Genomic DNA, 72,089 nt, shown 5'->3' with positions numbered 1-72,089 from the left:
AATGTCATTATTAGTGACGTCCATGGTTGATTTCTAAAATGTCAATTTTTAAGCACTCTCTCACACACAAATTCATACACAGTTCCTGATTTTGGCTTCCTTTTCTGCAACTCATCAGCTGGGGCAGTGGTGGGTTTCAAAAATTTTTTAGAACCTCTTCTGTAGGTCTGGCCTGATTTGTGAGAGCGGCTTGCCAGCCATGTGACTGGGTGGGAGTGGCTTGCCGGCCATGTGACTGGGTGGGTGTGACCAACTTGTAAATTGTGGTGAAACTCACTTAACAACGCTCTTGCTTAGCAATCAAAATGTTGGCTCAGAAACTCTGGCATTTGAAGCACGCAAGTCTTAAAGCTGTCAAGTTACAAGACCCTTGAACCCCTTACCCTTTAGAAAAAAAACCCAGGGGTGTTCAAACTTGACAGCTTTAAGACTTGTGGACTTCAACTCCCAGAATTCCTCCTCTCGCTCATCATCTTGATGATGTGCGGACGGGCGGGAGGAAGGAGCTGGAACCGGTTCTAAATGGCACTGTAGATTTGTGGAACCTCTTCTATAGAAGAGGCCAGAACTGGTAGAAACCCACCCCTGAGCTGGGGAAGCTATAAGGAAAAAATGAGAAAGAAAAACCAGCGATTAGGAACCATGTTTACCTTCCAGCAAATCTCCACATTGGCATCACCATTCAGCTGGACTATTGTAGCATGCTCTGCATGGGGTTGCTTTTGGAAGTGGCCCAGAAGCTGCAGCTACTGTAAAATAAGGCAACTGATGGAGCAGCCCCATCCAATGTAGACTAATAATACCAATGTTCAAAATTGCTCATTACCACTAGGCTTCCTGGCTCAATTCAAAGTGATGGTCATTACCTTTAAAACTCAGCAATGGGATGCATCAAGCGACCTCTTCCCAGAATAGAGTCTACTAACCAGTGGTGGGTTTCAAAAATTGTTTGAGGGACTTGGCATTCATCTTCTTGCTGGGTATCAAGAGTCCAACAAAAGCAAATGAGATAAATTTCCTATCCTTCTTATAACCTCTAGAACATGCTGGACTTTAGGTTTAGGTTTATTAGATTTATATGCCGCCCTTCTCCCAAGGACTCAGGGCGGCATACAACATCAAAAGAAACACATAATACAAAAGTTTTTTAAAAAATTAAATAGAATATCCCAAACAAACCCAATTAGAATTGACAATGACATTTTTTTAAAAAAAATTCGAATTAAAATTAACAATGATCAATAACTTATTTTGTTTTGTTCAGGCCAGGCTGGCTTGCTGGAAAAGCCGACTTTTTAGGGCGCGCCGGAAGGACCGTAGGTCGGGGATTATACGAAGCTCCGGGGGCAGCTCATTCCAGAGAAGGCCACAGAGAAGGCTCTCCCCCTGGGGGTCGCTAGCTGACACTGCCTGGCTGACGGTACCCTGAGGAGGCCAACTCTGTGGGATCGCACTGGACGATGGGAGGCTACAGGTGGCAGTAGGTGGTCCTTGGGAGAAGGGCGGCATATAAATCCAATAAACCTAAAGTCCAGCATGTTCTAGAGGTTATAAGAAGGATAGGAAATTTATCTCATTTGCTTTTGCTGGATTCTTGATACCCAACAAGAAGATGAATGCCAAGTCCCTCTCAATATTATTAGAGGATTCTACCTCTACAAGTTGGAATTATATATACATACTTATGGTCATTAGTTAAAGGATAAAATAGCTTCCACATTGCTAGTGATATAAAAACTAAGTGTCAGGCTCCAAAGAATGCATGCATCACAAACTGAACTCCAACACATTGCTCTTGGGGATGCTAGGATGCCCAAGTATACAGACAATCCCACATCCCAATAAAATTCAGACTTGGCCCCAAGCCCCCACAATTACCAAAGACTCCTGCAAAACCTTAAAAAGAAGCAAATGTATTATGGTGTCAATTTTAGTGGATTAGTCATCAGTGCAGCTGATGTAATGGCTACAGTCCACCAAAAATATGCATAGTCAATACATTGGCCTTTAAAATGTCATAATTCTCACTAATGCTTTGGCTGTAGTGGACTATCCTTCTATCTGTCTGAAGACTCTAAGACGAGCTGAAATTGTATTTCAAAGCAAAGGAGGGTTTCTGGGAAAGGTAATTTTATAGAGATATATCCAGATTCTATCCTATCATCATAATGCTACACTGGTGCAGTTGTGGGATTCAAATAATTTACCAACCAGTTCTCTGCCCTAATGACCAGCTGGGTGGGCAGGGCTCGGTGGTCATGTGATCATGTGGGTGTGGCCAAGTCAATGTCACTCAGGTCGATGGGCGCTTCGCCTTAGTTGTTACAATGGTAATAAGGGTTAACTGGAGAGGCAGTTTCTGTGAGCAGGGCAATAAAGATTAGGCTAGAAACAACACCAGAATGTTTACTTCCTGCCTTCCTTACAGGGTTAGCCCTGGAAAGTGGACGGAAACAAAAGATTTCTTCCAACAACTGGTTCTCCGAACTGCTTAGAAAGTTACCAACCGGTTCTCCCGAATAGGTGTGAACTGGCTGAATCCCACCACTGCACTGGTGGAATAGAGGAACTGCCATGGGTTGTTTATGATTATTCTACCTTGGTACATATAAGATTAAATTCCCTAAGCATACATTCGTTCATCCTTGGTAGATATGTAAGAAAGCTAGAAAATATTGGGATCAAATTTGTATCTTGATTCAGAAGATTTTAAAGGTAAAAATACAATTGAAACCAGAGGTTTTTCTTATGGGGTTAGTGGATAACCAAACAGAAAGATCCAGTGTTCTTTATTGTTCCTTACCTGTAGACAGAAATCTTGCTAAACTAAAGCTAACTACTTGCATCATTAAGCACATACCAGTGGTGGGTTTCAAATTTTTTTAGAACCTCTTCTCTAGGTGTGGCCTGCTTTGTGGGAGTGGCTTGCCGGCCATGTGACCGGGTAGGAGTGGCTTGCCGGCCATGTGACTGGGTAGGCGTGGCCAACTTGTAAAATGTGGTGAAACTCACTTAACAACGCTCTTGCTTAGCAATCAAAATGTTGGCTCAGGAACTCTGGCATTGAAGTGTGCAAGTCTTAAAGCTGTCAAGTTACAAGATCCTTGCACCCCTCACCCTTTAGAAAAAAACCCCAGGGGTGTTCAAACTTGACAGCTTTAAGACTTGTGGACTTCAACTCCCAGAATTCCTCCTCTCGCTCTTCATCTTGATGATGTGCGGACGGGCGTTTGGAGGGAGCTGAACCGGTTCTAAATGGCACTGTTGATTTGTGGAACCTCTTCTATAGAAGAGGTTAGAACTGGCAGGAACCCAGCACATACTCTAAGAACTCCTGGTGGGGTGAGGGGAGAGAGCTGTCTTTTACACTTTTTAATCTCACGAAAGTGTCTAAACTTCACTGTCATTTGCACCTCTGGAAAGCCCTCCCCCCCTCTTGTGAATCTAGACTACATTTCACAGCCAAACCTCACCCACAAAACTATGACTTATGTCTATATGATTTTGTTTATTTAGTCCATTGAGAATAAGCAAATCAGAAAACAGAATAATAGAGTTGGAAGGGACCTTGGAGGCCTTCTAGTCCAACCCCCTGCTTAGACAGGAAACCCTACACCACTTCAGACAAATGGTTATCCAATTATCTTCTTTAAAACTTCCAGTGTTGGAGCATTTACAACTTCTGGAGGCAAGTTGTTCCACTGATTAATTGTTCTAACTGTCAGGAAATATCTCCTTATTTCTAAGTTGCTTCTCTCCTTGATTAATATCATATCTTCATAATTATATCTTGCCCTGATGCAAAGTACTAAGGCTTGAGATAATTTTGTTGCATAACCTAGGAACCAAGATGCTTTCCTGCGATGGGGCAGTGAGTCCTCCAAGAAACTTGCCCTCCCTACATATTACATCATAGGAAACCTGGAATTTGAGCCCAGGGTGTGGTGATAACACTGATAGTCAAAGCTGGAAAGACAGATTGTGTGATGCCAGCCTGTGCCAATTTCACTTCTCTTTTGCTTCTAGACACTGCATTTAAAACTCTGGTTCTATACTGTTTAAGACATGTTGGAATACACTTCATCCAGTAGTGGGTTTCAAAAAATTTTGGAACCTACTCTGTGGGTGTGGCCTCCGTTGTGGGAGTGGCTTACCGGCCATGTATTTTCTTTCTTTCTTTCTTTCTTTCTTTCTTTCTTTCTTTCTTTCTTTCTTTCTTTCTTCCTTCCTTCCTTCCTTCTTTCTCTCTCTCTCTCTCTCTCTCTCTCTCTCCTTCCTTTTGTCTCTCTGTCCCTTTTTTCTTTTTTTCTTTCATCTCTCTCTCACTCTTTTCTTTCTTTTTTCTTTTTTCTTTATTTATTTCTTCCTTTCTTTTTCTTTCTCTCTCTCTCTCTCACTCTCTCTGTCTGTCTCTCTCTCTCTCTCTCTGTGTGTGTGTGTGTGTGTGTGTGTGTGTGTGTGGTAGTGGTGGGTTTCAAAAATTTTTGGATTTCTTCTGTAGGTGTGGCCTGCTTTCCGGGTCCACTGGTGGAACCTCTTCTAACCGGTTCGGTAGATTTGATGAACCGGTTCTACCGAATAGGTGCGAACTGGTAGGAACCCACCGCTGACTTCATCCTAAGAACTTGGTTTTTGTCAATGAAGGGCTTCAGACAGATTGGCAGGAATTTGATACTATTTGATGGGAACAAATAAAGCTTTTTTAATTATGGTGATTGTAATGATAGAATGACCTCTTCAGGACACTTGATTTGGTTTTCGCTTTGCTTTCTCTCCAACAGGCCTTTCAAATAGTTCTTTCAGTGGGCATCTTGGAAAGCTACTGAGGATCTCTTGTTTTATAGATTCCGCTGCTCTTTTACTTTTTTATTTCCTCTTTCATGGTGGTTACTGAATGCTTTTCTACAAATTATGACTCCTGTTGCACTTCTGGGAGAGTTTTCAACATCCCAGGATTCTCAAGAGTTTGGGGTCCCATTATATCTTGCCCTTTTGTGTCTCTTACAAACAGACTAGCAATATCAATAGCAATAGCAGTTAGACTTATATACCGCTTCATAGGGCTTTTAGCCCTCTCTAAGCGGTTTACAGAGTCAGCATATCGTCCCCACAGTCTGGATCCTCATTTCACCCACCTCGGAAGGATGGAAGGCTGAGTCAACCTTGAGCCAGTGAGATTTGAACCTCTGAACTGCAGATAGCAGTCAGCTGGAGTGGCCTGCAATACTGCACTCTAACCACTGCGCCACCTCGGCTCTAGACTTCCTCCTCCCCCCCACCTTGCCAATCAGGGGTTGGTCTGTGATAATTGTGATACTATAATGAATTCCTATTGGTCTTTTGTCAGATATTAAACAGATTTGCTTCATGGCAAGTTAATCTGAGCCTCAGTGGCGCAGTGGTTAGAGTGCAGTACTTCAGGCTACTTCTGCTGCCTGCCAGCTGCCTGCAATTTGGCAGTTTGAATCTCACTAGCCTCAAGGTTGACTCAACCTTGAGGTGGGTAAAATGAGGACCCAGATTGTTGGGGGCAATATTCTGACTCTGTGAACTGCTTAGAGAGGGCTGGAAAGTGGTATATAAGTCTAAGTGCTATTGCTATGGCTACTGATCTGAAAACTCAAGAATCTCAGGGCTAGAAGGCATCCAGATGGGTCAGCAAGAACTTCTGTAAACTGCAGTCAGCATGACTAATTGTCAAGGATTCAGGGAGTAACACAGTAATTGAAAAGAACTTCTGGGAAACACCCAACCCCCTCAAATCATATCACCTTTAAACTTTTTTTTTAAAGGGTAGTTTTGATGATGGGCTTGTAAATTGCACTAGAATTTACTTACGACAGCGTTTCCTAAACTGAGCACCTTCAAGAGGCGTGAACTTTATTTCTAGAAATCCCCAGCCAGCAGTGCAGCCCTTGTTAGGAATTCTAGGAATCAAAGTCTGCAGATCTCAAAGTTGCCCAGGTGGAGAAACACTGAATTAGGACTTTCCTCCCGTTCAAGGATCCTCAGATTGTATTAAGGTGACCAGACGTCCCGCTTTTGGCGGGACAGTCACGATTTTTCAAAATTTGTCAGGTGTCCCACGGTGTGTTCAAAAAGTCCCGATTTTTCAAAAGAAAGAAAAGACGCCGAGTCATCAATTTTAAAAAGGATGCCATTAAAAAAAAGTTTTTATTTCTCTGAAGTGTCATTCCTGATGTAGCCTTTAGTGGGCAGTGGTTTCCCTCCTTCACAATGCCCGATGAGGGGCGAGGTTCCCTTCCCTCCCTCCCCTTCCCATCGACGCGCGATGTTTTTGCGACAGCAGTCCGGCGGCCTCAGGCGGGGAGGGGGCTTTCCGGCGGTGGCAGAGTGGTGAGGAGGAGGCTCGGTCCCGGGCCAAGTGGCTCAGCTGTTGGAAGCTCCTCAAAAGCACAGTGGCGGCGGCGGCAGCGGCAGGGGTAACGCTTCATGGTTTTACAGCCCTCTTTTTTTTTTTTACAGCTCAGGTGCTTCAAACCCCCCCTCCCCCCGGTCAATGGTGTCCCGCTTTACCCATCTTAATATCTGGTCACGTTATCCTAAATAGCATCATGAAACATTTATGCGGGCTGGATACTCTAGGACAGTGTTTTTCAACCACTGTGCCGCGGCACACTAGTGTGCCGTGACATAGTGTAAGGTGTGCCATGGGGAAAACACCTTATATATAGTCAATATAGGCACAGAGTTAATTTTTTTTAACATTTTCTAATGGTGGTGTGCCTCGTGATTTTTTTCATGAAAAAAGTGTGCCTTTGCACAAAAAAGGTTGAAAAACACTGCTCTAGGAATTGCAAACCCAGCCCCAACCAACTCAAGTTAGGGACAGTTGATTTACACTGTTCTGGAGAGCAGTTAATTCAATTAATTAATTCTTCAGAACAATGAACCATTTGAGTTGTATACATCCCTACCAAACAGATGTCACATCTCCAGTGCAGTTCAACTATTGCAGTTCAACTATTGCTTGCAACTATTTTTTTTTTATTTTGCTGCTGTTCCATTAGTGCAACCCGTAGTCCTGTGGCTATTTTAATCCACATCATATTCTGCTGGGTCACTGTTGCTGTCAGCTCCTAAAGTTAAAAACTTTGGGCTGGCAGCAAATCACATTTGGAGTCTTTGCAGTTCTTGAAGTGTACTTGTTTTGGATATCAGCCAGTGTCATAGTTTGGCACACTGTAGAGTGCAGAGTTTGCTACTCATACTGGGTTTTGATTCCTTTTTTTTTCTTTTTAAGTAGCAGTTGCCTCATTCTGGCAGCAGCGCATTAATTACAAAACCACTTTCTCTCTTCCCCTACATTGAAAACAAAATTTAAAGCTTTGCACTTATGAAAGATATTCTGATGCTTTAACGTGTATCGACTGCAATGTGCTCTACATGGGGCAGCCTTTGAAGAGTATTCGGAGACTACAACTCGTCCAGAATGCAGCCGCGCGAGCGATTGTGGGTGCACCTCGGTACACCCACGTTACACCTATTCTCCGTGAGCTGCACTGGCTACCGATCGGTCTCCGGATACGCTTCAAGGTGCTAGTCGTCACTTATAAAGCCCTTCATGGTATTGGACCTGGCTACTTGAGAGACCGCCTGCTGCCAATTACCTCCCATAGACCCGTTAGATCGCACAGGGTCGGCCTCCTCCGGGTTCTGTCTACCAGCCAATGCCATCTGGCTACCACCCGGGGGAGGGCCTTCTCTGTAGCAGCTCCGGCCCTTTGGAATGAATTCCCCGCGGAGATTCGGACCCTCACCCCTCTCCAGGCCTTCCGGAAAGCCGTCAAAACCTGGCTGTGCCGGCAGGCCTGGGGTTGATGAGTTCCCCTCCCCTCTCGACTTGTATGGCTGTATGACTCTTGTGTATTTTAATTACGTGTATTGTGTTTGTATCCCCTTTTCCCCTTTCGAGTTGTTCGCCGCCCTGAGTCCCTCCCGGAGAAAGGCGGCATACAAATAAACTAAATCTTAAATCTTAATCTATCTCCCTTCGTGGTGTATCTATCATCACAGGAGGGTACATAAACAATCATCATGGCAAATTATGACTAGGCGACTCTTGATGAAATCGAAAGAGCATAATCACTCGCCATACTCCTAGCCCACATGCTAAATCAGGTGATCATAATTCGAAAGTTCTCACCCAGGGTAGGGTTTTATCCAAAACTGTTCATCCTCCAGCCAGGTAGGACTCCTGAGGTCATTTTGTGCTCTGGTAGAGAAAACAACCTGAACCATATCTGAGAAGTCTCCAAGAACAAAATTTAACAACAGAGGAATCTGTATGCCCAACTATTTTATTCAAATGTAAATATTTTTTCCATGTTTCACATTAGCAGTTAGATAGCAATAGCAGTTAGACTTATATACCACTTCATAGGGCTTTCAGCCCTCTCTAAGCGGTTTACAGAGTCAGCATATCGCCCCCCACAGTCTGGGTCCTCATTTCACCCACCTCAGAAGGATGGAAGGCTGAGTCAACCTTGAGCCGGTGAGATTTGAACCGCCAAACTGCAGATAGCAGTCAGCTGAAGTGGCCTGCAGTACTGCACCCTAACCACTGTGCCAACTCAGCTCCTGATTGGATAGTTAATGTACATTATTTGATATGTGGAACAGTATCTAATATCTAAATGGAAAGTGCTATTATTATGAGAAGCAAAAGCTCCACAAAACAAGTTGTGTCCATGGCTTAGTCTTATTTTGGCCAAGATAAAGGTGGATACTTTAGCAGCTGGAGCCCCAGGTAACCATCAGCCTAAACCTAATGTCTATTCCCTATGGGATGGCATCAGTGGTGGGATTCAGCCAGTTCGCACCTATTCGGGAGAACCGGTTGGTAACTTTCTAAGAAGTTTGGAGAACCATTGTTGGAAGAAATCTTATTTTGTTTTCCCCCACTTTACAGAGCTAATCCTGTAAGGAAGGCAGGAAGGAAACATTCTGGTGTTGTTTCTAGCCTAATCTTTATTGCTTACAGAAACTGCCTCTCCAGTTGACCCTTATTACCATTGTAACAACTAAGGCGAAGTGCCCATCGACCTGAGTGACATTGACTTGGCCATGCCCACATGATCATATGACCACCGAGCCCCGCCTACCCAGCTGGTCATCAGGGCAGAGAACTGGTTGGTAAATTATTTGAATCCCACCACTGGATGGCATCTAAAGGTCCCCCCCCATACATCACGGCCAAAAAACATGAACCTCCCCAGGCTTAGTCCTGTTCTCCAGCCACTGTGTCACACCTTAGACATTATGGTCTCAAAAAAAACATAGATGGAAATCTTTAATCTTGTTTTTGTTTCTTTGAAAATGTTTTGCATCTTACCCAGGCAGCTTCTTCAGGCATCGAAGAAGCTTCATGGATGAGAAGTGAAATATTTTCAAAGACAAGAAACCAACATCTGCCCTGTTGGAAAAGCATCTTTGGGACAACCATGACTGGATGATTGAGAATCTCTATAGACAAAACATGAGGTCCAACTCTTGATCGGAAAGACATCCAATACTGCTATAGGAATAAATTTAACTTGGTGGTAAGAAATTAACGATTCCAAGTTAAACCAAGTTTGCCAGAGATCATAGATTCATTGACCACTGGCAGAAAAATGCTTTTCTTTTCCTAACTGTTTCCTGTAATATTCTGTAGACCAAAGGAACCAATTTCAAAAAGAGCTGGGCTAGTATCTCTGCTGCTGTTTTGCATTTTTATTGAAATAGCAATGTTGTTTTTTCTTCCTAGAAAAATGACGGTAGAGATTTCTGGCTTTAGGAAACAGTCTGTGGCTTTTTCCTGATTTGTTTCCCATAAACCAGGTAGGAAAGCTAGGAAGTTTTGCTTTTGCTTTGAAATATTAAGAGATCCTGTCGCTTCCGTGCTCTCTTTCTATCTCTCATTTTGGTAGCAATTCTATCTTTCCCTCCCTTTTCATGTGTGCAGAAAGCGAACAATGAATAAACTCACTGTATTGAGTGACAATGTACTGGCTTGGTTTTGGCTTAGCAAAGAATTACCCAAGAATTGTGGTTTGTAAGCCATGATCAGAGGTGGTATTCAGCAAGTCCTGACCAGTTCTGGAGAACTGGTAGCTGAAATTTTGAGTAGTTCGGAGAACCGGCAAATACCACCTCTGGCTGGCCCCGCCCCTCTCTATTCTCTGCCTCCGAGTCCCAACTGATCAGGAGGGAATGGAGATTTTACAGTATCCTTCCCCTGCCACGCCCTCCAAGCCACGCCCACCAAGCCATGGCCACAGAACCAAAAAATTGGATCCCACCATTGGGCATGATGTATGGCTACGGTCAGGTTTATGGCATGGCATGGGAGCCAAATTCCCAACCTGGAACATCCAGAAGCAAATCAAATTTCAGGTCATTTTTTTTTTGCAAGATATAAATTTGAAATGCGTGATGTGTTCTTTTTTAACCTGCTTTTCTCTCTATTTTTTAATTTTTTTTTATTCTTTAGAAATGTATTCTGTAAGCCGCCCGGAGTCCTTCGGGATTGGGCAGCACATAAATTCATTAAATTTGAATTTGAATTTGAAATGGGAACCTTTTACAGGGTACCTACATTGCTTAACAATGACCTTTCAACACCCCTTCCAACCAACAAGGAGCAGAAAGGTTTGATTACAGCTTCTCATCGGTGTTAAGAAGTCACCAAGGCAGAGGTGGGTTCCTACCAGTTCGCACCAGTTCGGTAGAACCGGTTCGTCAAATCTACCGAACCGGTTAGAAGAGGTTCTACCAGAAAGCAGGCCACACCTACAGAAGAGGTTCCAAAATTTTTTGAAACCCACCACTGACACAGACACAAACACAGAGAGACTCACACAGAGAGAGAAAGAGAAAGAGAAAGAAAGGGAGAAAGAAAGAAATAAAAAAAGAAAAAAGAAAAAGTGAGAGAGGGATGAAAGAAAAAAAGGAAAAAGGGACAGAGAGACAAAAGGAAGGAAAGAGAGAGAGAGAGAGAGAGAGAGAGAGAGAGAGAGAGAGAGAGAACACATGGCCGGCAAGCCACTCCCACCAGGTCACATGCCCGGCAAGCCACTCCCACAAAGGAGGCCACACCCACAGAGTAGGTTCGAAATTTTTTTGAAACCCACCACTGCACCAAGGATATTGCTAATCCAAGGTAACAATATCAATAGTACTTAAGACTTATATACCACTTCACGGTGCTTTACAGCCCTTTCTAAGCAGTTGACAGAATTAGCATGTTGCCCCCCAACAATCTGGGCCCTCATTTTACCCACCTCGAAAGGATGGAAGGCTGAGTCAATCTTGCGCCTGGTGAGATTCGATCTGCCAAACTGCCGGCAGCCGGTCATCAGCAGAAGCAGCCTGCAGTACTGCACTCTAGCCACTGCGCCACCCACAGCAGGTAGCAAAGTCAAAGTCAATAATTCTTGATTCAAACTCTGGATGAAAAAAAAAAGGCGACTTACTTCTGGTTTAGCACCTCACATTAACCGAGCTGATAAAAAAATATATCCCTGAAGGTACAGATGGGTATTCTCTGAATGCTTTCAGGCACTTGGAATGCGTTACAGAGTTCTTTTTATTCTGCCTGCCCTATCTTGTTCGAATTGTGATTAGCGCAAGATTTATATCTTATTTTGTTTTTTAAGGAAACCAGTCTTCCTGCGCATTTCTTCTCTTGTCACTTTTCCAGGTGTGGGAAGCGCATCAGAAATGGAAACAAAGGAGGAAAGGATCAGCCTTTCACCCTTTGTAAAGCAACCAACCATTGCCTGCCAGCTGGGTGGTATTCCTTTCCCCCAAGCCTTGTCCCTAAATCACAGACGGATGACTACCTAAAACCGCTACGGCATGGCAACCTTAGTTCTCTGGCAGATGGCCAGGAGACTGACACATGTAAAAAAGGGGGTGAGGCTTTGGCCAGGAGGGTGCAGCTCCCCCCCTTTTTTAGGGTTCCCTGTTCCATTCTCTTTTTCTGCTCTCCCACCCTCCATCCTCAGAGCAAGTTACCTAGCTCAGTGAGGCTCTAACTTTGCAGGGTTCCACCACGAAACCGCGTTCGACTAAAGCGTGCTCGACGAAACCGCGTAGCTGACGTCATCACAGCGTGACAACAGCGCAGAGAAAAAAGCACGCTGTAAACGCTAAATCTAAAATTAACCCCTAAACCTAAACCTAACCCCCCTAAACCTAATCCTAAACCTAACTCTAAACCTAACCCTTAACCTAACCCTAAACCTAACCCTTAACCTAACGCTAAACCTAATCCTAACCCTTAACCTAACCCTAAACCTAACCCTTAACCTAACGCTAAACCTAATCCTAACCCTTAACCTAACCCTAAACCTAACCCTTAACCTAACCCTAAACCTAACGCTAAACCTAATCCTAACCCTTAACCTAACCCCCCCTAAACCTAATCCTAAACCTAACCCTTAGCTAACCCTAAACCTAACCCTAAACCTAACCCTTAACCTAACGCTAAACCTAATCCTAACCCTTAACCTAACCCTAAACCTAACCCTAACCCTTAACCTAACCCTTAACCTAACCCTAAACCTAATCCTAACCCTTAACCTAACCCTAAACCTAACCCTAACCCTTAACCTAACCCTTAACCTAACCCTAAAGCTAACCCTTACCTTAACTTGAATCGACTTGCTTTCAAAGCGCTATTTAAAGCGCCCTTCTTTCTCCGAGCTCGCTGTTGTCGCCCTGCTGATGACGTCAGCGACGCAGTTTAATCGGGCGCGCTTTAGTCGAGCGCGGTTTTGTCGTGCCACGACTTTGCAGTAGTTGGGCATTTCAGATGATTGGATCCGCCTCTCCGCTCCTCTTTCACAATATTTTAGGCTAGTGCTGATGTCTTTCGCTGTGTCTTCAGGCAGGCTCTTGCCTGCCGATGAATTTTAAAAAGGCACAAAGTAAAAAAATTTTCCATGAACATCTGTTTTCCAAGAACCTTGACAAGGATTGCTGAAGTTACACACATTTCCGCATTTTGTTAAAAGCTCTTTGAACCTTGTCACCATGAAACCATCTCAATCCACTGTGTAGCTTTCCCAAGTTTTCAAAGGGATTCAGGGCTGCGCTTTCTACTTGAAGAAAATTGCTTTCACACTTTGCTAAAGCTAATCAAAAATTCATTTTTGCCACCCATCTAGTTTTGATTTATATTGGCATCCTGGGTACGTTTTCTCATCAGGAGATAATAGTAGTCTTTTTTCTTTCTTTCTTCAAATGATACATTCTTTTATGAAGTTTTTTTCCCCCACCCCTCCTTCGATAGTCATTGTTTTCCCTTTAGAATATTTTTGGGCTCAGCACTGTTTATTTGACTTGGCTGGCCTGATACAAAAGGGGAAAAAAAAAAAGAATAAATATATATATATATATATTTTTAAAAAAAGGAAAAAAAATAGCAATCTAAAAAGGGCAGGAAAATAATGATTACCACATTCATTTCCATCAGTAACGTTATTAAAATGAAGTGCTATTAAAACTATAGCAATAGCAATAGCAATAGCAGTAGACTTATATACCGCTTCATAGGCCTTTCAGGCCTCTCTAAGCGGTTTACAGAGAGTCAGCATATTGCCCCCAACAATATGGGTCCTCATTTTACCCACCTCGGAAGGATGGAAGGCTGAGTCAACCCTGAGCCGGTGAGATTTGAACCGCTGACCTGCTGATCTAGCAGTAGCCTGCAGTGCTGCATTTAACCACTGCGCCACCTTGGCTCTATGGGGCTTCTGTGACCCCATGGGGCTTCTGTGACCCCATTACAATGTGTCAGATAAAAATGCTTTTTCTTCTGCAGTATTTCTCTGTGTCAAATTCTTTAATTTATCATCCCAGAAAACAACCATGATACAAGTCAAGAATCCTCTAAGTTGAGTTTCCCCCCCATAGCCGCAGTAGGCTATTTCTATTGTCTTCTTCCAGAATATTTTTTTTCCCTCCAATTTCTCAGTCTAATCAATAACCCGGGATTTTCTAAAGATCTCCCACCCAAGTACTAAAACAGGGGTGTCAAACCCGTGTCGTCATGGCATCACGTGACGCATTGGGACTTTTCCCCCCTTCGCTAAACCTGGCGTGGGCATGGCCAGCACATGACGCATCTGGCCCATGGGCCGGGAGTTTGACAAACCCGTACTAAAAGTTCTAGTCCTTGTTTTGTTGCCTTTTGGCAACAAAATTGCATTTATGCATTATTGATTCAAAAACACTTTGGCGGCCAGTTTTTCAACTGCATTATAACTTTGTTTTCAACTTTGTTCAGGTTCCAGGGCCACATTTGATTTTAGAGAGTTGTGTCCTCTGATACAGTAATTAAGCACTGTAGGTAATAGATGAGGTCAGGAGAGACTCCAATTACATTTCCTTTTGTTGTTAGTTGCGAAGTTGTGTCTGGCCCATCGCGACCTCATGGATAACGTTCCCCCAGGCCTTCCTGTCCTCTAGCATCCTCAAGAGTCCATTTAAGCTCACGCCTACTGCTTCAGTGACTCCATCCAGCCATCTCATTCTCTGTCGTTCCCTTCTTCTTTTGCCCTCCATCTTTCCCAGCATGAGGCTCTTCTCCAGTGAGTCCTTCCTTCTTATTAGGTGGCCAAAGTATTTGAGTTTCATCTTCAGGATCTGGTCTTCTAAAGATCAGTCAAGGTTGATATCCTCTAGGACTGATCGGTTTGATCTCCTTGCAGTCCAAGGGACTCGCAGGAATCTTCTCCAGCACCATAGTTCAAAGGCCTCAATTCTTTGGCGCTCAGCCTTTCTTATGGTCCAATCTTCACAGCCACGCATTGCAACTGGAAAAAATATGTTATCTGATTAAAAATTAAATATAATGAATGTATTTACTCTACCAAAAATATTAAATATTTCCCATCTTCTGAGATGAAGCCCCTAGCCTCTATATTCTGCGAAGAGTAACATTGGCAGGATTCTCATGAGTTAACCATAGTTTGCTGATTAAGCCATATATGTTATTTGCATTTGCATGTCAAATTCAAACAACATCTATCACAGTGCAGTGTGGGAATTTAGCCATTTGGATTGCTCCAGAATAATGTGGTGATGTAGTATTTCTTACCATTACCGTAAGGAGCCGAGGTGGTGCAGTGGGTAGAGTGCAGTACTGCAGGCCACTTCAGCTGACCGTTATCTGCAGTTCAGCGGTTCTAATCTCACCGGCTCAAAGGTTGACTCAGCCTTCCATCCTTCCGAGGTGGGTAAAATGAGGACCCGGATTGTTGGGGGCGATATGCTGACTCTGTAAACCGCTTAGAGAGGGCTGAAAGCCCTATGAAGCGGTATATAAGTCTAACTGCTATTGCTATTGCTAAATGAGGACCCAGACTGCGGGGGCGATATGCTGACTCTGTAAACCGCTTAGAGGGCTGAAAGCCCTATGAAGCGCTATATAAGTCTAACTGCTATTGCTATTGCTACCTTGATATGTTACACCTCATATATTTCAGCAGCAAAAATATTAGGCCCTGGACTATCAAATGCAAATTAGCCAAAAGAGCAAACGAAGCCACATGCAGGTGGACGGCTGTTGACAGAGGCTGGGATCAGCCAGATTAAAGGAAGATTGGATAAATGGGTTGCATCTCATTTGAGCAAACAGAAATGGGGGTTGCTCCATTAGATATCATCAGCTATCCCAGACTAAGCCAAAAGTTGAATTTACACTTTTACAACCATTAATGTTAAGTTTCATTGGGGTTGATAAACAATAGCTGATAGACGTAGTGCGGTATGTTCTTCAATCACATGTGATTTAATCAAAGTTTAAAGTTTAATAACATTTATATGCCGCCCTATCCCGTAGGACTCCGGGCGGCTTACAATACAGAAATAAAATAAAATAAAATACAGGGAAAAAGAAAATATAGATTTAAAAACAACACTGTCAGCACCTCTCCATTAGATAATTAGGAAAGAAAGACCACAAGTCTCCATGTGTGGAAATCAAGTGTACTTTTACTAATTATAAATGATTAAAGGCATAGCGAAGCAAAATCTGAATATTTAGGCGTGAAAGCGATTGATATATAGAATAGCCCATTCTCCTCCCCTTGGCATCACAGTTACAGTCCAATCATAATTCTCTCAAGTGTCAGGTGCGAGATAACTTGAAAAAGCATCACAAAGATGGAATGTCGGTGCCGTTGGTCCTGGCGGGAATCTCCCACGCATGCGTAGTCCATCCAGCAGCTGAACTCCAGAACCTTCCTCCAGCACAATGAGTAACCCCTCCCAAATACCATGCCCTCCGTCCCCGTTTCATGGCAGCCGAAGCAACAGCAAAGCAGAGGCTGACACAACACACCATACACTCCGTTCTAAATGGGGCTGGACCGTATTTTAGGGTCAACAGCCCCAGGCCTGCCGGAACAGCCAGGTTTTAGTGGCTTTCCGGAAGGCCGAGAGAGTGGGAAGGGTCCGGATCTCTGCGGGTAGATTGTTCCACAGGGTCGGAGCAGCTACAGAGAAAGACCTCCCCCGAGTAGTCGCCAACCGGCATTGCCCAGTTGACGGTACCCGAAGGAGTACTGTGAGATCTTATGGGTCGTTGGGAAGTATGTGGCAGGAGGCGGTCCCGCAGATATCCAGGTCCCAAGCCATGTAGGGCTTTAAATCAAGCAATGCTTAATCAAATTTTGATCATTAACAGAATGTTTGAGTTTATTTATATGCCGCCCTTTTCCCTGGGGGGACTCAGGGCGGCTTACAACTCGAAAAGGGAGGGGGGGAAACAAACATTTAACACATAGGACAATACGTCATTAAAAAACACAACATTCATACCATTCGGGTGGGTTACAGTCTTTAGCCCCAGGCCTGACGGGATAGCCAGTTTTTGAGGGCTGTGCGGAAGGTCTGGAGGGTGGCGAGGGTACGAATCTCCATGGGGAGATCGTTCCATAGGGTCGGAGCTGCCACCGAGAAGGCTCTCCTCCGCGTGGAGGAGTATCATCCAAATGTATCATCCAAATTTAAGTTGCTTGAGCAACTGCAGCTTCCACGGTACTATTTTAAGATATTAGCCATCTGGGTGGGAGACCTGGGCTTCCCAGAGAGTTAAAACATGACCTAACTGCATTTTCTCCTATCAGCCTACCATAAACGTAGGAAATCTTTTTTTTAAAAAAAGCTTTATTTTAGCATTATGCAATCTATCTACTGTGCCTCCTCGGTGTGGCTTTCCCCCCTTCTTCTTAGGATGATCTTTTTTATATTCCAGATGAGCAAGAGGTCCATTTTGTTTTTAAACACAAGGTAAAAATGTGGTTTTCGGTGCAAACCCGCTGTGTTTACACCACCCGTTAAAGCGAGTCACTTAATTCATAAAAAAAAGGCCCAAATGCACTTGGATCATAAATGGACAGAAAACTCCTCCCATCTCTCCGGGGAAAGCGCACACACAACCACACACACACAAATAACACAGAGAGACAGAAGAAAGAACTCGGCCCAAACGGAAACGCGCAGAGGTCAATGAAACGCCGTAGTAGCAGCAGTAGTAGCAACAGTAGCCGCTAGAAACTGCTCACAAAGCTCGTATTTCACAGCCTGCTCAGCGGAAGGATATTTCACCTTGTTTACCCTGAAACCGGCTCATTGAATGAGTGGAAAGGAGGAGGAGGGAGAAGGGAGGAGGAGGAGCCTTCGAGCGGGTTGGCAGGCTGCTCTCCTGATTGACGCTTCCTTGGCTCAATGGGAAAAGCCGCTCGGCTCGGGGCGGGCGGGCGTATTCTGCTGGCAGCCAGAGCGCTTCGCCGCGGTGAGGAGCGGGCAGTCAGCCTGTGCGCGGTGTCCGTGTAAAGCCTCGGAACCGCCGCCGCCGCCGCCGCTGCTGCTTCTGACCCCTGGAGTCGGGAGGCACGGCGAGCCGAAGAAAGACCCTTTAGCCACGTAAGTAGCTTGTTCATACGTGGTGAAGGGAGACAATGCCTTGCTGAAAGGGATCGGCTCGGCCATCCCTTTCCTCTCCACTCTTACCTCTAGGAATAAAGAGCGGCGCCTGCAAGATTGCATTGAAGTGGCTGCATCGCCTCCCTCCTTTTCTCTGCATCTCAGGACTCTGGGGAGGGGGCTAAGAAGATCGCAGAGAGGGTGATTTTTTCTTCTTTCCCTGCAGCGCTTTCTTTCTCTCTCTCCTTTTTTTTTGGAGGGGGGGTCCTTTGTGGTCTTTCCACCCCCCCTTTTTTTTTTGCTTGCATGTGCAGCAACTGCACTCGAACCCTCCGGGGGAGCAACGGAGAAAGACCGGACGTCTCCAGGCCGAGGATGGAAAGCTAAAGAGCCATCGATTTCTCCTTGTCCTCGGTTGTCCCGGTTCTCCTTGTCCTGATCAACGCGACCCCATTCGAGCAGCTGCAGCTCGCTCTCTCTCTCTCCCGGAGCTTTGCGCACTTCGGGATCCTGGTTGAAAAGGATTTAGTTTGGGAAACGGTTTTTTTTTTCCTCCCCCTTCTTTTTCTTCCGCCGAAAATCAGGAGGCTCGGTTCGAAGAAATCCGGATCGGATCAAAGTAGCAGCGGGCTTCCCCCTCCCCCCCTCCTGCACCGTTAAAAAAGGGGAGCTTCTCGGCCATCCGCGGAAGTTAAAATACTCCGCTGCTATTTTTTTGTTTTTTGTTTAATTTATTGATTTGTCTTTGGTGGCTTCTCTGAATAAGAGTCCTTTTCCACGAGGGGGTAAGAAGAAAAAAAAGAGAGGACCAGACGCGCCCTCTACAGTTTCAAGCAGGTTATTAAAAGAAAACCTATTGAAAAAGCCAGGAAAGAAGAAAGAAAGAAAGAAAAAAACCCCTCGTTCAAATAATAAACCCGTGGGAAGTTTTCCACGCGAGCGACTGGGAATCGGAGACTGATATAAAACGAACCCCCCCACCGGTCCTTCGAAACGCCTTTCCCAGATGTTTGGATTTTAAACCCCGCGGCGTTTCCTTGCGGGGTGGGGGGTGGGTGGGGAGAGGGGCCTCCGCTTTTGCTCATTTCGCTACTTTGCGGGACTTGGCCGCTGTTTTGAGCTACGAAGATCGGCAACGTTCGAATCGAACGCGGTGGAGACGAACGTTCGGTTAACAAAGATCGGCAACGTTCGAATCGAACGCGGCGGAGACGAACGTTCGAATCGAACGTTCGATTGACCCCATTCATATTCTTGTGCTGTTTTGCGCTGGAAAAACCGGGACTGTTAGATCCTACAGAAACCTGCCGCCGGAGCCCTCTTTCTTCTTCTTTCCAACACAGCAGCAAAAAGGGCATTTTTTTTTTGCTGATAAAACCCCAAAGAATTGTGAGTGAGTGAGTGAGTGAGAAAGGCAAAGAAAGGAAAGAAATTGGGGAAGGGGATTTCCCGGGAGGGTTTCTTCTCCATCCCCATGAACATACAAAGGTCAACCCCAATCACGATAGCGCGGTATGGAAGACCTCGGAACAAAACTCAAGATTTCGACGAGCTCTCGACTATAAGACAGACTGAAGCCAGCAGCCAGAGTTTCAGCCCCAACCTTGGCTCGCCGAGCCCGCCGGAGACGCCGAACTTGTCGCATTGCGTTTCTTGCATCGGGAAATACTTATTGCTGGAGCCTCTGGAAGGAGACCACATTTTCCGGGCCCTGCATCTGCACAGCGAGGAGGAACTGCTTTGCAAGGTAAACTTTTCCTCCCCTTCCCTTCTCTTCCCTTCTCTTCCCTTCCCCTCTTCTTGCCTTTCTGCACCGAAAGCTCGCAGGCGCAGCGTGGCCTTTTCCCTGCGTCTAGCAAGTTTATTTTTAGAAGGGTACTCGAAGGAGTGTGTGTGTGTGTCTGCGTGCGTGCGTGTGCTTTGCCGGGGAAGGGAGCCTCCGGTTGAGGCGCTGGGTGCAATTTAATTAAACAAACAAAGCCTTGCATAATTAAAACGGCTCTCGGCAACTTTGCAGACAATGGGCCACGTTTATAACGGTGGCCTAGAGCCAAAGCCGCGGGGGAGAGGAAAGACCGGGGAGGGGAGGGGGGATGTTGGGTTTAAAAGCGGGATCCCTGGATACAGCGCTTTCCTATTTCCTTCCGACTTTTTGTTCTTAAACTTTGCACGATGCCCATTCTTCCTAGTCAAAGGATACTTCTCGGGGGGGGGGGGGAGGAATAAACCATATATATATTTAGCTGATGAGAGCTAAATAGCTTGAAATAGATCTATACTAGTCTCCCTTTATTTATTTATCAGCACAATTAAAAAAAAACATACATACATACATACATACATACATACATACATACATACATTAGCCAAGTTAATAATTGCAGGCCACTGGCACCTTCGTCTGCCTAAGGCTGCAAGCCTCCGTCTACTGTATGTGGGTATTTATTTGGGAACAAGCAGCGGATTCTCTTCCTAAACAAACAAACAAACAAAAAATCATCCGAAGGTTTGAGGCTGCATAGCTGATTTTTTTTTTTAAATCCGTTAACCCGGCCTTTATTTATTTATTTATTTATTTTTACCCAGATGAGTTGTTTGCAAACACCATCCCCCCTCCACCTTGGAGCAACCATTCAAAAAAGCCTTGCAGAATTGCATTTTTAAGGCAAATAATGCTGCTTATCCTTGCTGCTGTGGCTGGCTCCCCATCCCAGCCTCTTTAGTTTCATTGTGAACTGGGGGAGGGGGAGAGAGGAAACCCCCCCCTGTCTGTAGGGAAACTAGCACCCATTCACCACCGAGGCCATTCCGATTCCTTTGTTCCTGAAGTGCTGCGTACAGTATACACTATGCTCTTCCTGGCTGCTTTAATGCACAGCTTAATGCAATGTTTTTCTATGCCATTCGTCAGGTTTTATTTTAAACAGATGGCAAGTAAGAGAAAATGGTCATTTTGTGTCTTTTCAATTTTAGCCCCCCACCTCCCCTCGCCCCCCCCCCAATGCACAGTGAAGGTCTTTTGAAAGGATAAGTAAAGAGGTCTTGTAATCCTGATGGTTTCATTGATGGCTGGAAGCAAACAGGAGGCCCATTAACCTCCTAAAATAATTAAAAGTAGCTTTGTACAGTCCCGCTGACTGGTGGATGATTTCTATTTAGGGTTGTTAGGTGGTGGGAAAATTAAATTGCATTCTCTGGTTGCTTGTAAAGACTTGCTTTGCAGGGCAGTCTAAATGCATTGGTCACTTGTGAATCACGGCCATTGGATGTTAATGAAAATTTAGTTTTTGGTATTTTATAGGGTTGCTTATGTTACACTGTTAACACTGAGGATTTGACCTTGCCTGTTGTCTATTGCTGGAAAAGGGGCCATTTGTCTCTTATTATTTAAAATGTGTTCATTGGCTTATTGAGAAAGAGGGAGATTAAAATATTCTTTGCATCCTGCAGAAAGAGCAGCTGATATCTCCAAGTGAGATGTTTACACGTGAACATACAAAAAGAGCTTGTATATTTCCACTGGAAATATTTAAGAAGTGATTTTTTTTGGGGGGGGGAGTCTTCCTCTAATGCCTCTTGCAACCAGGAAGAAATCTCTCTTGTAACAAACATGTAGATTCCCCCCCCCTAAGAACTACTACTTTCAATCAATGATAAATACCTTAAGTTGGTTTGTCGTACTAACGTAACCTTGGAGGATCCATTAAACATGCTTCATAATTAAAAGTTCAATGCCAGTGAAAAGATAGTTGAATTGCAGTACTTTTGTAAATGTCTAATAATAACTGCATTCACATAGTTGCCCGTCCTTGTTTCTTCTAAATATGATTCCTGTGGCATATGTGGCTCCTCAGATAGCAATCTTAATTAATTTCATCGGGCACTGTTACACTCTTGTATGAATGCTGCTTTCCTCCTCAGAACTCAAAAGTAGTTAAGAATCAGGCATTCTGATCTGAATAATACAATTCAACTAGGAAAAAAAAAAGCCTTTGAAAAGTCAGCCTGAAAGAGACAGTTTTGCCTGAAAGAGACAGTTTTGCATGGCGGAGGAAAGTGCTATTTAAAGAGCCTGCACCTTTCCCCTGTGCTTGAAAATTGATCAGATTTTTCATGAAGATAACAGTTGGGAGAATAGTCCTTCAGGGTTGAAGTCTACTGCACCACCACCCCCCTCCACATTAAATAGTTGATATTTCATTCTGAGTAGACTTCATACAGGGTTATCAAAATCTACTTGCACTTCCTCAGGTAGAGCAACAGGGCAGTGATTAATCTGTCCAACTTTCTCATTTTGTCATAAAGCCCTACATGGCATCGGACCTGGATACCTGAGAGACCGCCTCCTGCCGATGACCTCTCTCAGACCAATTAGATCGCACAGGTTAGGTCTCCTCCGGATTCCATATGCCGGTCAATGTCGGCTGCTGACTCCCCGGGGGAGAGCCTTCTCTGTTGCAGCTCCAGCCCTCTGGAATGATCTCCCCATGGAGATCCGGACCCTTATTACCCTCCCGGCCTTCCGCAAAGCCACCAAGTCCTGGCTGTTCCAGCAGGCTGGGGGGGAGCTGAGAAGCATCTACCTCCACGGAAATTGTGAATGTTGGTTTTGTTTTTAATATGTTGTCTTTGTCTCGTTTCCCCCTTTCCCTTGTCTTTTGTGAGCCGCCCGGAGTCCTCCGGGAGTGGGCGGCATACAAGACAAATAAATAATAATAAATAATAATAATCCACATTTCAAAAGATCTAGAGACGGCAACACACATGGGGTGAAACACTTCATCGAATGCCAATGTTTTGCATTCAGTTCTCAGGAAACCTTTTGCTAGAGTGTGATCAGACTGGTAAGTCTTTAATCGTGTCCTTGCTAACCTCGGAGCATGACCCACTAAATTAGGCAGTCTTATTTCTACATGCATAGAAATGCAGCAGGTGTGGTCCCATCGAGAGAGATGACAAAAATAGATTTTGACATATGATAAGAACAAACTCACCTCCTTAGTCCTTCACTTAAAACAAAACAACTTTTTTTTTACTGTAACTTTTGCAGTAACAAAGTAAATTCCATTTAAGCTTCAATTGGACAACCTGGTGTCTGGAGGGGCATTTTTAGTAATAATATTAACCTGTCTTTGTAACTTTTCTGACCTTCATTCCTAAGGGAAACAAGTGCGGGGAATTTTTCCCATAATGTTGGTGTTGACTTACTTGCAGGATTTCCATTATTTTCAATGAAGCTCTTTATGAATGTCTCAAGCATTCATTCATTCATTCATGATTGGTGAATTTATGTAACCTTTTAGTGCTGGTAGCACTTTCATTCATAAGTCATAAGGGATACACTTGCTCTTAAAGAGATACTTGCCTAGAAGTGTCAGAAGTCTGAATTCTTGATTAAAACCCAATGTAGTCCAACCTAAAGGTAATCTATGCGTCCCTATCATTTGCTCAAGAAGAATTTATAGGTGCTTCTGTTCGTTTCCTTTTAATTGAAGGTGGCCTGAATGCTGAATAAATGCATGCATCTCCTATTTGTAGTATACAAGCTCTCACAAGGAAAGAGATTTTGAAACTTTTCTTATTCTCCTGTGTCTTTCAAATACATACCCCGAGACCTGAGCAACTCCATATCTCTCCCCATCTTTTAAAAGCAAAGGAAATACGGTTAGGAAGTTCCTGTCCCTCCTAGTTATATAGATCAGTGTTTCTCAACCTTGGCCACTTGAAGATGTCCGGACTTCAACTCCCAGAATTCCCCAGCCAGCATTCGCTGGCTGGGGAATTCTGGGAGTTGAAATCCAGACATCTTCAAGTAGCCAAGGTTGAGAAACACTGGTATAGATCCTTTTGAGATTGCTCGTGTAAAACCTTTGCCCATAATTAATGCAACCTCATCAACCCAATCGTTAAAAGTTTGCACAAAATAGTGAACCAGAAACTGGTCCCTTACATCTTGGGTTTACATAAGGAGCTAGATTAAAATGTGGTAGTCATGAGTTTCTCACATGATTTCAGCCAAGGCTTGACTGCCAAAGTATTTACAGAGATTATAATCTTGATAAAATTGTAGTTATAAATCAGTTTGAGTTCACAAACATGCATTCGCTGGCTGGGGAATTCTGGGAGTTGAAGTCCAGACATCTTCAAGTAGCCAAGGTTGAGAAACACTGGTATAGATCCTTTTGAGATTGCTCGTATAAAACCTTTGCCCATCATTAATGCAACCGCATCAACCCAATCGTTAAAAAGTTTGCACAAAATAGTGAACCAGAAACTGGTCCCTTACATCTTGGGTTTACATAAGGAGCTAGATTAAAATGTGGTAGTCATGAGTTTCTCACATGATTTCAGCCAAGGATTGACTGCCAAAGTATTTACAGCGATTATAATCTTGATAAAATTGTAGTTATAAATCAGTTTTGAGTTCACAAACACGCTAACACCAAGCCATACAAATTGCAGCTTGCTTGGCATTTGTCTAGAACACCATAAAACGGAGTTATGGATCAGCCTTGATGTCATTATGACTGAAGACCATCTGCTGGGAGAGTGATGGGCTTCCTTGTACAGTGGTTTTGGTCACTATGAGCACAGACTGCTGGATGAGATGGGCCAGGAGGTCAAATTGGGAGAGCATTGCTTACATCCTTGTCCCAAAAGTGCTTCTTCAAGGGGCAATTGGAAGAGATGTTTCACTTCTCATCCTAGAAGCTTCTTCAGCTCTGGCTGGATGGTGGGGAATGGAAGGATTGATACTCCTTGCAGACAGCTGGTCATTTGCATCCTTTTAGCGTGACCCGACAAATGCGCGAACGTCAAAAGCGCGCCGACAAAACCGTGGCGCTAAAACCGCGATGTCAAAAGCGCGCCGACAGAAGCGCGGCCACAGAAGCGTGATTTAAGTTAAGGTAAGGGTTAGGGTTTGGTTTAGGGTTAGAGTTACAGCGCGCTTCTGTCGGCGCGCTGTTGTTGACGCGCTTCAGTGCTCATTCATCGGCGCGGTTTTGTCACCACGGTTTAGTCAGGTGTGCTTTTGTCGTTCGCGCATTTGTGGTGGAACCCCTTTTAGAGGGTCCTTGAAGCACTTGGAGGTTTATCTATGTCATCAGGTTCATCCGAGTGGTGCAAAATGGGTGTGGAGCCTTTTTGGAACTGCTGAAGGCTCCACGCCCATTTGCACTACTTGGGTGACCCTGAGGACACAGATAAACACTCCAAGTGGCCACAGTGACTCTCTAAAAAGATGCAAATGACCAGCTGTCTGCAAGGAGTATACATGGAAATCCTTCCATTCCCCACCATCCAGCCAGAGCTGAAGAAGCTTCTGGGAAGAGAAGGCCTGTGTCATCCCAGCTACTACACTGGGGCTGCCAGCACAGCTCTGCCAATAACACAGTGGGCTCTCCTGCATGAAACGGACCACTTTTCCTCCCTGATGGTTGGTGGAAAGAAACCGGGAGGTTATTATTATTATTTTCCCTTTCAGACTGTGGGTAAAACCATTTAGAGCTGCAGATCAGTAATTGGTATATTGGCTCCACTTTCCGACAAGAGACAGACAAGGCTAAAGGATGTCTGCATCCATATTGTCCCAATGGGTTTTTTTTTTATTACCAAGCTGAAGGGTTCCTGCCATGGCTTCTTAGTGATCCAGCTGTGCTATCCAAGATAAAGAGGGGAAAGATACTTCTCCCCTTTCCCAATGTGGTAATAAGGACATAAAAACACATCTATGGAGATTCTTCTTAGAGCCGAGGTGGCGCAGTGGTGAAATGCAGCACTGCAGGCTACTTCAGCTGACTGCAGTTCTGCAGTTCGGCTGTTCAAATCTCACCGGCTCAGGGTTGACTCAGCCTTCCATCCTTCCGAGGTGGGTAAAATGAGGACCCGGATTGTTGTTGGGGGCGATATGCTGACTCTGTAAACCGCTTAGAGAGGGCTGAAAGCCCTATGAAGTGGTATATAAGTCTAACTGCTATTGCTATTCTCAGTCATCCAGGTCATGGTTGTCCCATAGGTGCTTTATCAAGAGGCAACTGGGCTTCCTGGTTTTTCTTTGAAGAAGTTTTACTTCCCAGTAAAAATAGAAGAGCCCTGTTTATTTTGCAAATGCTGTTCTAGAATTCCATTCAAAGGCACAGGACTTACAGGCTGGTAAACTTCCTTTTAATGTAGGGCATCCGCCATTGTATCCCAGATAGAAAATTAAATCAGATGCTGGGCCATCGGGGATTTTTAATTCTCTCTCTCCATCTAGAGAGCTTTTTTTTTTTTAAGTAATCTGCCCCCTTTTTTGTTTTCATTGGGGGAAAACACATCCTTTCCCTCCCCCAGCTAAAACGGTTTACATTTTAACCACCAAGCTTTGGGAGCTGGAGGGGGGCGGTGAGAAGACAGAGTTTCATTATGGGAAATGCCGGCCCAGGGCATTAAGGGTTCAAGTAAGAATGTCTCTTACAGTTAACTCCTCCTTTGTCAGGCGTATCACCCCGCAGATGTATTGGGATTGCCACTTCCAGAATTCCCCCGAATCTCTGCTGTCTGGGGAAATTTGGGGGTTTATTAACTCAACCCACTGGGCAATGGCTGATTGACTAAAGCTAATTTTGTAGTCTTAGGTTGACTAGTTCTAACTCAGTATGTCTACAACATATTTTGGATTTTTAAAATATTATATATATTTTATATATATACTTAAAGTCACAACCCCTGGTATGCCCAAGTATGGGAGGAAGGTCACACTTCCACTCTCTGTCATTAGGCTCGTCACAAGAGACCATCCAGACAGAAACCCAATATTTTTTACTGTTGTCTTTTTTGTTACATTTGTTATATTTATGCTGATAAATAAATAAAGGGAGACTAGTATAGATCTATTTCAAGCTATTTAGCTCTCATCAGCTAGCCATACCCAAGTTTTTGGGAATCGAACCTGTGCTCCATTGCCTCCCAGGCAGGGAGTTAACCATTTGAGCTACAGAGAACGACTCCTTTATCAGCCAGCCAGGGTGGGAGGTATATACTTAAAGTCACAACCCCTGGTATGCCCAAGTATATATATATATAATATTTTGTGTGTGTGTGTGTGTATGTATGTATGTATATATCACAACTCCTGGTACACCCAAATATGGGAGGGAGCATACTGCTTCCCTTTTCTCTCTTTCGGCTCACCCTAGGAGCCATCCAGGCAGAAAGGCACAAAGGCAACACACACACACACACACACCGTATTTTTCAGAATGTAAGATACACCTTTTTCCTTCCCTTTTGTCTTCAGCGTCTTATACACTGAATACAGAATTTTTGGCCTCCCGAAACCCCGCCCCCCTTTGCAAAAATGGCCATGCATAGCCTTTAGGAGGCTTCCGGAATTCTCCTGGGGGCCGGGGAGGGCAAAAATGAGCAAAAAAATGGGCCGTTGCACTCTATAAACTTCCTAAATACTATGCATGCCGTTTTATTAACAAAAAAAACCTGGACCATTTTTGGGAGGCCTGCAGAGTGCAAAAATTGTTTTAATGTTTAATTTGCCTCTTCAAAATCTTGGTGCGTCTTATACTCTGAAAAATATGGCATATATTTTGGATTTGGGGGGGGGGGAACTGGCCTTCCTGTTGGTTAACCCTTTCTTTTACTGCGAACTCCCAATTCTAGGTGTTCGATATTGGCTGCTACCAAGAATTACTGGCACCATGTTTTTGCCTGCTTCCTCACGACAACATCAACCAAATCACCGAAGTCATTCTTGGGGAGACGAAGGCCTACGTGTTCTTTGAGCGGAGTTACGGGGACATGCACTCCTTTGTTCGCACCTGCAAGAAGCTGAAGGAGGAAGAGGCAGCCAAGCTGTTCTACCAGATAGCCTCCGCGGTGGCGCACTGTCACGACGGCGGGCTCGTCCTGAGGGATCTCAAGCTGCGGAAATTCATTTTCAAGGATGAAGAAAGGTGAGGAAAGGCATCTCTTCCCCCCCCCTCCTCCTCCTCCTCCCGGGCGGCTCCCTCTCCCTGCTATCCTCAGGGAAAGGCATTGCTGTGGTTTGCCCTTTCAAAAGGCTTCTTTTTCTGACTACTGTTCCCGATATCTCCCTCCGTTAAACCTGGACTTCGGTATTAAAAAAAAAAGGTTTTAGTGGCGTTTGAGGGAAGCTGGTAGCTCATCTTCACTTCCTTGAGAAGTCTTGGGTTGAGGAGAAGCCACCACTTAGCTTGTGGTCTCCCGGGTGTCTTATTTGGTTGCAAGATGGATGCCCTTCCAGGTGTTCGGTAAAGAGCCGAGGTGGCGCAGTGGTTAGGGTGCAGTACTGCAGGCCGCTTCAGCTGACTGTTATCTGCGGTTCGGCGGTTCAAATCTCACCGGCTCAAGGTTGACTCAGCCTTCCATCCTTCCGAGGTGGGTGAAATGAGGACCCAGACTCTGGGGGTGATATGCTGACTCTCTGTAAACCACTTAGAGAGGCCTGAAAGGCCTATGAAGCGGTATATAAGTCTAACTGCTATTGGTATTGCTAAATGAAGACCCAGACTGTAGGGGCAATATGCTGACTCTGTAAACCGCTTAGAGAGGCCTGAAAGCCCTATGAAGTGGTATATAAGTCTAACTGCTATTGTTCAAGGCATGGGCTGAAAGGAAAGGGTTCTCCTTGAGTTTCCATGGCTGGGGGGTAACCTTCAACTTAACTCTCTCCACTATCAGACCCAGAGCCATAGTGGCGCAGAGGTTAGATTGCAGTATCGCTGGCAAATTCTGCCGACTGCCAGCAGTTCGATTCTCACCAGCTGAAGGGTCGACTCAGCCTTCCATTCTTCTTAGATTGGTAAAATGAGGACCCAGATTGTTGGGGGACAATATGCTGACTCTGTCAACCTCTTAGAGAGGGCTGTAAAGCACTGTGAAGCTATAAAAGTCTTAAGTGCTATTGCTATATCTTGGGCATTATACCTGAACTACAACTGTTGGGGTATATGGGTCAGTAATCTTTGAAGAACCATAGGTGTCCCATCCATGTAAAACCTCTCTTATATCCAAGTTGACTAATCTACAAAACAAAATATGAATTTTTCCCATGAGATGAACTTTTGGATTGTAGTTTCATAACAAGTTGCTTTCCTACATGGGGCTATTAATATTACTCTTGCGCATGAGTTGTTCCAGCTGCGTTTCTGACCTTTCCCCTTTTCAGTGGGTTCACTGGGAAGAGCATTTCATGTGGCTCTGTTCTTGAGCCCATCCTCTTGTGACAGCTAAAATCTAGACGCACAAATTCTTTTCTTTCCACCCGAACAACTGTTTTATGCACCTAGTCTTAAACTCTATAGAGTTACGCTACAATTTGTAGCTGTTAACGTGTACATTTTCATCCTTTCCAAAATTGGTGGCAATGCATGCTGGGATGAAAGCAAGAATGTGAGTTGTTTTAAGAGAGTAACAGTTGGATCATGTCGGGAGTTTTCAGAGGTTACAGTTTGATTCTTCAGGTTTACGAAATAACCTATTGGGAACATTGTGAAAGGTGCCAAAAACCACATTGATTATTTCTCAGTTTTTTTTAAAATGTCACCCAATCAGAATTGCCAGTGTGTATTACTTTTAAGTGCTTTTCTAAAAGAAAATTTAAAAAAATAAATAAAACAGATGGGATATTTTTACAACAACATTCGACTTGTTTTGCAATTTTGGTGTGGTATCCTGCCTCGTCATCCTGAGCCGAGGTGGCACAGTGGGTAGAGTGCAGTACTGCAGGCCACTTCAGCTGACTGCTATCTGCAGTTCAGCGGTTCAAATCTCACCAGCTCAGGGTTGACTCAGCCTTCCATCCCTCCGAAGTGGGTGAAATGAGGACCCAGACTGTGGGGGCGATATGCTGACTCTGTAAACCACTTAGAGAGGGCTGAAAGCCCTATGAAGCGGTATATAAGTCCAACTGCTATTGCTATTAAAGAAGCCAATCTAGAAAGATTGATCTCCTTCTGCTCCACTCTGCATTAGTTGCAAGTAGGTCACCAGCAGGGATATGTAGAGCATGTCAATTTGGAAGCAACACATTCCAATCTCTCTCTGGACCATGCTTTAATTTCATTTGACTTCCTGGCCCAGGCTGTTCTGGAGGAATTGGTGGCTTCCGAAAGTAAATTCTCTAGGCTGCTTCCAGTTTAGAGGATTTGCTCCCAGTCCCCCTCAGAACTACTCCCAGAATGGCACGTCTGGGCGGGCAGAAGGTTCAGCATGGGTCCAGAGAGGGAGCGCAATGTCCTATGGGTCTCTGGGATTGATGCACAACCCTTAAGCATTAGCCTGCCCTTCATTGTTTATTGGAGGCGATGCCTTTGGATAAAGAGCATCTGACATAGCTCTCACTTAAGTGGGATCACAGGCAACGCACGATGCTACAAAATGGCTTGTGTGGTTTTAGCTTAGAATGTTACATGCATATATTTTGTATCTTGTAGTTTATAACTCGTGGATCAAGCTGTTTAGATCTTATTCAACAAACTTTGGTTACATAGTGTAGGGCAGTGTTGGCAAACCTATTCGGCGCTGAGTGCCGAAACGGGACTGGGGAAGCACGGGAGCAGTTCTCTCCACGCATATCTAAGCTTCTGGTTTCCAGCATGTGCACTGATTGAATTGAATTGAATTTATTATATTTCTATGCCGCCCTATTCCCAGAAGGGACTCAGGGCGGCTCACAACCAAGTCAATGGGGGGGGGTATACAAATAGGGGGGGGGGGAAGGAACATGGACAAAACAATACCACAATTTAAAACAGTCAACAACCATACCATTCGAGCGGGGACAAGAACTCATTAGCCCCAGGCCTGTCAGAACAGCCAGGTTTTAAGGGCTTTGCGGAAAGCCTGGAGGGTGGTGAGGGTCCGAATCTCCACGGGGAGTTCGTTCCAAAGGGCCGGAGCAGCCACAGAGAAGGCCCTCCTATGGGTGGTCACCAATCGGCATTGGCCGGTGGATGGAATTTGGAGGAGGCCTAATCTGTGGGATCTAATCGGTCTGTTGGAGGTAATTGGCAGCTGGCGGTCTCTCAAGTACCCTGATCACCTGATCTTCCAGTTTCCAGGAGAACAGCTGGTTGGTCTGCCGGTTTCTGTAAAGAACAGTTGGGTGGTGTGCATGTGCACGCTGAAAACAAGAAGCTCAGCTTCCAGGTGCATGCATGCACGCCAGGGAGCTATTCTTCTGGTTTCTGGTATTCCATGCATGTGGAGACCAGCTGGCCAGCATGCATGTGCACTCCAGAACCCGGAAGAGCAACAGGTGACTGCTGGCTTGCCCAGAGAGATGAGTTTGCATGCCACTTCCGGCACACATGCTATAGATTCGCCATCACGGGTGTAGGGTTCAGATTCTCTCCCTGCACTGGAGAAACAGGCCTCAAATCTGGGGGAAATGCTAGCTAATGCCAGTGTTCTCATGCTCCTTCTACCCAGTGGTCCCCTTAATAATGACATGCATTGTGTGACTTAATGACCGCAATTGGAAAAGCTGGGATTGCAGACCATCAGCAAAACAGTCCTGTGGCATCTCACTTCATGACCACTTTACTCAACAGCCGCGTGAGCGATTGTGGGTGTACCTCGATACGCCCACGTTACACCTATCCTCCGCGAGCTGCACTGGCTTCCAATCGGTCTCTGGATACGCTTCAAGGTGCTAGTTATTACTTATAAAGCCCTTCATGGTATTGGACCTGGGTACTTGAGAGACCGCCTGCTGCCAATTACCTCCCAAAGACCCATTAGATCGCACAGGGTCGGCCTCCTCCGGGTCCTGTCTACTAGCCAATGCCATCTGGCTACGACCCGGGGGAGGGCCTTCTCTGTGGCAGCTCCGGCCATTTGGAACGAACTCCCCGCGGAGATTCGCCTCTCTCCCTGCCTTCCGAAAAGCCGTTAAAACCTGGCTGTGTCGGCAGGCCTGGGGTTGATGAGTTCCCCTCCCCTCTCAACTTGTATGGCTGTGTGATTTTCGTGTATTTTAATTATTTGTATTGTGTTGAGTCCCTCCTGGAGAAGGGCGGCATACAAATAAACTAAATACAAATACAAATACACGTGCTATAGATTCACCATCACAGGGTTCAGATTCTCTCCCTGCACTGGAGAAACAGGCCTCAAATCTGGGGGAAATGCTAGCTAATGCCAGTGTTCCCGCACTCCTTCTATCCAGTGGTCCCCTTAATAATGACATGCATTGTGTGACTTAATGACCGCAATTGGAAAAGCTGGGATTGCAGACCATCAGCAAAACAGTCCTGTGGCATCTCACTTCATGATCATTTTACTCAACAACTCAAATTCTGGGCCCAATGTGATCATACGTGGAGGACTACCTGTGTGAGTCTGGGTATGGAGAGGACAGGAATGTAGACTTTTATTGACTCTGCTCCAGGGGTGGGTTTCAGGCGGTTCACGGTGGTCCCCGCGAACCAGTTGGTCGGCGAACCCGGAAGTAAGTAACTTCCGGGAACGCCGAAGGATCCACCCACCCGCCCGCGTTCCTTACCCGGTTTTGACGAGTTCTGTGCTTCCACGCATGCGCAGGACGCATACAGTGCCTGCGCGATCCTCCAGGAGCAGCTGGAGCATCGCACAGGCGCTAGTACGCATGCGTGCACTGCGTGCGTGCACGAGGACACCGCCGGCCCTGTTCCAACCGAACCGGTTGGAAGGGGGCGAGAAACCCACCCCTGCTCTGCTCCCATCCCTGTGAGAATACAAATTTTATCCTGCACACACAATCTTTCAGTGTGATTTAGGCTTTGGATTTGGAACTTTTGTCGGGGACGCAGCTGGGTTTTTCAGTGTTCCAGCTGTGATTCAGAAGATACATTTTACCCTGCACAGGAATATGAAAGGAACACCAAAACAGCTTCATCCCTTCTTCGGGTTGCACTCCTGCAGCCCAATCCTGAAGAGCAGCATGATGCTGGAAATGGACGCTGTTGCTTTCATGAGTCCCCATGTGGGAGGCTTCCTTTGTGTTCCCACACATTTCAAAGCATTTCTTCAGAACTGAATCGGAAGCATTGTACAGATTAGCACATAGGAGGAAAAATGGTTAGACGCTTTGTTGTTGCTGTGAAACAAAGCCAAGTTGCCTAGATAAAACAAAAAAAATGTATTGATTTGGTGCATAAAACTGTTAGGGTTGACCAGGTCACACGGCACTTGTATCCGTTCATTTTGATCATGGAAGTTCTTTAAAAATCCAGTAATGTTTCATAAGCCTATAGAAATTACTCTCTGGGCAGGGTTGATTTGTGTGAGCCTACAACACCCTGTTAATATTAGTTAATTCAGCAATACTATAGTGGCAATAGCTCTCCCTTTCAGCTTCACATTGAATGTATGTTCTGAGTAATTACTAAAAGTTGTGGGCGAATGGTTGCTTTTAGGAGTTCCCGACTTCAGCACTGCATTCGTTCCTTCTAGAAAGTCATACGTGTTTAGAATCTGTATACAATGGTTGTTTGATTAAGATGTGTGTAGAATATGGAATGCATTTCTTTGCCTGCTGAGAAGGAACTTCTAATTGTTGTGTTGTGTTTGTGTTTGAATGTGTTTATTTTATTTATATGCCGCCCTTTCCCCCCGAAGAGGACTCAGGATGGCTCACAACTCAAACCAGGGAAGGGGGATACAAACAAAAAATTAAAACGACACAAAACAATACATAATTTAAAAACACACGACAGTCATACCATTCGAGACGGGGGCAACAATTCTTTAGCCCCAGGCCTGTCGGAACAGCCAGGTTTTAAGGGCTTTGCGGAAGGCCTGGAGGGTGGTGAGGGTTCGAATCTCCACGGGGAGTTCGTTCCAGAGGGTCGGAGCAGCCACAGAGAAGGCTCTCTCCGGGTAGTCGCCAGTCGACACTGGCCGGCGGATGGAATTCAGAGGAGGCCTAATCTGTGGGATCTAATCGGTCTAGTGGAGGTAATTGGTAGCAGGCGGCCTCTCAAGTACCCAGGTCCAATACCATGAAGGGCTTTATAAGTGACGACTAGTACCTTGAAGCGTATCCGGAGACCAATAGGCAGCCAGTGCAGCTCGCGGAGGATAGGTGTTACGTGGGTGAACCGAGGTGCACCCACGATTGCTCGCGCGGCTGCATTCTGGACAAGCTCGAGTCGCCGAATGCTCTTCAAGGGCTGCCCCATGTAGAGCACGTTGCAGTAGTCCAGTAATTCATACTGAGGTCTTCTGCCATGGTATATAGTGAACACAGAGGATGAATAATAAAACGCACCAGTTCAATCTGCGTGCCATGTGTTTTCTCCATGAAGAACACAGGGACTTTTTGCATCCACTGAGGTTTCTCTGCTCTTTGAAACCCTGAACTTTCAGATTTTTATATTGTGTTCATTTGTATAAAATAAGGCGGTTTAATTACTTGCATAAAAACCCCATTCTTGTTCCATAAATGGCACTTCCATTTCCTAGCATTCTTGCAGGCTCCTTGCTTTTTCCTGATGATGGTGGTGCAGTGGTTAAATGCAGCACTGCAGTTCAGCAGTTTGGCTGTTCAAATCCCACCAGGCTCAAGGTTGACTCAGTCTTCCATCCTTCCGAGGTGGGTAAAATGAGGACCCAGATTGTTGTTGGGGGCGATATGCTGACTCTGTAAACCGCTTAGAGAGGGCTGAAAGCCCTATGAAGCGGTATATAAGCCTAACTATTGCTATTGCTATTGCCTTGTCCACATTGAGTCCTGCCTATTTCCTCTTTGAGAATAAAGCAGCCTATATTTTGAGAGAGGTAGTCTTTGTTCAGCCGCGCGAGCGATTGTGGGTGCACCCAGGTACACCCACGTCACACCTATCCTCCGCGAGCTGCACTGGCTACCCATTAGTCTCCGGACCCGCTTCAAGGTGCTGGTCGTTACCTATAAAGCTCTACATGGCATCGGACCTGGGTACCTGAGAAACCGCCTCCTGCCGATTATCTCCCAGAGACCGATTAGATCTCACAGGTTAGGTCTCCTCCGGATTCCATCCGCCAGCCAATGCCGGCTGGTGACTCCCCGGGGGAGGGCCTTCTCTGTTGCAGCTCCAGCCCTCTGGAATGACCTCCCCATGGAGATCCGGACCCTTACTACCCTCCCGGCCTTCCGCAAAGCCACCAAGTCCTGGCTGCTCCAGCAGGCCGGGGGGCTTGTGAAACATCCAGCCCCACGGAAATTGTGAATGTTGCATCTTTTTAAAGTGTTGTCTTTGTCTATTTACCCCCCTTCCCTTGTCTGTTGTGAGCCGCCCGGAGTCCTCCGGGAGTGGGCGGCATACAAGACAAATGAAATGAAATGAAATGAAAAATGAGAAGTTCCATATAGCTGCGTATTCCCAAGTATATACTTTGTTCTGAACTGGTGTCTTGCTTTAATGTATTCTTGGTTGTGATATAATGTTCTGGTGCTCAACCTCATCTTGCTGGAGATTAATAGGCCGTTGTTACTACATGAATTGTGTGGCTCTCTACTTGGTATTTTACAACCTTGACACATGTGCACAAGAGAGGGGAGCAAGGCCTTGGATCCTGATGAATAAGATCAACTATTATATCTGAATCAGTGTTTAAAGAATGCCAACTTTTGTGTGGCACAATGTGATGTACTGTATCTTTATATGTATGTTTTATCTGCTTTCCATTAATATATTTAGATTTGCTGGCAGTTGATATATCTCTCTCTGTCTCTCTCTTTTTTACTGAACTGTTGAGTGTGTTACCATTTATGCTAGTGCCCAAACACAAAAGATTGATCCCTTCCCACTTTCATTTAATTGATTATTTTGATCAATATATAGTCACGCTATTAGCATTGCCTGACATAACTTAAGATGATGTTTTGAAATTAAAATAATATGTTCAGCTTTTGTCTTATCACTTTTTTTCCCTATTGCAATCATTTTGTCCTGCCAGTAAATTATATTCAGCAAGTACTTTTTAAAAGTCTTCAATTAAATTCAAACGTTGGCTGTCATAATATTGAATGCTTAGAATTCATACTTGTTAATCAGCTTTGCTAGTAACATTTTAAAAAGGATTCTATTATTTTGGAAGCTTTTTTTGCGTTCTAGGTGGCCATTTTTTTAACAGTGGGGAATATCTCTGGACTGGGAAGACGGTAATATTTTCTCATTATGTTAAGTGTTAGGAACAAGACAAGAATTTTAATGCGTAGATATACAGTATATCGAGATGGAGGGAGGGATAGAGGAGGATGGATGGATGGATGGATGAATGAATGGGATTCCATATGCAGATAGAAAATATATCCCCAAATCAGATGGATTTCTCATGACTATCTGGTTAAGATGTCAGGCTAGAAACCAGGACACGGTAAGTGTCCTGAAAGCCATCTGGGTGACTTTGGACCACTTCTTTCTTAACCCAATTCATCTCATCTCACCAGATTGTTGTGGGGGAAATAGGAGGAGGAAGGAGGATTATGTAAGTTTGCCACCTTGAGTTATGCATATAGAGAGCCGAGGTGGCGCAGTGGGTAGAGTGCAGTACTGCAGGCCACTTCAGCTGACTGCTAGTTCAGCGGTTCAAATCTCACCGGCTCAGGGTTGACTCAGCCTTCCATCCTTCCGAGGTGGGTGAAATGAGGACCCAGATTGTGGGGGCGATATGCTGACTCTGTAAACGGCTTAGAGAGGGCTGAAAGCCCTATGAAGCGGTATATAAGTCTAACTGCTCTTGCTATAAAGTAATGAAGGTGGGATAAAAATCTAATTAAATAAACATAGGGAAGTCACTTGAATGAGTTGGATTCAAGACTTCACTGGAGGGGCTCAAATAAAGTAAAACCTTACCTGTTGTTCTGAAGGTAGCATTAGTCCATTCTAGGCTTTGGTTTTGCAAACTCGGGGAAAGGAAATTATCCCCCAAAATATAACCAGTCATGCAAGCGCTAGCATTCCTGTTCTGACCCCCTCCTCTGTCCTGTAACGAAAGCCGAGATAAGCTTAATGAGAATGTCCTTTAATAACAAGACCAGAATCTCGGTGGCTGAAAGCCAAGTAAACAAACAGATAAGGACCTTGGCAGCAAGGCCGACAAACCTTGGTGGCAATTCAGACTAACTCTGGCAGCAATCCAGCTTGCCAAGTTAGCTTCTCTTTAGTCAAAGCGTTGACTTCTGCAAGAAGGGCGTGGCACAAGCAGTCTTTTATATAGTCTGGAGAGGAGCTTAATGACCATCAGCTGAGCGTAATTATCTCCTGTAATTACGTAGTTGTTCTTGATGCCGAGTAGCCCTTCGACGGCGTGCATCCCAGAACAACTCACTGTTGGTTTCTGGATCACTCTCCCTTGTCTCCTCCCCACTGATCCAAGGCTCAGGCGCCACCTGGTGGCCAACCAGTCTCTCTGCACCCTGCTCGGAGTCGGAACCCTGTCCAGGGTCCTCCACATCCTCCAGAGCCGACTCATAGGGCCCCTCGCTGTCGGAGTCTGGTGGCAGCTCCAAGGGCTCCTGCTGGGCCACAACACATTCCCTACTTCTTCCTAAGTAATAGATTTGTCTTAAACATTGGCTCTTTGTTCTTCACCTGTTAATATGTGCTACGACAGTCCACTGCTCTTCAGTTGCTTAGCACTAATGTGTGCGTTCAGGAAGAACAAATCCATATGCTGCTTTCCTCGAAAACAAACTAAAGGAGCCCAGTCTTCTAGGAATTACAAGTGACACAATAAGGCTATTTTAAGATCTATCTTAACACTGAGTTTCTCAGCTGATTTGCATGAAAACAGTCAGTAGAACAATGTGTTAATCTTTGTAATAATATACAGCCGTTGTGGAACTCGTTGTGGTCTTTACACTAAACATCCTCTGTGCCAACCGGATGAACAATACTGGTTTTATTTCCATTTTTGCAACTGAGGAACTGAATCTGACAGTTCCTTGCTGAAGGCCGCACAGGAAATTGGCGAAGAGCAGATTTCTGAGAGCAGATTTCCCAGATGTTTCTGCCACAAGCAGAAGTAATCCTAGGTACCCTCATCCAGAGATAGCAATAGCAGTTAGACTTATATACCACTTCGCAGTGCTTTACAGCCCTCTCTTAAGCGGTTTACAAAGTTAGCCTATTGCCCCCAACAATCTGGGCCCTCATTTTGCCAACCTTGCAAGGATGGAAGGCTGAGTCAACCTTGAGCCGGTGAGTCAGCCTTCAGAAAGTCAGAATCAAACTGCTGGCAAGGGGCAGAGCCAGCCTTGCAATACTGCATTCTGCGCCACCACGGCTTAATGATAGGGCTCACCATTTACTGAAGATAACCTTCCCAATTATTAGATGGCATTTCAGATGTTCAGCCCATCAGGGATTGCTTTAAAATATATATTCAAGGAAGAGAGGAAGCTGGCCTGGAGCCATAGCAATAGCAGTTAGACTTATATACCGCTTCAGCCCTCTCTAAGCGGTTTACAGAGTCAGCATATCACCCCCACAGTCTGGGTCCTCATTTCACCCACCTTGGAAGGATGGAAGGCTGAGTCAACCTTGAGCCGGTGAGATTTGAACCGCTGAACTGCAGATAACAGTCAGCTGAAGTGGCCTGTAGTACTGCACCCTAATCACTGCGCCACCTCGGCCAGGCCATCTGAAAGACTTGATTTTTTTAAAAAAATATTTATGTGCTTAAAAAAAAAGATATTTAATAGCACATACGTTCTAATCGACTCTAGGGGGTGGTGCTCATCTCCGTTTCAAAGCCAAAGAGCCAGCGCTGTCCGAAGACGTCTCCGTGATCATGTGGCTGGCATGTCTAAAAGCCGAAGGCACATGGAACACTGTTCCCATCAAAATGGTTCCTATTTTTCTACTTGCATTTGTTACTTGCTTTCGAACTGCTAGGTTGGCAGAAGCTGGGACAAGTAACGGGAGCTCACCCTGTTACGCGGTGCTAGGGATTAAAACCGTCGAACTTTCTGATCAAACAAGCTCAGCGTCTTATCCACTGAGCCACCGGGTCTCCCTTGTTGATAGCAATAGCAGTTAGACTTATATAACGCTTCGTAGGGCTTTCAGCCCTCTCGAAGCGGTTTACAGAGTCAGCATATCGCCCCCAACAACAATCCGGGTCCTCATTTTACCCACCTCGGAAGGATGGAAGGCTGAGTCAACCCTGAGCCGGTGAGATTTGAACAGCCGAACTGCAGAACTGCAGTCAGCTGAAGTAGCCTGCAGTGCTGCATTTAACCACTACGCCACCTCGGCTCTGATGTTTAATATTTGATATTATTATTTTTTTCTTTTTGCTACTCTCACTATGTGCACACCGAAGCCAGCAGGCTTTGCTTTACGTACTTCTCATTGTACGTCTTGTCTCTTAATGGCATTTAGCTCCTAAGTTGAACCAGTTTAATATTTGTGTTTCCCATCATTCTTCTGGCAACAGTTCCCTGTGGCTGGGATGGTGGATGAAGAGGGGGAAAAAGAGCGGCAAGAACCGGTGGTGTCCTTGGATCTAGCAGTTGCCCCATAAGCTCTGCTATTTCCACAGATTTTGGCTTCCCTCAGATCTTCTGTTTAGCCTAGCAGGCATCAGCAGAGCCCTCATGTGGTTTGTGGTTTTGGCTGACTCACTAAAAACTAGACACCAGGGAAGCCCTGGTTGTGAATTTCACTTTCAGGCATGGGTAGGATGGCAACTTAACGCTGGCGGCACCCTTGGAATGGGAACAGGTATGTTCCTGGTATGTCTGCTATGATGGGGCTTGTCTGTTCCTTAAAGGCTGGGCAACTATGGTGTGTGTAGCTCCGTGGTGGGTTTCAAAAATTGTTTGAACCTACTCTGTGGGTGTGGCCTCCTTTGTGGGAGTGGCTTGCCACCCATGTGACCGGATGGGAGTGGCTTGCCGCCCATGTGACAGGATATGAAGATGCTGACGACACTTGTCAGAACCACCTTAAATTACCTCACACACAGCACTGGCATGCATAAGAATATGATGCAAACTTGTTTTTTAAAAGGCATCTTTGGTTTGCGTTAAAACAACTTCAACACACGCAATGTTCTGATTGCACCACAAACGCAGTAGTCATCCTTACCTTTCGCAGAGGCACTGAGTTTGATAAATAGGAGCATGAAAACAGCCTCCCCTGACCTCCTGGAGACCCTTTGGAGGCTTTAGGAGCTTCCCTGAAGCCTTCGGAGCGCAAAAAAATGGCCTACGGGCAAACTGGAAGTTCGGGAATGGACTTCCAGTTTGCTTGTAGGGCCAGTTTAAGCCCTCTGGAGCCTTCTGGAGGCTTCCCTGAAAGCTCTGGAGGACAAAAAAACGACCCTATGAGCAAACCGGAAATCACTTCTGGAAGTCACTTGGCACATGAGCCAAGAAAGGTTCACCATCACTGCTATAGAGCCTGTTTGCAGCATGCCTCCTTCCTTCCTTCCTTCCTTCTTTCCTTCCTTTCTTTCTTTCTTTCTTTCTTTCTTCTTTACCTACCTACCTACCTACCTACCTACCTACCTACCTACCTATCTAATCTATCATCTATCTATCTATCTATTTAATCTATCTAATCTATCTATATCTATCTATCTATCATCTATCTATCTATCTAATCTATCTATATCTATCTATCTATCTAATCATCTATCTATCATATCTATCTTATCTATCTATCTATCTATCTATCTATCTATCTATCTATCTATCTATCTATCTATCTATCTATAATCTACTGTAATCAACAGGAAGAAACGTTGTAAAAACTCAAGCAGTTGAGGCACAGAGCCAAGCAGTGTAGCTGTGGTTTCTGTCTTGGTTGATTCTGAACATTTAATAATATTTAAGAAGGTAGGGGATTGCATTTGAAACTCCTAAATCAATCTGCATTGTTTAGGATATGAGATTGGTTTCACAGTGAGGCAGATTAGCAATAATTGTGCAGTATCCGTAATTAGCAATAGCAATAGCAGTAGACTTATATACCGCTTCATAGGCCTTTCAGGCCTCTCTAAGCGGTTTACAGAGTCAGCATATTGCCCCCAACAATCTGGGTCCTCATTTTACCCACCTCGGAAGGATGGAAGGCTGAGTCAACCCTGAGCCGGTGAGATTTGAACCGCTGAACTGCTGATCTAGCAGTAGCCTGCAGTGCTGCATTTAACCACTGCGCCACTTTGGCTCTTCAAGGATGAAAGGGTGGCTTTCATCACCCTTTTCTGGAACTTTTTTATTTCTCCACCAGTCGATTTTTGTGCTTTTCCCCCTCCTTTCTTTGCCTTGATCTAATATGCATTCTGGGTCCGTATCAGGCTTCCTTGAACCTTTTTGCCTCCCCCTCCCCTCCCCCCCACACACAAAGACATAGTTATGGATATGAAGATGAATAGACCTTATTAACTCAGCACAGAATGAAAAGCTGCCAGGTCAAATGGAATAGCTCCTTAGCTGTGGAAGGTGAAAGCAAAGGTTACACTTCATCCCAGAAAAAATAATGCTTTTCCTAATGAATTTTGAATTTGCCAGCAGGTGGGAAGGTGGATTTTTGTCCTCCTTGGCAGCACATCTCATTTATCAAATGGTAAAAAGTGGATTAGCTACATAATTCCATTTGGCTTCCAAGTACGTATGTACTGCTTTTTCCTCTATTGAACAAGTTCACTATTAGATTCCAACTTTTCTTATTAGGGATTATTATGTTTTGTAAGGTCTGGTGTACTTTTCCATTTTTTTTAAAAAAAAGATGGCATTCTGAAATTCTCAATCAGGTAATTGAAAATTCTTTGCACAGTATTAAGAGAAAAAAAATTGCCTGTTTCTGTGGGATGGATTTGCCATATTCTTTAAAACACATGCGTTGCATTTCATATTCTTATGGAGAAAGGATTACAATTCCAAAGTATCCTAGGCGTAAGGAGAATACAAGAATGGAAAAGGCTACCTACCTTAGATTCAGATTCAGATTTAGTTTATTTGTATGCCACCCTTCTCCGGGAGGGAATCAGGGCAGCGAACAACTCAAAAGGGGAAAGGGGATACAAACACAATACATATAATTAAAGTACACAAGAGTCATACAGCCATACAAGTCGAGAGGGGAGGGGAACTCATCAACCCCAGGCCTGCCGGCACAGCCAGGTTTTGACGGCTTTCCGGAAGGCCTGGAAAGGGGTGAGGGTCCGAATCTCCATGGGGAGTTCGTTCCAGAGGGCCGGAACTGCAACAGAGAAGGCCCTCCCCCGGGTAGTAGCCAGATGGCATTGGCTGGTAGACGGAACCCGGAGGAGGCCGACCCTGTGTGATCTAACGGGTCTGTGGGGGGTAATTGGCAGCAGGCGGTCTCTCAAGTACCCAGGTCCAATACCATGAAGGGCTTTATAAGTTACGACTAGCACTTTGAAGCGTATCTGGAGACCGATCAATAAAGTATTCCAGTTTGGATATTTTTGCAACTGAACTGAAATTGTAACTGAAATTCCAGCCCCAATGGTGGTCATAAATCGAGGATTATCTGCCAAGATGATGGTAACGGAGTCTCTAAAGAATACTGCTAAGACATTCCAGGAATACATTAGGTTAACTCCAATAAAATAATTTGTTGCCATATGCCACTTTATAGAAAACAACATTTTTCTAACACAGAGGATTGGGTTCGTGGTTGAACTATGGTTTAAATGGGGAGCCCTTTTTCAGCTCTTCTTCTTGGAAATCATGCTGCCTAATTTCTGAGGCTTTGATGTCAGTGCTGTAAATAAGGCAGAATTAGCGTGTCCCAAAGGTGCTTTTTCAAGAGGTCACACATGCATGTGCGGGCGGGGTTACATGCACGTGTGGAAGGTGGGGTGCATGTATGCACAAGGAGGGTCCATGCACATTATTGGTGTGTGTTTTTTTGGCCATCACTACCTTAAGCTGGTTCATCAGAAATAACTCTAGCAATGCGCTCTACATGGGGCAGCCCTTGAAGAGTATTTGGAGACTTCAACTCGTCCAGAATGCAGCCGCGCGAGTGATTGTGGGTGCACCTCGGTACACCCACGTTACACCTATCCTCCGCGAGCTGCACTGGCTACCGATCGGTCTCCGGATACGCTTCAAAGTGCTAGTCGTAACTTATAAAGCCCTTCATGGTATTGGACCTGGGTACTTGAGAGACTGCCTGCTGCCAATTACCTCCCAAAGACCCATTAGATCACACAGGGTCGGCCTCCTCCGGGTTCCGTCCACCAGCCAATGCCATCTGGCTACTACCCGGGGGAGGGCCTTCTCTGTGGCAGCTCCGGCCCTTTGGAATGAACTCCCCGCGGAGATCCGGACCCTCACCACTCTCCAGGCCTTCCGGAAAGCCGTCAAAACCTGGCTGTGCCGGCAGGCCTGGGGTTGATGAGTTCCCCTCCCCTCTCGACTTGTATGGTTGTATGATTCTTGTTTATTTTAATCACGTATATTGTGTTTTATGTTCCCCTTTTCCCCCTTTGAGTTGAGTCCCTCCCGGAGAAGGGTGGCATACAAATAAACTAAATCTTAATCTAATCTTAATCTTAACTCCCACTGCAAGTCGCTGAAGTGATCATGTTTCCTTCTGTTGCTGAAGAGCCATGTCTGAATGCACTCAAGTAATGAATGCGGCTTTGATAAAAATAGTATTGTTTTTCATGGGCTTCCCTGCCGGTTTCTATGGGGACAAAGACGCATTTCCCGTTTGAGTGCTACTTGCTGCCCTCCGATTGCACTTCTGTGGTTTCATTCACCAGTAATGGGAAAGCATTCATAGACAGAATCGCTTCCCCCTTTTTAAGTAGCAGCCATTCCGGCTTGATTGTTTTCTTAAGCATTATCCTAATGCAGGGTTCTCTCCGTCATCTGATAAATGCGTAATGCTGTCTTTCTAAGCAGCGGCTGCATCTCCGCTCTCTGCATTGAAATGATATACTGTAATTAGGCTGGCCTTGGGAACAAGCTTTTTTGCGTTGCCTAGTAAGTTTTTACGAGGCAGGACTTCCCTCACCCGGTGGAAGCCCACATTTATCAACTCTCCATGCTGTCATTTCCATAGCTAGAGTTGGAAGAGGGAGAGGCGAGCAGTTGCTGGAAGTCTAGTTAGAGAATTTGTGGTGCCGGTAACCAGCTACGACTGGAAGAGTCGTGTCACCCCAGCTTATACCGCAGGCTTTGACAATTAACTGGCGGTGTACATTTTAACTGCACAGCTATTGAGGGCATTTGTCTAACCTGGAAGTTTGGCACAGCTTCTCCAGTTCTTTTGCACGCTCTACACCATTTACGGCGAAGAGCCAAGGTGGCGCAGTGGTTAGAATGCAGTACTGCAGGCTACTTCTGCTGACTGCCAGGTGCCTGCAATTCGGCAGTTCGAATCTCACCAGGCTCAAGGTTGACTCAGCCTTCTGTCCTTCCGAGATGGGTCAAATGAGGATCCCAGATTGTTGGGGGAAGAGGCTGACTCTGTAAACCGCTTAGAGAGGGCTGTGAAGTGGTATATAAGTCTAAGCGCTATTGCTCTCCAGCCACCAAGAAAGAAGATCAGAATCTGTGAGGCTTGGAAAGCTAGTGATCAAAATCGAGCCAAGGTGGCACAGTGGTTAGAGTGCAGTACTGCAGGCCACTTCAGCTGACTGCTATCTGCAGTTCGGTGGTTCAAATCTCACCGGCTCAAGGTTGACTCCTCCTTCCGTCCTTCCGAGGTGGGTCAAATGAGGATCCCAGATTGTTGGGGGAAGAGGCTGACTCTGTAAACCACTTAGAGAGGGCTGTAAAGCACCGTGAAGCGGTATATAAGTCTTAAGTGCTAACTGCCATTTGGAGAAAGGGGCAAAAGCGAGCTCGCATTTCTTGACAAGCCTTTCTTGACAAGGGGTGCAGGGATGGGAGATCTCTTGGCAACTCAGATGCCTTTGGCCAGACTTGGAAAGTTGAAAATATCTCCTTAAAAAAAAATGCTAAGGAAAAGTCATGGATGCAGTTGCCAGGAACCGAGTTAGATAGGAGGGTGTCATCATTTTTTTCAGGTTGGCAGTGCCCCCTTGGCATAAGTAGAGGACACGGGGAGAGACAGGGACCAATCTATTTGACTGGCTTTTGGAGAAGAACCTTATTCTTTCCCGTTTCTCCCCCCCCCCTCTCTCAAAGTTGGCTAAATGTTACCTTGCTGCTGTTACCACAGAGGTGGGTTCCTGCCAGTTCGCACCAGTTCGGTAGAACTGGTTCGTCAAGCTGAGGTGGAGAGAAAGAGGAAGAGAAAGGAAGGAAGGAAGGGAGGAAGGAGAGGGAGGGAGGGAGGGAGGGAAGGAAGGAAGGAAGGAAGAAAGAAGAAAGAAAGAAAGAAAGAAAGAAAGAAAGAAAGAAAGAAAAAGTGAGAGAGATGAAAGAAAAAAAGGAAAAAGGGACAGAGAGACAAAAGGAAGGAGAGAAAGAGAGAGAGAGAAAGAAAGAAAGAAAGAAAGAAAGAAAGAAAACACATGGCCAGCAAGCCACTCCAACAAAGGAGGCCACACCCACAGAGTAGGTTCGAAATTTTTTTGAAACCCACCACTGTTACCAGTTACAAGAAGGTCAAACAAACCAGCATTCTGGATTGTTGGCTATTAGTCCTGACTGCATGGTGTGTACCTTACAGCAACACAATTTCCCTCGATTAATGCAAGGCTTGCTGGAGGAAGATCTCGTTTTTCCCCCGGAAACTTCTTTGTTATTATTTTTATAACGGATGGAGTGAGGAATGTGTGGGAAGAGGATAGAGAGAACGAGAAGGTGTAACACAGATGTCGATCCTGGTGTATTTGCTTTGGTCTCATCCGTTCAGCAGGATGAAAACATGGCTGCTCCTTCTTTGCTTGAATCCTGCCGGGGATTACAGTGAAACAAGTGGATTAATGCCAGCTGTTGTTCAGTGGTCTAGTTTTAAACAATCTGCTCTCTCCTGAACGCAGGTCCTCGGTTCTTAAAATACAGGAGAGGATTGCATTGTGGTTTCCCCCCACCCACACACCTGTTTTTATTTTGCTGGTGCAAATCCAGTGCAGAGATAGGCAGCTGTTGCAAGCGTGCATTGTTGAAAGAGGCAGCAATGTTAACAAAGGAGCCATCCTCTCCTTTGTCAACCTCGCAGTAATGTTTGGCCTCCGATATCTTGGAGGGGAGAGGGAAGGGCTGAGAAAAGAGGAGAAGGAGCGACATTTCAGCAGGATTTTTTACCTCAAGGAACAAAATCAGAAGAAGGTAGGGAGGCCAGGGGAAGTTCTTTTTATTTTTTTTATTTTATCAGTTTCATATATACATTCACAATTATATGATCTCATAACTGTTATTAATAATATGTATTTATAACAATTTTCCCTAGAGTTGACAAGATACTTGAAGATTGCTTTCTTAACATCCCATAGATCCATTTTATCTTACAATGGTCCTACTTCTTCTTCCCTCCCTCTTTCCTTCCCTTGTTTCTTCTCTCCTACTCTCATTCCTTCCCTCCTTCCTTCCCTCTCTTTTCTCCTTCTCTCCTTCCTTTCCCCCTTCCTTTCCTCCTTCCTTCCCCCCTTCCTTCTCCTACATTACCTCCTTACTTCTTCCTTCCCTCCTTCCTTCCCTCCTTCCTTCCCTCCTTTCTTCTCTCCTTCCTTCCCTCCTTGCTTCCCTCCTTGCTTCCCTCCCTCCTTCCTACCCCCCTTTCTTCTCTCCTTCCTTCCTTCCTCCTCTCCTTTCCCTGGAACTTCTTTTTAAAGGTAACCAAGGCTAGAACAATAAGGGAGAAGAGAAATTGACTGCACAGCATGTTTTCTGCCATTCTCTCCAGTCCTTTTAGCAGCGGGCGCCCTAGGAAATATCTGAATTTTGTTCCGGGTAGTTAGTTGAACACTTTGCCTTTCACTCTGTGTGGATTTTTTGCTCCCTTCCTCTATTTAAAAAAGAGCCGAGGTGGCGCAGTGGTTAGGGCGCAGTACTGCAGGCCACTTCAGCTGACTGTTATCTGCAGTTCAGCGGTTCTAAGCTCACCGGCTCAGGGTTGACTCAGCCTTCCATCCTTCCAAGGTGGGTGAAATGAGGACCCGGATTGTTGTTGGGGGCAATATGCTGACTGTAAACCGCTTAGAGAGGGCTAAAAGCCCTATGAAGCGGTATATAAGTCTAACTGCTATTGCTATTGTGTGTTTGTGTGTGTACGTGTGCATGTGTGTGTTTGTGTACGTGTGTACATTGTGAAGGGCAGGGTACAGGTGGTCCTCAGCCCACAACCACAATTGAGCCCGGAATTTCTGTTGCTAAGTGAAACATTTGTTCAGTGAGTTTTGCCCCGTTTTATGGCTTTTCTTGCCCTTGTCGTTAAGTGAATCACCGCAGTTGGTAAATGAGTAACACGGTTGTTAAGTGAAACTGGTTTCCCCGTTGACTTTGCCTGTCACAAAGGGTGACACTGTAACCGTCATAAGTACGGCGGTTGATCATGTGAACCATGGGAGAATGCTGCGATGGTCATAACTGTGAAAAACGGTCACAAATCTCTTTTTTCAGTGATGTGACTTTGAATGGCCAGTAAACGAATTGCTACAAGTCAAGGACTACCTATATAGTCTGTGCTGGAAGGTATAACTAGGATGAACAAGGATTAGAATGAAGCCATTAATCACTGTTCATCTATCTGCCTATCTCGTTATTTTATTTTATTTTTCTGGAAAGTTTTTCTCTGTAGCCCCAAGATAGATCTGCTCTGTTTTCCAACTCGCTCTTATTTTTTGCCGATTTTTTTCCCATCGTGCAAAATTTGGTCCTTTTCTGATCAATTTTTGGAGAGTTACCCATTTTTTTTTCCCGATGGACCAAGAAGGATTTTAAGCCCCTTTACATGATTTCTTTTGAGACAATCCGTTCCCGTGTGTGTGTGCACGTGTGTGTGTGTGCGCGCGCTGTGGTTTCTGGCATTGTTTCATGCAATAAAAGACAATTCATTGTTGGCGACAGTGTTAAAGGTTAATTGGTATTTAATGAAAGGGGCGTGTATAAGCCATCCAGAAGCTGCCATTGGAAGAAAAAAATAGATTTATAATAAATCTCTCCGTGTTTTAATGCGATACGTGGCTTGGTGTAAGTGAATGAGTACACCAAGGATTATCCAGCTTCTATACCTTTTAGGGATGTTTTATTTTCTCAGGGCTAGTAGGAATGGTTATATTCCCAAAGAACTGATGTTCAAGATTGAGATCAGCTGTAATAAAGTTGGTTTGATTTAGTGCGGCGGTACAGTTTTTGCAGATACTGAGCTCATGCACTTGGATTTTACGAGGCCATCATTCACGGGGGGGTGGGAGGGGAGACTAAGAACTATTTACTGATTTCTCAAGCATGGGGAAAGCTCTAACTCAGTTATAAAGCACAGGCTTTGCTTGCAAAAACTGCCAGATGTTATGTTTGACATCTCGGAGTTAGCTTGCGTACCGACCCAGCAGAGTGACTGACTGTCACCTACTACTGACAGCATTAAGTAGATAGAATAACCCTGGCCTGTATGATTTGACTGAAAAATCTGACTGCTCTCACTTTCCTTATATGCTGTATATACTTAGAGATGTGTACACCTCTTGTTGTGGCCCAGCAGGAGCCGTTGGAGCTGCCACCAGACTCCGACAGCGAGGGGCCCTATGAGTCGGCTCTGGAGGATGTGGTGGACCCTGGATAGGGTTCTGACTCAGAGCAGGGCGCAGAGAGACTGGTTGGCCACCAGGAGGCGCCTGAGCCTTGGACCAGTGGGGAGGAGACAAGGGAGTGTGATCCGGACGTCAGCAGTAGGGAGGAGCCAAGGGAGTTGTTCCTAGATGCCCGGCACCAAAGAGTTAATAGGTGTCAGGAACAATTATGCAATTACAGGAGGTAATTGCACTCACCTGGTGGTCATAAGGCTCCTCTCCAGACTATAAAAGGAATCCTTGTGCACATGCCCCTTTTGCAGAAGTCAACACATTAACTAATGTTGGAGAACATTATTGTGAGCTTGGCAGGCTGGATTGCTGCCATGGCTTATCTGTGCTGGATTGCTGCCCAAGCTTCTCTGTGCCTGTTTGCTGGCAAGGACCTGTCTGTCTGTTAATTAAATGCCGTAACTTATCTTTGGCTCGGAGCGTATATTGGTGTGGGACAAGGGGGGTCAGAACACCTCTTATCTTTAAATTAAAATATAAGCCACATTTTTAGCTATATGCCGGTGGAGAGTTAAATAAATTTGCTTCAGGAAAGGATCCAGTATGCACTCCCTCCTTCCTTGTGCATTTGTCTGAATGGATAATTCAAGATGGGACTTCAGGCTATGCTATAGAAATGGCCTAGATTTGCAAGTTTCCTATGTATTGTTTGGAAATAGCTGGCCAGAGTTCATAAATAAGATGGGTGGCCATATAATTTTTCTAAATGAGGGCCCAGATTGTTGGGGGCTTGTAAACCGCTTAGAGAGGGCTGTAAAAACACTATGAAGTGGTATATGAGTCTGAGCGCTATCGCTAAATAAATGCCTAGGAACAGTGGAAATCGAACATGTACCACATTTTGTGTGGCACACCTTAATGGAGTGCTAGTCGTTATTTTTAAAGCCCTTCATGGTATTGGACCTGGGTACTTGAGATACCGCCTCCTGCCAATTACCTCCCAAAGACCTATCAGATCTTGGCCTCCTCCGAATCCCATCTGCCGGCCAGTGTCAACTGGCAACTCCCCGGGGGAGAGCCTTCTCTGTGGCTGCTCTGGCCCTCTGGAACAATTTCCCCGTTGAGATCCGGACCCTTACCACCCTTCCGGCTTTCCGCAAAGCAACGAAGACCTGGCTGTTCCGGCAGGCCTGGGGCAGTTAAATCTTTCAGCCTCATCCGAGGTTATGACTGTTGCTGTATTTTTAAACTGTTTTTTTTAATTTTTATTTTGTACCCCCTTCCTTTTCTGACTGTTAGCCGCCCTGAGTCTCCCGGGAATAGGGCGGCATACAAACTGAATAAAATCTAAATCTAATTAAATGATAAGCATGAACAAAAAGATTTATGGGGACAATATGGAAGACAGGTTCAGATGCACGTCCACTCATAGAATAGAAGCTAGGGGTATTACCATTTACAAAAATAACCTGGCCAAGTTGCTGTTTGATATGCCCTCTGCTTTTAACCCGGATCTGAGAGCCAAGGTGGCGCAGTGGTTAAATGCAGCACTGCAGGCTACTGCTAGATCAGCAGTTCAGCGGTTCAAATCTCACCGGCTCAGGGTTGACTCAGCCTTCCATCCTTCCGAGGTGGGTAAAATGAGGACCCAGATTGTTGGGGCAATATGCTGACTCTCTGTAAACTGCTTAGAGAGGCCTGAAAGGCCTATGAAGCGGTATATAAGTCTACTGCTATTGCTATTGCTATCTAACCCAGAACATCCCCCGATACCCATACTTTTTCCAGAATGGGGATTTTCTTCAGAGTAATAGCTACTGTTCATTTGTTTATGTTCGGGATAAAATAAGAGGATTGGGGACCCGGTGGGTATCGATAGGCATCCTAGCCCTGAGTGAATAGTCTTGCCTTTTCTTTGATACCATGTGTGAGCTATTATGACTGAGTCTACCTTTTGGTTGTTATTTCTCTGCAGGTCTCGAGTAAAACTGGAGAGCCTTGAAGATGCTTACATATTGCGAGGGAATGACGACTCCCTCTCTGACAAGCACGGGTGTCCAGCCTACGTGAGCCCAGAAATCCTGAACACAAACGGCAGCTACTCCGGCAAAGCAGCGGATGTGTGGAGTCTAGGGGTCATGCTGTACACCATGCTCGTCGGACGCTATCCGTTTCATGACATTGAACCGAGTTCTCTCTTCAGTAAAATCCGCCGTGGGCAGTTCAGCATTCCAGAGACTTTGTCCCCCAAGGCGAAATGCCTTATCCGTAGCATCCTGCGCCGAGAGCCCACGGAGAGGCTGACCTCGCAGGAAATTCTGGACCACCCTTGGTTTTCCACAGATTTTAACATATCGAATTCGGGATATGGTGCTAAGGAAGTAACGGATCAGCTGGTGCCTGACGTTAACATGGAAGAGGATTCCGATCCATTCTTTAACTAAGCGTCGGGACTGGTGTGGGTTAATGGTCCAGAAAGGACAACGTGAAGGGAGACCTTTCTGAAAATGCAGAATTATATCTCTGTCTCATCCTGGCTTGATAGCGGGGGTGGAAAAAAAGGACCCATTTGGAGGAAGCTTTTGTTTTGATTTTATTTTCAGGCGGGAGAAGGAATGCTCGAGAACCAATGTCGCCCGTGAACGGTTAAACAGGAGGAATTGTTGCTATCAAGTTAGACTGACATCGGGGGCGGGGGGGGAGGAGGAGGAGGAGGAGGAAGCAGCAGCAGCACTCTCGTCTTTATGGAGCCAAGGACACCGCACACCCGAGGTTTCCGATGCAGCCACCACTACACCACTCCTGATTCCATTTCATTCAGAACACTTAGGATTCCCAGTGGACAGGAAAGTCTTGCATTTTGGCATCGCACTGTTAAGATATTTAACTTCAGCCATTATTCAGGGAAGGTACAATTAGCTATTATTTTGTTCCTTTGTTTCCTGTTTTCAGAATCAGATGTCGCCAGTGGGCTTTTCGCCTTCAGGAGGGGGCGGGTGGGACACGCGCACAAAGGAAGATACGAGAAGCGAATGCTAAGCAAGGTTTTGGGACATGCCTCTGGATTCCGAGTTTTAAATTGACAGATTAAAGTTAACGTTGTTTTTTTGGGAGAGTAGTAACGATGTTTGGGATGTTTTATTTCTTTGGAGGGAGAAATTCTCTCTCGATCGGTTGTATTCAGACGTTCTCCTGGTCCGAACCTACAGAAGGCTCTTTGATCTAGTGAGGGCTTCTCTGCGGGACAAGCAAGTGTGCTGATGGAGCAGTCCCTCTCCACTGGCCGCTGGAAGGGGATACTGTTGAAGAAATTACCCAAGAAACTATACAGTAAAATAAATCTGTAGCCATGACGTTCCCCACCTTCTGTCGATAGCAGTGTCCACTGGATCAAAGAGCTTTCGGTAAGCGGAGTAGATTCAGTTGAATTATAAGCCGTCGGTTTTGGTGCGCTTGTTTTGGGGGTTTTTTATTGCAGGGAGCCAGAAATCAGACTTTTTCACCATGCTAGCAAAAGACTCTAGAATTGTCTAGGTTTTTCTTTTTTCCAAAGACTGTTGAAAAACTGGCTTTCGCCTTGATCCCCACCGCACATCAAGTTGACCTGGAGGGGTGAGAAAAGGGTCTCCTTTGGATTTATTCAAAGAAAAGAAACAAATTTGATCTTAAAGCCAGTCAAGTCTCTACATGGGCTGAATATGAACAGAAGGTGGATCTTTCTGAAGTAAGAAGCATATGGCCGCCTACTCCTGCCCCAAATACCTTGGGAAGGCAGTGGATTAGGTCCTCTTGCTTTTTCATTTTTGACTTGCAGACAAGGATACTCTCTTATTTTTTCTGTTTATTCACCTGTTAATAAGCTGGACATTGCTGGGACACAGACCTGTCTCCTGAAGAGTACATTGTAATATGCACCTTTTTTTTTATTGTCAAGATTTTATTTATTGATGAATCTGTCACAGTTGTGATGAATTTAAGCCAGTACTTCAATTACGGGTTGACTTGGGGGTGACATGTTACATGCTGTAGTTAACAAACTTGTATTTCTCTTCAGGTATTCCTGTCCCTGACTGACATATTTTAATCCCCCCCCCCAAATCCTTTCTCCCCCCACCCCTCCTGCAATTCCACCCCTTTGTTGAAGCTTTCATGTTGATTTGGGACTGGCGAAATGATTTTTATTACTGCTTTTTATATTGCTAGATGACATTGGAGGAAACAGCGGAAAACCAACACATCTTTTTTTCCCATTTTTCCTTTTTTTGGGGCATAGCTATTTGTGTTTCCAGTACCTCAGCTGTTCTGATGTTACTGCCTGTATGCGTTTTTGTGAAGTGGTCCTGTTTTTTGGATAGGTACATGTGGAACTCCGTAGCTTGTAAATGTTACTTGAATTTTGTGCTTAATTATAGTCTGTGGCATGTGCGTACAGCTACTTGGCATTTGACGTATGAATGCTCTTCGCCTGCCCTGCGGGAAGGTTTTTTGGATCCCACTCCGCCGAGATGATGGTTCAGAGTTCCTTAATCAAGAGACAAAGATGCAGCTAACCTGCCTTGCTTCTTCTATTTTGGTATCCAAGAATATAAAAGAGTTAACGTTTTTACACTCTGAAGATGGTGCTGTGTTGAGGGACGACTTCTTCTTCTTCTTCTGTTTGTTTTGTTTTTTAAGCATTTATTTTATAAACTCGTAGGAAGAAAGATTGGTGATGTGCATGGTGGGATTTTACTGCCTCTGGTGCTTTTGTCTTGTATTTGGTTTAATGTTTTTGTCCTAATCTCTTCAATAAACAAAATTGTGCATATTTAACTAAACATAACTTGTGATGGCTTTTTTTTCCCACCACCCCACTTCCAATCCTACACCAACCGTAGCTCATTTCAGGGCAAACATGGCCCGTTGCCTATTTTTAGATATTTATTTATTACATTTATATGCCGCCCATCGTACTATTAAGTGACTCTGGGTGATTCACATATTGATAAAATAACATATGAAACAATTAATGTTAATGTTTAATAAATTTATATGCCGCCCAATCCCGAAGGACTCCGGGCGGCTTACATAAAAACAATTTAAAAGAATATTAAAAAGTTTAAAAAGTAGAAGATAAGGCGAGTTAAAAAGACACAACATGCATTCAACCTTAGTGGGGCTGGACCTCATTCAAGAGGTCAACAGCCCCAGGCCTGCCGGAAAAGCCAGGTCTTAATAGACTTTCGGAAGGCCGCGAGAGTGGGGAGGGTCTGGATCTCTGGGGGTAGATCGTTCCATAGGGCCAGAGCAGCTACAGAGAAGGCCCTCCCCCGAGGAGCCGCCAAACGACATTGTCTAGTGGTTAAAAGCATTAAAAACATGGAGCATAAAAAGTTAAAACATTAAAATGAACCACAGTGGATTTAAAAGAGAGCCCTATATAAATAGAATATTGAGTGGGGGAATCGTTCCCTAATCTGCTAACCATCTCCAGAAGGAGACATTCCCATTGGGGTCCTATATGTTTACCCCATTTTTGTTTGAAATTCTGTCTCATTGGAATAATTGCTTCCTTACTGAAGCAAGATTCAGTCTAGACCAGTGGTAGTCAACCTGGTCCCTACCGCCCACTAGTGGGCGTTCCAGCTTTCATGGTGGGCGGGAGGGGTTTTGTCCGATACTGAAGCACTTTCCTTTTTTTTTTAATTTAATTGATCCAAGAGCTGAGGTGGCACAGTGGTTAGGGTGCAGTACTGCAGGCCACTTCAGCTGACTGTTATCTGCAATTCAGCGGTTCTAATCTCACCAGCTCAAGGTTGACTCAGCCTTCCATCCTTCCGAGGTGGGTGAAATGAGGACCCAGACTGTGGGGGCGATATGCTGACTCTGTAAACCGCTTAGAGAGGGCTGAAAGCCCTATGAAGCGATATATAAGTCTAATTGCTATTGCTATTGCTACTTAAAAAAAAATTTCATAGCGTTATTTAAAAATTTTCATTAGGTTTTCATAAAATCACCATTACTGTGGTGGGTGGTTAGAAAATTTTACTACTAACAGAGATACAAAAGTGAGTGGTAGGTATAAAAAGGTTTGACTACCCCTGGTCTAGATGTACCCTGTTTCCCTGAAAATAAGACCTCCCCGGATAATAAGCCCAATCGGGCTTTTAAGCGCATGCGCTAAAATAAACCCTCACCCAAAAATATTGCAACACAGCAGCAGCCATGAGGTGACCAAGCTCACCGCCTCCTGCACCTCAAAAATAAAAAGACCTCCCCAAAAATAAGGCCAAGCCCTTATTTTGGGGTGCAAAAGAAAATAAGACGGGGTCTTACTTTGTTTTGAGCCCCAAAATAAGCACTTGGTCTTATTTTCGGGGAGGTCTGTTTATGGAATCATCAGAGAACAATTTGCTGTGACCAACTCGCCGCTGAAAATTTCCATTTTAATTGTTTAAAATAATTTAAAAATTTAAATTATTTAAAATGGCTATAATTTTGGTCATTTGCATTTTATTTTCTCCATCCTTTGTGTCCTCCTTCCTTTATTATATTCCACCATTTCTTCCATATTGGTTTAACTCTTGTTCCTCAGCAAATTGCGCGAGTTGCCTGGGGCAAGTTGTCCTGGACCCATGGATGATAGTCCCATACATAAAATGTGTATTATGTTACATTAAAGCCAGAGAGTTTTCCTTCCATATAAAATAGTCAACCTTAAGTAAATAGCCTCACATGGGATATAAAAGTGTGACTGGAAGATGCTGTTACTAGTAGCCCTTCACACCATAGAGCCGAGGTGGCGCAGTGGTTAGAGTGCAGCACTGCAGGCTACTTTAGCTGACTGCAGTTCTGCAGTTCGGCTGTTCAAATCTCACCAGCTCAAGATTGACTCAGCCGTCCATCCTTCCGAGGTGGGTAAAATGAGGACCCGGATTGTTGGGGGCAATATGCTGACTCTGTAAACTGCTTAGAGAGGGCTGAAAGCCCTATGAAGCGGTATATAAGTCTAACTGCTATTGCTATTGCTATCATGTCAATTTAGTTCTTGAATACTCAAGCAAAAGATAACTGTAGGTAAGTAGAATAATATTAAACCATGCCTTTGTGGGCAAATTGTTGGAAAATACAAGAATTATGTTCTGAACCTTGGAAGGCCAGGACCAATCCCTGAGTTAAAGGGATTGATGGATCTGCTCTGTGTAACTTAAATCCACCTGTAAGCTGAGTTACGCAACGTATTCAGCCTGTGGTTCATTAAGCAATTTTCTGCCCTGCTTGAAGGATCTCAATTGCTATGGCCAATCCTGCTGCGAGTCCACTAGCAAGAGTAAAGTCAATATTATCGGACCTATATTTAGTGTTAAGGGGCTTAGGGAGAATACCGAGAAAAACCAGGACTTTTAAAGAGGCTTAAGATACCCGTTTTGCAGTTTAAAGCCGCCTAATGGGAAATAGTTGCTCTTCTCTGGAGAAGGACTTAAGTTTAAAGGCGTTTAAATGTATAGTCCTTTCAGTCTACAAATTCATGGCATTCGTTTAACCCTTTTATGACACATAAACACACACAATGGGGTGTAAAACTGTAAAAAAGTTGACTTTACTGTTTTGACCGAGGCTTCCCAAGAGCATGAAGCAAACCCCTTATCCCAACAAAAAAACCCTTTTATTAATTTACTGTGAATTCTTCTCATTCAAATCCAGAAAAGTCTTTCAAGGGAGGATTTATAGTCGCAGACCTTATCTGGCTTGGAGAGCTGCCAGGCTGATATCTGCAAAACTCGGCAAGGAGTCTCCGAGAGTCACAAACCAATTAAGTGAACTAATTGTCTCCTGCAAACTCCACTCTCCTTTTGATCCTCTTTTGTTTCCTCTGGGAGGAGCCCTTCATCGTCCACCTGTGGCCTTACTCCCAAGTCTACCCCTGTTCTTTAGCTGTTCCCTTCATCTGGCAACTCTGTGCATGCGCACACTGGGAACGGGCTTGAGTCGTTCGTCTGCTTCACTGATGTCTGACTCTGAAGGCAGCTGATAACTGGCATATGGCTCTGGCCCCCTCTCTACTTCCAACACAGAGCCCTCATCAGAGCCTTCCCCAGTCTCCACACGCTTAGTCCCAAAAACTCTTTTTATTTCAATGGCTGTGATTATGTTCATTCACAGCCCGTAATGAGTCACAAATAGTTTGTAAAGAGTCTGACAGAAATCTGCCAAAGTCTTTCAGCATAAGGCGGATAAGCACCCACCTTTATCTCCCTTGAAACGTTGCCAGAGATCTAATTGGCAATTAGCTTTGCAAGGCCACACACAGCAGAGTCCAAATGGCGCTTCAGACTTTAAACCGACCAGAACGAACAAAGTTGCTTCCTGCAAAGGCTCACGTGCCTTTGCTCCTCCTTTATGTCTTATGGGAGGGGCCAATCATCTCCAGGCCTTACTCCCAAGTCACCCCATTTGTCTTAACTGTTCTTGCCTTCTGGCAGCTCTACGCATGCACGCCCTGGGAACAGGATCCACCTTTTCCTCTCCCTCCCTAATGTCCGACTCTGGAGACTCTGAAGGTAGCACATGACTCCCAGATGGCCCTGGCCCCCTCTCTGCCTCCGATGCAGAGCCCTTCCCCAGATTCCAGGACTGGCCCATGTTCCTCGCCACCCTCCTCCCTGTCCGAATCTGCTGCCAGCTCTGCTGGCCACTGGTGGGCTGCAACATTTACCAATCCTGGGCTGCAACTGAGGTTTTGGCGTGGCACCAAATCTGTGGGACACCCTGGCTATAAACTTCCAAATCCATGTAGTCCTTAAGTCACACTTGAATAATAGTATTGGATATTTCTATGTAAAACAATGTTTCGTGAGGTACTGTGTGCCGCAGAAGTGTGCTTTTTTTAAAAAATAAAATGATGTTGGCTTCTTTCTGCCTTTTGATGAGTAGTTTGCGTGAGAGATTTTGAATTTCCTTCCCATTCCCAGTTTGGGGAGTATGGGAGATTATTTGCACCTCCCTGTTTCCAACGTTTCTTTAGTCCACCTACTTCTTTGGAGCCTCTCTGAGTAGCTTCTGTTTTATTTGGGTGGAAATAGTTCAAGAGTATTCATGTTTCCTCTCCCCTGCCAATAATTATATAAAAATGCTGCTGACTAATAGCTGTTCATTTGCAGGGAACTGCATTAAACATTGAGGCCTATTTTATGCTGGAGTGGAGACAAGCCTTTTGCCTGAAGGAGCCAATTTCTTAACAGGAGACAGATTGTAAAAACCTCCTTCTCCACGTAGGCTGACTGTACCTATTTTGACAGACGAAGGAGATTCAGGTTTCCATAGCTTAGAAATAATACAGAATAAGCAAAAAATAATAACTGAAAAAAGTGAAGAAGTTTAAATATCATTGCTGCGGCAAAGAAGGCATTATCCAGTAGTGGGATTCAGCCAGTTTGCACCTATTTGGGAGAACCGGTTGTTAACTTTCTGTTTTGACCCCCCTTCTTCGCTCGTTAACAGACGACAGTCAGACAGACTTAAAAGGAAATAACTTTATCAGTCCTGGTTCACGCTGGCTGTGAGCCCAAAATAAACATAGATAAAGTCTCTGTCAACAAGGGTTACGCAGCAGAATGCAGAAACAAAACTCTTACAGCACCAGGTTTTCAAGAAGCAAAATCACTTATCCAAGTGTTTCACAAACTCAAACAGCTACGGAACTGAATTCTCCATAAACGAATGACGAACCACAAATGAACGATGAACGTTGACTTCTGCGACCAGGGCGTGGCACCATCAGTCCTTTTATCTCCAGAAGACCACACTAATGAGCCCCAGCTGCATTGTTATTCCTGCATCTCGACTCAACTCACAGCAAACTTCTGCTGAGTCACAACAACTTTCTAAGCAGTTTGGAGAACCGGTTGTTGGAAGAAATCTCATTTTGTTTTTTTCCACTTTACAGGGCTAATCCTGTAAGGAAGGCAGGAAGGAAACATTCTGGTGTTGCTTCTAGCCTAATCTTTATTGCCCTGCTTACAGAAACTGCCTCTCCGGTTAACCCTTATTACATTGCAACAGCTAAGGCAAAGCGCCCATTGACGTGAGTGACGTTGAGTTGGCCATGGTCACATGACCACTGAGCCACGCCTACTCAGCTGGTCATTAAGACAGAGAACAGGTTGTTAAATTATTTGAATCCCACTACTGGCATTATCTAACATAGACATATATAAGGATTGGGTACAGGTGGTCCTTGATCTATGGCCAAAAGTAAGCCCAACATTTCCATTGGTAAACGATACAGTTAAGGGACTCCTGTCTCATTTTACGACCTTTCTTGATGCGATGCAGTTGTTAAGTGAACCACTGTAGTTGTTAAGTTAATAACACAGTTGTTAAGTGAATCTGGCTTCCCCTTCTATCTTTGCTTGTCAGAAAGTCCCAAAAGGTGATCACATGACTCTGGAACACTGCAACCGTCATAAATATATGTTAGTTGCCAAGCATCCAAATTCTGATCATGTGACCGCAGGAATGCTGCAAAAGTCATACTTGTGAAAAATGGTCGTAAGTCACTTTTGTCCAGTTCCGTTGTAACTTCAAATGTTCATTAAACAAATGATTGTAAGTCAAGGAACTACCTGTATTTACAATTTGTCTCATTCTGGAAAACTGGATTTTGTGCGCAACAGATTTTCTGTTTATCAACACATAAACTCTCATGAACGGTATAATGTATAAATAGTTGCAGAGTTGGAGGTTATTTTGACTGAATCTTTTAATCAAAATTATTCATTTTATTGGTTGAACACTTAATGCAAATGTAGAAATATCCCTTTCCAAACAAAACAAATGTTTTATTTTGAAGCAACATTTTGAATAGGATGAGTAGGATTATTTGCACACCCATAATGTATAATGGGATGCATACAGTGTGTGTGTGTGTGTGTGTGTGTGTGTGTGTGTGTGTGTGTGTAGATTGATGGATGGATGGATGGATGGATGGATGGATGGATGATAGATAGATAGATAGATAGATAGATAGATAGATAGATAGATAGATAGATAGATAGATGATAGAGAGAGAGAGAGAGAGAGAGAGAGAGAGAGAGAGAGAGAGAGATGATAGATGGATGGATGGATGGATGGACGGACGGACAGACACAGGCACACACAGAAATATCCAAGAAGTTTTGTAGCATAATTGCACAACTGGTATGCCAATAGTGCTCAGCAAATCTGCTGATTCATCAGGACCTTGTCAAAAATGTGCGCATGACTCAGCCTTAACTCTTAATTATAAATAATGCATATAAAACTACAGAAATGGGACATGTCAGTTGGAGGCAGATGTTCTAATTCTCAGACCACAATATAGGAAAGCTTTACGACAAGTGACAAAATGCATTGCAAGCATTACATTTAAATTCTAATTAAATCCAAACCAGCTCTGATCTTTAAGGCAGGCTGGAATTTGCTCCTTTCACCAAATTGGCAAAATCAGCATTGCACCATTGCTTACACAGTTTGATATCCTGAAACAAAGGAGTGATTTTTTTTTTTTTAAAAAAAAGGTTATTTCCCATCGTGACCCGACAAAAGGGTGAACGACAAAACCGCGCCCGACTAAGCCGTGTCGCTAAAACCGCGACGTCATCAGCGCGGCGACAACAGCGCGGAGACAACGGCGCGGAGACAGAAGCGCGCTTTAGCTTAAGGTAAGGGTTAGGGTTAGGGTTAGGGTTAGGGTTAGGGTTAGGGTTAGCATTACATTTAGGGTTAGGGTTAGTGTTACGTTTAGGGTTAGGGTTAGGGTTAGGGTGAGGGTTAGGTTTAGTTTTACAGCGCGCTTCTGTCACAGTGCTGTTGTCGGCGCGATTCAGCGCTCATCTGTCGGAGCGCTTTAGAACACGCAGTTTTGTCACTGCAGTTTAGTCGGGCGTGGTTTTGTCGTTCGCCCTTTTGTCAGTGAACCATTTCCCATTCTATTACAGGTAGTCTTTGGCTTATTGTTGTTTAGCAACTGTTCAAAGCTGTAATGACACTGGGCAAGGTGTCTTATGATCGCTTCTTGCACTTATGATCATCCCAGCATCCTCATGTAATCATGCAATCAAAATTCAGATGCTTGGCAACTGACATGTATTTATGACAGTTGCAGAGTCCTGGAGCCACAGGATCTCCATTTACAACTTTCCCAGCTGGCTTGAGGATGAGGAAAAAAGGTCAACAAATTGAGCATGACTCCAATGCTTTGCTTGACAACAGAAATTCTGCTCCCAATTGTGATTGCAAGTTGAGGATTGCCGACACTGTCATTTTCCCCAATCAGTTAACATTCAGTTGGAAAATCCAAGTAGAAACAATCATATTTTTGGATCACGGAGTTGACTGTGGAAATATAACTGTCAGGCCTGCAATTATATTCTTTTTAGAATTTTGGCCTGCCACACTTTCTCTTATTTCATTATGTTGTTTCATTAGTATAGTTGATGGGAAGGGGGAATAGACAGGAGTAGGATTGTGGAATGTATTGTTATCATTCTTTTCTGGAAGACCAAGGTCATCTTTTGTTTCCGCACTTTTACACCTGATCGGAAGCAGCTGGGTGCGGATGCCAGCGTGGAAGAAGAAGATTGGACCATGTGATGGACTATGGGTGTGAAGACAAGATCATGAACTTTTAACTGGGTGGAATTCTGGTGTAATTTCCAGAATTGGGATTAATGTGCTAAGATGTCTGATTCATTAAATTGGAACTTTAAGGATCGTTTTGCCTTGGACTCTGATTTAATTCTACATGATACTTGGAACGCTGACACTAAACCCACCACTGTGTTAGACCATCCCTTACTTGAAGCTCTCCAAGCAAAAAGATTTCAGTTTGCTATCAAAGCTAGCTTCAGGTAGGTGTGGCCAACTTGTAAAATGTGGTGAAACTCACTTAACAATGCTCTTGCTTAGCAACCAAAATGTTGGCTCAGGAACTCTGGCATTGAAGTGTGCAAGTCTTATAGCTGTCAAGTTACAAGACCCTTGCATCCCTAACCCTTTAAAAAAAAACCAGGGGTGTTCAAATTTGACAGCTTTAAGACTTTAACGTTTAGATAGGACTCTAATGGGGCGATTGGTGAGCCAGCCAATCAGTGAGCAGTGGGCGGGGCAAGCATGGTGCAGACGGGTGGGGGGATACTGAGCACTGAAGTCCATTGTATCTGTGGGGTGAAATTTTGGAGAAGATACCTTGAGATCTTTTTCCTCTTGGGTGCTAATCTGCTGAATTTCAACTCTATACTCCTATGATTTATAGGAGATACAGTTAACTTGTGGTGATCATATTAATAGAGAGAAGGTTGAAAATGACCAACCAGTGATGAAATTCAATTTTTTTTAACTACCGGTTCTATGGACATGGTTTGGTGGGTGTGGCAGGGGAAGGATACGGCAAAATCTTCATCCCCACCCCACTCCAGGGGAAGGATACTGCAAAATTCCCATTTCCTCTCCGCTCCTGCAGGAAGGATACTGCAAAAGCTCCATTCCCTCCCCACTCTGGAGCCAGCCAGAGGTGGTATTTGTTGGTTCTCCAAACTACTCAAAATTTCCACTACCGGTTCTCCAGAACCTATCAGAACTGGCTGAATTTCACCCCTGCTTCCAACCCAATGCAAAGTTGGAATGTTCTTTATATCAATAGGATTTTCAGCCAGCTACAATATTTTGGAGGTCATTTTGGTAGATAAGAACTTGGAAAGCTATGTCTTTTCAAGTAATTAAAATTAAAATTAATTACAATATTACAGAGAGATATTCTCTGATTCTGTTTCTCTTATGTGGCTGCCCGTGCATCAGTGGTGGGTTTCAAAAATTGTTCGAACCTACTCTGTGGGTGTGGCCTCCTTTGTGGGAGTGGCTTGCCGCCCATGTGACCGGATATGAAGATGCCGACGACACTTGTCAGACCCATCCTTAAATTACCTCACACACAGCACTGGCCTGCATAAGAATATGATGCAAACTTGTTTTTTAGAAGGCATTTTTGGTTTGCGTTAAAACAACTTCAACACACGCAATGTTCTGATTGCGCCACAAACGCAGTAGTCATCCTTACCTTTCACAGAGGCACTGAGTTTTATAAATAGGAGCATGATAGTGTAGAATAATCATATCCAAGGACCAGTGGTGGGTTTCAAAAAATTTTGGAACCTCTTCTGTAGGTGTGGCCTGCTTTCCAGGTCCACTGGTGGAACCTCTTCTAACCGGTTCGGTAGATTTGACGAACCGGTTCTACCGAATAGGTGCGAACTGGTAGGAACCCACCTCTGCCGTGTATGGATGCTTCCATGTGATAAGGAAACAATTCCATATGGTGAAGAGCATCAGAAGTGGGTCAGTGATTCAGTTTGGAGACTTAAGGGGTTTCTCAGACATACCCGATCCAGTCCAGGTCGGAAAATGACTGTGTGAAAAAGCGTTCATTTGATTTTAGCACACCCTGAAAAATTTCAGGGCTATATTGCTGTTTAACCTCCTAGCAGCAATCGATATAAGTTGTTAACTGGCCTAGATTATTCTGACTTTCAAAGGCATTCCTAACAGAAGAACAGAGGCTGGAAAACTGAAAAGATCTTTGCAGAGAATAAGAACATGCTGCTTTCTTCCATTTTCTTCCCTGAGTTGGTAGAACATTTAAATATTCATACGAAAGCTTCTAAGTACCAAGATATGCAACTGGCACAAGTAAGATAATAATTTATTTATTATGGTAGAACTGCAGGAAGCTCTAGTTAATTTGTGCAGTTCTCCCAGCTCCTCTGGGTTGATAGAAACAATGGACAGAAACTGTTCAGCTCCATCCCAAGGCTGCTTCTATGTCAAACCTCCGTGCGTCTCGGTGGCTAGGAAAAACCCCGAACAATTCAGAATTGGGAAGTTAGGCTCACAGCCACAAAGAAGTTGTTCACTTCTGCTTTATTATCACTGTGGGACTCTGCCTCATGTTTTACATACCAATAATGCATACTTGTTGTATTCTCTCTCAGGATATTGGCATAGGAGCAGGTCGTGGTTACAAGAACTCAGACCTGTAATGGCAAGAAAATGCAAATGTAATTTTCTGAGAATGACATCATTTCAGGAATTTACATTGGATCAGCAATGGATTGCAAGCCACCTTGTATGATGGATGGGTGCCAGTGGTGGGTTTCAATTTTTTTATAACCTATTCTGGAGGTGTGGCCTATTTTATGGGCGTGGCTTGGCAGTCATGTGACTGGGCAGGTATGGCCAACTTGGCATCACTCATGCACACTCAGTCACATGACCACTACCCCCAAGCCAGTGGTGGGTTTCAAATTTTTTTGGAACCTCTTCTCTTCTTCTGTAGGTGTGGCCTGCTTTCCAGGTCCACTGGTGGAACCTCTTCTAACCGGTTCGGTAAATTTGATGAACCGGTTCTACCGAATAGGTGCAAACTGGTAGGAACCCACCTCTGATGGGTACATGGGCAAATGAAAGCCTTTCATAATTAATTGGGCTTTCGTTTTTGTTCTGTAGGATAAGGTCTATTTCACTGTAAATTGAATACTTTGGAGGAAGCAAGGGATAGTCAGCTTTAGATGAGATCTGCAGGATTCACAGTCCAGCTGTGGTGGTCCTGTTAATCTTTAGCCAATGACTCTTTGACCTGACAAATACGCTACCTGCAAAAGGCATTTGTCCTCCTTTAGATCAGCCTTGAAGTGAAGTTATGTGAGTCTGAAACACGGATGCTCCTGTAGAATTTTGCCTGGATTTGAAACGTTGCATGCTTTTGTTAGAATCTTATGGCAGCTGAGGAAGGGAATCAAATACGTTACAATTTGATTTTACAGAATGCTTCAGTGTCTTTGCTTTCTGCTCTCTCACAAGCTTTCTGTGGGTTTTTTTCCCCTTTCTCTTTAAAAATAAACAATTTATTATTTCTTTTCCATCTATTTTCCATTAACAATATGAATCTCCAAGTTTCGAATTTCAAGTTTTATATAATCAACATAACATAATTATTTATCAGCTTTAAGTTTCTTAATATAATTCCCACGCATTCTATTTAAAACATATTTTACCTTGTTAACAATCTCTCTTCTCAATCATATCATTCTACTATTCTCCTATTTCTAAATTTTCTTTTCTGTTTTTCTTCTTTTTGTGTGTCTTTTCTTCTATATTTTCCCTCTCACTTTTCGGTAGATTTTTTGAGTATCTCTCCCCCAAGTTTCTCTTTCCCATCTCCCTTTATTTCTCTCTTTATTTTTGGCTATTTTTAATGTCCTTTTTTCTTCTCTGCCCTCTGTGATTTTTTAGGCTGTCTTTATGCCACCGTCAAACATTTGGGCAATTCACAGAAAGAAATGAGTCACAAATGCTTTCCCTTGATGAGGTCCTAATCTTTTGAAACCCATGGATTTACGAACTCTTTGAGAACAGTATTATTTCCTGTTACTTAAAACTCCCCAGCAAATTCCCGTATTTTTCATTCAGTTCCAAAACTCAGGATACCGAAAGCCAACTTTATTTCCATTCTCTGGATTGAACAACGCTACCTTTGTTTAATTAAGAAGGCTTGTATGCTGAAAGGCTCACAAAAAATGCTTGTATGCTAAAAGACTCACTTCTGCCCAACTGTGTCTCCGCAATTCTCAGGACTGCTTCTCCTCTGGCATTGCCTATGTGCAGGGCCGGATTTAGATGAAAAGAATAGGCCCTAGGCTATTCCACTTATGAGGCCCTTTCACCTCCCATTTTTAAGTTTGTAAATTACATGAGAGACAATAAAATACATCATTACTGTGATATATATCAATATATATCAATATATATAGCTGGCCTCCCAACGGAGGGCGGCTCTGCTCTGCGGCAAAGGCAGCGAGGCCAGCCGCCTCTCCTGCTGCGCTCAGCTGCCCGGCTCGGCCCCCTCGCCCTCACCTGCCTGGCCGCTGGTGGGCTCCGCGTCGACGGGGCAGCTACTGGGAGTGGCCGCGCCTCTTGCCCGACCGCCGGTGCCGGGAACGTGGGCGGGCTTCCCAACTGCCGCGGCGCTGGAACGATCTTAACCAATACATTTTTATGTTTGTTTATTAGTCATATGCGTAGAATTTCTCTTTATTTTCAGTCCAGTGTTTTAGTGTTCACTGTTTTTAGAATAGTGTAATTTTAATTTTGCTAACAATTTGAAAGTAGGCCCCTCTTGATGTTGAGGCCCTAGGCTGAAGCCTAGTTAGCCTATAGGAAAATCCAGCCCTGCCTATGTGCCATCCTGAAATCATTTTAAAGAACTGGGGCAGTGGTGGGTTCCTACTGGTTCAGCCAAACTGGTAGTGGTTTGGCAGCCTGGGTTGCTGGAACCAGCAGCAATGCAGGCCTGCCATGCCCCCAATTTGGTTCTCTGGGTAGCACCATAGGCGCCGCCATCTTGGGGGTTTTTTGCTTCTGCACATGTGCAGAACAATTTTTATTGCACTGTGCATGTGCATACAGTGCACATCAAGCATGTGATGCGCCCATGACCATACCGCCAGTAGTGACTGCTGGAACCAGTGGTGGTTTGCAGGCAGTACGACCTGGTATGGACATACCGGTGCCTGCTGCTCCCTGGGAGCAGGAGGCACCTTTCTAGTATGGTGCTTTGGAGGGCCCACCTGCCCATGTTCCTGAGCTGTGTTTGACCCAACCGGACCATTTGCGCATGCGCACACAGCATACGGCGCCTGCACGATGCTCCACCGAGCAGCTGTGACATCACGGGCGGTGGGTGCACATACATGCACAGTGCGTGTGCACATGGTGGACACCCAGCCCCATCACAGCATACTGGTTGTGATGGGATCTGGAACCCACCACTGGCCGGAACCCACCCCTGGACTGGGGGATCGTCCAGGACAGAACTGAATGGAGCTACAGAGTGGAGTACAGGTGTATAGCCCACTCTCAAGAGAGCTTGAAGATTCATGATATTCTCAGTTGTTCTGCGCTAAGCAAGGCCTTATGGATTAAAGCTTACTGTGAGAAATGGGTTAAAGAGGAATTGTTAACAAGCCAGTCTCACCAGATACAGTTTGGAAAGCCAACACCGTTAAATTTGTCTTGGCTCTGAAAAAGGTATTTTAAAAGGCTGAATTACATTGTGTGTGCTATGAGCCACCTCAAATCATCAGTAGAACTTTTCTTTCACTTCCAAGACCCCTTCCCTGCACAGGTAGTCTTCAATTTATGAACACAATTGGGACCAAACTTTCAACACCAAAAGTTAGCAAGGAGGGTTTTAGGAAGTTAGCACAAGGATTTGGTCAGCAAAAGTTACACCCATTCAATTCTTTCCCCGCTATAGAAGTATAAGAGACCAGCCGTTGTTTTACAATTACCATAATCATTTTTGTTCAATTCACACAGAAAAAAAAGGGGGGAGGAAGAGGGCAGGAGGGGGGGAGTGAATGCTGCATGACAAGAATTTGGGAAATACTGCACATTTATTAAATACCGTGGAATTGATTATACACAAACTGCAAAGTTTCTTTAAGATTTCTAGGCTTCTTTTTCAAATGTTTAACTTTCAAAGGGGAAGTCACCTACCGTAAACATTTTATAATCCATTTCTAGGCAGATTTAGTTCTGTCCAGGCAAAGCAGTACTCCAAATGCAGCATTGCTATATACATAAATGAAGAGATTTTTCTCATCTTTTTTAATCTCTGTCTACAATCTCTTACTAATGCAACAAGCCTTTTCAATTTCCCCAAGTAAATGGTTTCCATGTTCTCTGATATGTATTCTCTCTCTCTCTCTCTCTCTCTCTCTCTCTCTCTCTCTCTCTCTCTCTCTCTCTCTCTCTCTCTCTCTCTCTCTCTCACACACACACACACACACACACACACACACACACACACTTTATCCAACTGTGAACTTTCATTAAATATTTATAAACTAATTGGAAAAAATCAGTACAATCTTTTAAATATTCTGGAATGTTGACATTGTAAGAATTACAATGAAGGATCATTAAGTTTTCTGTATAGTTGCATATTTTCTCATCCAAGGGAAAGAAAACCAAACTCTTAAATCATATCCAAATGCCAAAATTATAATCCTCCAAGGAGGAATAGGTAGCAAAAAGAAGTAAACTTTATGCAGTTAATTAATTATTAAACGATTCTTTAAAATTAGGATTTTGTAATGAAAACTAGATTTTTATCGATATAAAGATTAACCTGCACCTATTATTATTTTTTTGCTGAATATTAGTATTTTACTTTTATTTTTAAGGATGAAAGCATCTTCTATAAAAATGTGCAGAATTCTTTCCTGACTCTATTACCTTCTTCTAATCCCTTATTTTTTCACAACTCAAAATTTGAATTGAAAAAAAAAACTGTTTGATTTCTATGTCCAACAACCTTCAGCAGCCCTCCAACTTCTGAAAAGAAATCCTGCTTGAATGAGCATTAGCTTTTCCCCTCTTTGAAGAAAATGAATGGTGAAAGTCAACGATTGGGCACTGAGGAATTTTCTCCACTGAGATTCCTGCTCACAGATACTGATTTCTTATGCACGTTTTTTGTAAGCTGCCTCCCTCCATTTGATGGAAAAACCCTTTTCTTTTACTTAGCCTCCCCTGAGTCAAGCACACCCATTTTAACAAGAAACCTTTTCAGGAAGGTGAAGGACCCACCGCAGAAGGAAGGATAGAGTCAGCAGCTGGCTTGGTGTCTATCCTTGGAATTCAACTCACTTCTTTTTGGTTTTCCCCAAATTCTGGGAAAAGAAAGGGAGAAGCAGAAAAATGCTCAATGGCAGGGGTGTGGTTAACCTCGGGGAGGCGGGAGTGGTGGAGGCTGACTTGTTGGGTGTGGCCAGTTTGAGGCCACTCCCCAAACTGCTGGCATGTTTCCTCTTTGCATTGGATAGACTGGGCCAAAGCCACGCTGGCCCGATATTGCCTCTTCGCAATGGGTAGACCGGGCTGAAGTGACATGGGTAGATCGGGACAGCCCCACAAGCTGGTTCTGGCCCGCGGGTCTTGAGTTTGACACCCCTGTTCTAGGGGATAAGCGGAAATATTTTCACTGAATGAGAACTGCTTCTTTGATACACCGGGGATCTTGAACAAGGCAGGAGTGCCTAAATAATGTGACTATTAAAGAAAAGAATTAAAACTATATATTATTCTAAAATCACATCCCCTCCCCCCAATCCAAACTGTATGCCAAATTATTGCACCAATTTTGTGCCGTTTGGTCCTAGCAATCTGAGTTTTGTACATCATGAAAAAGGTGATAGGGATTTTCAAAACAAAACCTAAAACAATTCAAAGTCCATACTTTTTTAAAAAAAACACCAGTTTTGTAATGCTATCCAGGTTTTGCATATCCTGAACACAACCATGCTCTATGCTGCTACTGCACATGTTACTGATATATATATATATGTATGTATGTATGTGTGTACGTACATATGTATGTATGTATGTTGTGACCCAGCAGGAGCTGTTGGAGCTGCCACCAGACTCCGACAGCAAGGGGCCGTATGAGTCGGCTCTGGAGGATGTGGAGGACCCTGGATAGGGTTCCAACTTCGAGCAGGGCGCAGATATATTGGTTGGCCACCAGGAGGCGCCTGAGCCTTGGACCAGTGGGGAGGAGACAAGGGAGAGTGAGCCGGAAGCCAGTAGTGAGTTGTTTCTGGATGCCCGGCACCGAAGAGCTAATAGGCATCAGGAACAGTTGCACAATTACAGGAGGTAATTGCCCTCATCTGGTGGTCATTAGGCTCCTCTCCAGACTATAAAAAGACTGCTTGTGCACATGTCCTCCTTGCAGAAGTCAACACATTGACTAAAAGTTGGAGAACTTTGGTAACTAGCTTGGCAGACTGGATTGCTGCCAAGGCTTGTCTGTGTTGCTGCCAAGGTCCTTATCTATTTGTTATGCTTGGCCTTCAGCCACCGAGGTTTTGGTTTCTTGTTATTAAAGTACATTCCAGTTAAGCTTGTCTCGGCATTCGTTACTGCATGGAGGAGGGGGGCAGAACATATACATATATATATAAAACGTAAGTCCTACTCAGCCACCCCAGTCTTTTAAACCCACCAGTGAAATGCAGCTGAGTCACCTTCTCTGGTTAGAGTAGCAGTTGTTGACCGCTTCATTAGGCAACACCTCACAATGGAGTAGTTCATTTTCTCTGTAGTGAAATAGTAGAGTTTTTGTGCAGGAGAATTTTGAGAACCAAAAGGGTGTTTATATGCTGCTGTTCAGGGATAGTGTGTGGTTTTAGGTTCCCTGCATAATACAGACGTTATCCATTCTCAGTGGATGAGGACATTTTTCGTAGTGTGTGTCCAAAGCTGGAGTGCATTGGACGCTTTTCAGTTTCTTTCATTGTTAATCCAGTGTAGTAAATTATGCTGATAAACAGGCATAAAACCGTCAACACATTGAAGATATAAGCAGGGCTTCTTGTTGTAAATGTAAGATAGGACTCAAGTGGAGATGCACAAAGAATCCCTGTTTTAAGGTAAAGGTTCCCCTCAAACATATGTGCTAGTCGTTCCCAACTCAAGGGGGCGGTGCTCATCTCCCTTTCAAAGCCAAAGAGCCAGCGCTGTCCGAAGACATCCCTGAGGTCATGTGGCCGGCATGACTAAATGCCGAAGGTGCATGGAACACTATTTCCTTCCCATCAAAGGTGGTCCCTATTTTTCTACTTGCATTTTTATGTCCTTTTGAACTGCTAGATTGGCAGAAGCTGGAACAAGTAACAGGAGCCCACTCAGTTACGCGGCACTAGGGATTCAAACTGCCGACCATTCTGATTGACAAGCTCAGTGTCTTAGCCACTGAGCCACCATGTCCCTGATATCCCTGTTTAGTATGTTCTTATTTGTACCTGAGTTTACATGTCGGCATCCTTGATTCATATGGTCTAGAACCTTAGAGGGTTAAAAAGCTTCTGGTCTTCAAGGGGACCCAGAAAAGGGTTTTTTATACCAATATTAGTCAAGCCATTGGTCTGTCGTGGTCACTCGGGAGGGGAGGGTGGGGGAGGAGGAGGGGAGGGTGGGGGAGGGGAGGTAAATATTTGTAAAAGCTTTTTTTCCCCAAAATTTTTTCTAAAAAAAAAGAAAAACTGTTTTGAGGTTTCCTCAGCGTGTCTCCTCCATTGGTCAATCAGAATTTAATATCATTGTTTGGCATGGAATTAATTCTAGACATTTGATGAATATTTTTTCTTCGCACACATTGGGTCAGGGTTGGGGGAAAAGGTGAGACATCCGAGGCAATCTGGATGTACAGCAATTCTTGCTCTTTTCCTTCTGAGAAGCCACAGCCTGGGCTTTGATGTTCTCAGCTTCCTGGAGCCCGGGGAGATTCAGTTCTTTGCAATATAATTTGTCCCCACAGAGATGCACAATTTTACATTGGGTGGGCTCCATCTTGTCTCTGTTTCACATTCCTAGGAGACAAAAACAACAACAACACATCATGACTCAGAGTATCAGGCCAGCACATAATAGTTTATGTGCTTTATGTTAGGATGACAACTTCCCCTTTTATCCTCCTATAGGTAGCAATTGTACCTCCTCTCCTTTTCAATTTATCCTGGGAATCACCTCTTCAGTATGAAATTTCTGAGTTACTTTTGTGATTGAGGCAGCATGCAGCTAGCTGGCTAGATAAATTTAGAGCTACAAGGACCATGAAAACTTTTTAAAACAAAATTCTAATGGTACAGAATATCAGTTACTCCTTTCCTTATTTAGTTTCACTAGCTGATCATGTCCATTTGATTTCCGTTGGTTTGGACTATCACTTCTATAGCAATAGCAATAGCAGTTAGACTTATATACCGCTTCATAAGGCTTTCAGCCCTCTCTAAGAGGTTTACAGAGTCAGCATTTTGCCTCCACAGTCCGGGTCCTCATTTTACCCACCTCGGAAGGATGGAAGCCTGAGTCAACCCTGAGCCGGTGAGATTTGAACAGCCGAACTGCAGAACTGCAGTCAGCTGAAGTAGCCTGCAGTGCTGCATTTAACCACTGCGCCACCTCGGCTCTTTCTAGCTTTCTAGCTTCAGTGCCTGCTATAGAATTTCGTTGGTTTAGTCCAATAGATTTTTTTTTAATGAAAATTTTGAAAAAAAAAAACTTTTACAGATATTTACTTCCCTCCCCCCTCCCCCCCAACCCCCCCCCGACTTCCCAGAACCAATACATGGTATAAACCTTTAACAAAAACATTCTAAAATAAACTTTAAAAAAAAGTTAATATCATCCTTCATTTGAGCTCTAACTCCTCCTTGCTAGACTTGTTCTAAACAACGTATATCATTCCTAGTTTCTTTAGTCATAAACTATCTGGAATTTCTTAGTCCCATATTTATTTTGAGTATAGTCAATCCATCTTCTCCACTCCAGTTTATATCTCTCGTTTGAGTGGTCCTTGAGATATGCAGATATTTTAGCCATCTCTGCTAGGTTTGTTACTTTCAGTGTCCATTCTTGAATAGTAGGCAAATCTTCCTTCTTCCAGT

The 72,089-nt window shown here is 44.4% G+C and overlaps 1 protein-coding gene across 1 annotated transcript; it reads left to right on the top strand.

Moving 5' to 3' along the window:
* Window positions 1-18,380: 18,380 nt before the first annotated feature.
* TRIB2 (tribbles pseudokinase 2) lies at window positions 18,381-52,648 on the top strand. The gene is made up of 3 exons (XM_014065321.2): window positions 18,381-19,687; window positions 27,598-27,890; window positions 50,540-52,648. Exons 1-3 carry the CDS (start codon window positions 19,415-19,417, stop codon window positions 51,006-51,008), a joined length of 1,035 nt encoding a protein of 344 aa, XP_013920796.1. The 5' UTR covers window positions 18,381-19,414; the 3' UTR covers window positions 51,009-52,648.
* Window positions 52,649-72,089: the final 19,441 nt, after the last annotated feature.

Source organism: Thamnophis sirtalis, unplaced genomic scaffold, assembly GCF_051295495.1.
Source record: "Thamnophis sirtalis isolate CommonGarterSnake01/CBP01778 unplaced genomic scaffold, rThaSir2_p1.2 scaffold_16, whole genome shotgun sequence".
In the NCBI taxonomy this organism is placed as follows: domain Eukaryota; kingdom Metazoa; phylum Chordata; class Lepidosauria; order Squamata; family Natricidae; genus Thamnophis; species Thamnophis sirtalis.
Note: the sequence above shows the minus strand (reverse complement) of the source record. Positions and strands in the feature narration are given on the sequence as shown.

Coding starts and splice junctions, on each gene's coding strand:
- TRIB2 (XM_014065321.2), top strand. CDS start 19,415: ATGAACATACAAAGGTCAACCCCAATCACGATAGCGCGGTATGGAAGA. Junction 19,688..27,597: donor AGGAGGAACTGCTTTGCAAG/GTAAACTTTTCC, acceptor TCCCAATTCTAG/GTGTTCGATATTGGCTGCTA. Junction 27,891..50,539: donor ATTTTCAAGGATGAAGAAAG/GTGAGGAAAGGC, acceptor ATTTCTCTGCAG/GTCTCGAGTAAAACTGGAGA.